Here is a 72,089-nt window from a genome sequence, read left to right on the forward strand (position 1 = left end):
GTGGCACCTAAGGCTTAGGCGCCACACATGTGAAATAGAGTAACAGGAAGTCTACATTTGGGATGCCAGTAGGTTTTCAATTGTGTGGCGCCTAAGGCTTAGGCGCCACACATGTGCAACGCCCAAGGCTTAGGCGCCACACAATTGAAAACCTACTGGCATCCCTGTTGGAGAACGTCGCATGGGAAACAAAAAAAATTCCTACGCGCACGAAGACCTATCATGGTGATGTCCATCTACGAGAGGGGATTTCCGATCTACGTACCCTTGTAGATCGCACAGCAGAAGCATTAAGAAACGCGGTTGATGTAGTGGAACGTCCTCACGTCCCTCGATCCGCCCCGCGAACCGTCCCGCGATCAGTCCCACGATCTAGTGCCGAACGGACGGCACCTCCGCGTTCAGCACACGTACAGCTCGACGATGATCTCGGCCTTCTTGATCCATCAAGAGATACGGAGAGGTAGATGAGTTCTCCGGCAGCGTGACGGCGCTACGGAGGTTGGTGATGTTCTTATCTCGGCAGGGCTCCGCCCGAGCTCCGCAGAAACGCGATCTAGAGGTAAAACCGTGGAGATATGTGGTCGGGCTGCCGTGGCAAAGTTGTCTCAAATCAGCCCTAAAACCTCCGTATATATAGGGGGAAGAGGGGGAGCCTTGCCTTGGGGTCCAAGGAACCCCAAGGGGTTTGGCCGAGCCAAGGGGGGAGTCCTCCCCTTCCAAACCGAATCCAACTAGGTTTGGAAGGAGGAGTCCTTCCCCCTTTTTCCCACCTCCTCTTTTTTTTCTCTTTGATTTTCTTCCTATGGCGCATAGGGCCTTCTTGGGCTGTCCCACCAGCCCACTAAGGGCTGGTGCGCCACCCCCAAGGCCTATGGGCTTCCCCGGGGTGGGTTCCCCCCCCCCCCCCGGTGAACACCCGGAACCCATTCGTCATTCCCGGTACATTCCCGGTAACTCCAAAAACCTTCCGATAATCAAATGAGGTGATCCTATATATCAATCTTCATTTCCGGACCATTCCGGAAACCCCCGTGACGTCCGTGATCTCATCCGGGACTCCGAACAACATTCTGTAACCAACCATATAACTCAAATACACATAAAACAACGTCGAACCTTAAGTGTGCAGACCCTGCGGGTTCGAGAACTATGTAGACATGACCCGAGTGACTCCTCGGTCAATATCCAATAGCGGGACCTGGATGCCCATATTGGATCCTACATATTCTACGAAGATCTTATCGTTTGAACCTTAGTGCCAAGGATTCATATAATCCCGTATGTCATTCCCTTTGTCCTTCGGTATGTTACTTGCCCGAGATTCGATCGTCGGTATCCGCATACCTATTTCAATCTCGTTTACCGGCAAGTCTCTTTACTCGTTCCGTAATACAAGATCCTGCAACTTACACTAAGTCACATTGCTTGCAAGGCTTGTGTGTGATGTTGTATTACCGAGTGGGCCCCGAGATACCTCTCCGTCACACGGAGTGACAAATCCCAGTCTCGATCCATACTAACTCAACTAACACCTTCGGAGATACCTGTAGAGCATCTTTATAGTCACCCAGTTACGTTGCGACGTTTGATACACACAAAGCATTCCTCCGGTGTCAGTGAGTTATATGATCTCATGGTCATAGGAACAAATACTTGACACGCAGAAAACAGTAGCAACAAAATGACACGATCAACATGCTACGTCTATTAGTTTGGGTCTAGTCCATCACGTGATTCTCCTAATGACGTGATCCAGTTATCAAGCAACAACACCTTGTTCATAATCATATGACCCTGACTATCTTTGATCAACTGGCTAGCCAACTAGAGGCTTGCTAGGGACAGTGTTTTGTCTATGTATCCACACATGTATATAAGTCTTCATTCAATACAATTATAGCATGGATAATAAACGATTATCTTGATACAGGAATTATAATAATAACTATATTTATTATTGCCTCTAGGGCATAATTCCAACAGTCTCCCACTTGCACTAGAGTCAATAATCTAGCCCTCACATCATCATGCGAATTACATTGTAATAAATCTAACACCCATACAGTTCTGGTGTTGATCATGCTTTGCCCGTGGAAGAGGTTTAGTCAGCGGGTCTGCTACATTCAGATCCGTGTGCACTTTGCATATATTTACGTCCTCCCCTTCGACATAGTCGCGGATGATGTGTCTGGACTTCTTGTGAAACCGTGGTTCCTTTGCTAGGGCAATGGCACCCGTGTTGTCACAGAACAAGGGTATTGGATTCAGTGCGCTTGGCACCACTCCAAGATCCGTCATGAACTGCTTCATCCAGACACCCTCCTTAGCCGCCTCCGAGGCAGCCATGTACTCCGCTTCACATGTAGAATCTGCTACGACGCTTTGCTTGGAACTGCACCAGCTTACCGCACCCCCATTAAGAATAAATACGTATCCGGTTTGCGATTTAGAGTCGTCCGGATCTGTGTCAAAGCTTGCATCGACGTAACCCTTCACGGCGAGCTCTTCATCACCTCCATACACGAGAAACATCTCCTTAGTCCTTTTCAGGTACTTCAGGATATTCTTGACCGCCGTCCAGTGATCCACTCCTGGATTACTCTGGAACCTGCCTGCCATACTTATGGCCAGGCTAACGTCCGGTCTAGTGCACATCATTGCATACATGATAGAACCTATGGCTGAAGCATAGGGGACGGTGCTCATATGCTCTCTATCCTCATCAGTTGCTGGGCACTGAGTCTTACTCAATCTCGTACCTTGTAAAACTGGCAAGAACCCTTTCTTGGACTGTTCCATTTTGAACCTCTTCAAAACTTTATCAAGGTATGTGCTTTGTGAAAGTCCTATCAGGCGTTTTGATCTATCCCTGTAGATCTTAATGCCTAGAATGTAAGCAGCTTCTCCTAGGTCCTTCATAGAGAAACTTTTATTCAAGTAATCCTTTATGCTCTCCAAAAACTCTACGTTGTTTCCAATCAGCAATATGTTATCCACATATAATATTAGAAACGCCACAGAGCTCACACTCACTTTCTTGTAAATACAAGATTCTCCAACCACTTGTATAAACCCAAATGCTTTGATCACCTCATTAAAGCATTTGTTCCAACTCCGAGATGCTTGCACCAGTCCATAAATGGATCGCTGGAGCTTGCACACCTTGTTAGCATTCTTAGGATCGACAAAACCTTCGGGCTGCATCATATACAACTCTTCCTTAAGGAAACCGTTAAGGAACGCCGTTTTGACATCCATCTGCCAGATTTCATAATCGAAAAATGCAGCTATTGCTAACATGATTCTGACGGACTTAAGCATCGCTACGGGTGAGAATGTCTCATCGTAGTCAACTCCTTGAACTTGTGAAAAACCCTTTGCCACAAGTCGAGCTTTATAAACGGTCACATTGCCGTCAGCGTCCGCCTTCCTCTTAAAGATCCATTTGTTCTGAATAGCCTTGCGGCCCTCAGGTAGTACTTCCAAAGTCCACACTTTGTTCTCATACATGGATCCTGTCTCGGACTTCATGGCTTCTAGCCATTTGTTGGAATCTGGGCCCGCCATTGCTTCTTCATAATTTGCAGGTTCATTGTTGTCTAACAACATGATTGACAAAAAAGGATTACCGTACCACTCTGGAGCAGCACGTGGTCTCGTCGACCTGCGTGGTTCGACAGGAACTTGAACCGGAGTTTCATGATCATCATCATTAACTTCCTCCTCAACCGGCGTCGCAACAACAGAGGTTTCCACTTGCCCTGCGCCACCATCTAGAGGGATGAGAGGTTCGACAACCTCATCAAGTTCTATCTTCCTCCCACTCAATTCTTTCGAGAGAAACTCCTTCTCGAGAAAAGCTCCGTTTTTAGCAACAAACACTTTGCCCTCGGATTTGAGATAGAAGGTGTACCCAACTGTCTCTTTTGGGTAACCTATGAAGATGCACTTTTCCGCTTTGGGTTCCAGCTTTTCAGGCTGAAGCTTTTTGACATAAGCATCACATCCCCAAACTTTAAGAAACGACAACTTTGGCCTTTTGCCATACCACAGTTCGTATGGTGTCGTCTCAACGGATTTTGATGGTGCCCTATTTAAAGTGAATGCAGCTGTGTCTAATGCATAACCCCAAAACGATAACGGCAAATCGGTAAGAGACATCATAGATCGCACCATCTCTAATAAAGTACGATTACGACGTTCGGACACACCATTACGCTGTGGTGTTCCAGGCGGTGTCAACTGTGAAACAATTCCACATTGTCTTAAGTGAGCACCAAACTCGAAACTCAGATATTCACCCCCACGATCAGACCGTAGGAACTTGATCTTCTTGTTACGATGATTTTCAACTTCACTCTGAAATTGCTTGAACTTTTCAAATGTTTCAGACTTGTGCTTCATTAAGTAGACATAACCATATCTACTCAAATCGTCAGTGAAGGTGAGAAAATAACGATATCCGCCGCGTGCCTCTACGCTCATCGGACCGCACACATCGGTATGTATGATTTCCAACAAGTCACTGGCACGCTCCATTGTTCCGGAGAACGGAGTTTTAGTCATCTTGCCCATGAGGCATGGTTCGCACGTGTCAAGTGAATCAAAGTCAAGTGACTCCAAAAGTCCATCGGCATGGAGTTTCTTCATGCGCTTTACTGTTGGGGAACGTCGCACGGGAAACAAAAAATTTCCTACGCACACGAAGACCTATCATGGTGATGTCCATCTACGAGAGGGGATGAGTGATCTACGTACCCTTGTAGATCGTACAGCAGAAGCGTTAGTGAACGCGGTTGATGTAGTGGAACGTCCTCACGTCCCTCGATCCGCCCCGCGAACAATTCCGCGATCAGTTCCACGATCTAGTACCAAACGGACGGCACCTCCGCGTTCAGCACATGTACAGCTCGACGATGATCTCGGCCTTCTTGATCCAGCAAGAGAGACGGAGAGGTAGAAGAGTTCTCCGGCAGCGTGACGGCGCTCCGGAGGTTGGTGATGACCTTGTCTCAGCAGGGCTCCGCCCGAGCTCCGCAGAAACGCGATCTAGAGGAAAAACCCTGGAGGTATGTGGTCGGGCTGCCGTGGAAAAGTCGTCTCAAATCAGCCCTAAAACCTCCGTATATATAGGTGGGAGGGAGGGGACCTTGCCTTGGGGCTCAAGGAGCCCCAAGGGGGTCGGCCGAGCCAAGGGGGGAAGGCTCCCCCCCCAAACCGAGTTGGACTTGGTTTGGTGGGTGGGAGTCCTTCCCTTCCTTCCCATCCTTCCCACCTCCCTTTTTTTTCTTTCTCTTTGATTTTTATCTCTATGGCGCATAGGGCCCTTTTGGGCTGTCCCACCAGCCCACTAAGGGCTGGTGCGCCACCCTTATGGCCTATGGGCTTCCCCGGGGTGGGTTGCCCCCCCCCCCTCCCGGTGAACTCCCGGAACCCATTCGTCATTCCCGATACATTCCCGGTAACTCCGAAAACCTTCCGGTAATCAAATGAGGTCATCCTATATATCAATCTTCGTTTCCGGACTATTCCGGAAACCCTCGTGACGTCCGTGATCTCATCCGGGACTCCGAACAACATTCGGTAACCAACCATATAACTCAAATACGCATAAAACAACGTCGAACCTTAAGTGTGCAGACCCTGCGGGTTCGAGAACTATGTAGACATGACCCGAGAGACTCCTCGGTCAATATCCAATAGCGGGACCTGGATGCCCATATTGGATCCTACATATTCTACGAAGATCTTATCGTTTGAACCTCAGTGCCAAGGATTCATATAATCCCGTATGTCATTCCCTTTGTCCTTCGGTATGTTACTTGCCCGAGATTCGATCGTCAGTATCCGTATACCTATTTCAATCTCGTTTACCGGCAAGTCTCTTTACTCGTTCCGTAATACAAGATCCCGCAACTTACACTAAGTTACATTGCTTGCAAGGCTTGTGTGTGATGTTATATTACCGAGCGGGCCTCGAGATACCTCTCCGTCACACGGAGTGACGAATCCCAGTCTTGATCCATACTAACTCAACTAACACCTTCGGAGATACCTGTAGAGCATCTTTATAGTCACCCAGTTACGTTGCAACGTTTGATACACACAAAGCATTCCTCCGGTGTCAGTGAGTTATATGATCTCATGGTCATAGGAATAAATACTTGACACGCAGAAAACAGTAGCAACAAAATGACACGATCAACATGCTACGTCTATTAGTTTGGGTCTAGTACATCACGTGATTCTCCTAATGACGTGATCCAGTTATCAAGCAACAACACCTTGTTCATAATCAGAAGACACCGACTATCTTTGATCAACTGGCTAGCCAACTAGAGGCTTGCTAGGGACGGTGTTTTGTCTATGTATCCACACATGTAAATGAGTCTTCATTCAATACAATTATAGCATGGATAATAAATGATTATCTTGATACAGGAATTATAATAATAACTATATTTATTATTGCCTCTAGGGCATAATTCCAACATTTACACCAATATGACCTAAGCGGCAGTGCCACAAAAATATGGCGCTATCATTGTTAACTCTGACTCTTTTGGTCTCAATGTTATGTATGTGTGTATCACTATCAAGATTCAATATGAACAATCCTCTCACATTGGGTGCATGACCATAAAAGATGTTACTCATAGAAATAGAACAACCATTATTCTCTGACTTAAAAGAGTAACCGTCTCGCAATAAACAAGATCCAGATATAATGTTCATGCTCAACGCACGCACTAAATAACAATGATTCAAGTTCATAACTAATCCTGATGGTAACTGAAGTGAAACTGTGCCGACGGCGATTGCATCAACCTTGGAACCAATTCCTACGCGCATCGTCACTTCATCTTTCGCCAGCCTTCGTCTATTCCGTAGTTCCTGTTTCGAGTTGCAAATATGAGCAACAGAACCGGTATCGAATACCCAGGCACTACTACGAGAGCCGGTTAAGTACACATCAATACCATGTATATCAAATATACTTGATTTTTCTTTGGCCGCCTTCTTATCAGCCAGATACTTGGGGCAGTTGCGCTTCCAGTGACCCATACCCTTGCAATAGTAACACTCTGTTTCAGGCTTAGGTCCAGCTTTGGGTTTCTTCGTCGGATTGGCAACAGGCTTGCCGCTCTTCTTTGAATTACCCTTCTTGCCTTTGCCGTTTCTCTTGAAACTAGTGGTCTTATTCACCTTCAACACTTGATGCTCTTTACGAAGTTCAGACTCTACGACTTTCAGCATCGCAAACAACTTGCCGGGTGACTTGTTCATCCCTTGCATGTTGTAGTTCAACACAAAGCCTTTATAGCTTGGCGCCAGTGATTGAAGGATTCTGTCAGTGATAGCCTCTTGCGGGAGTTCAATCCCCAGCTCAGCTAGACGGTTTGAGTACCCAGACATTTTGAGCACATGTTCACTGACAGACGAATTCTCCTCCATCTTGCAAGCATAGAATTTATCGGAGGTCTCATACCTCTCGATCCGGGCGTTCTTCTGAAAGATGAACTTAAACTCCTGGAACATCTCAAATGCTCCATGACGCTCAAAGCGACGTTGAAGTCCCGGTTCTAAGCCATACAAGACTGCACATTGAACTACTGAGTAGTCCTTCTTACGTGTTAACCAAGCGTTCTTAACATCCTGGTCAGCCGTAGCGGGTGGTTCATCTCCTAGCACAGCATTAAGGACATAATCCTTCTTCCCAGCTTGTAAGATTAGCTTAAGATTACGAGCCCAGTCTACAAAGTTGCTTCCATCATCTTTCAACTTAGCTTTCTCTAGGAACGTATTAAAATTCAGGGTGACTGTCGCGTGAGCCATGATCTACAACACAAATATATTCAAAGTGGACTTAGACTATGTTCAAGATAATTAGAGTTTAACTTAATCAAATTACTCGCTAAACTCCCACTCAAAAAGTACATCTCTCTAGTCATTTGAGTGGTTCATGATCCACTTACACTAGCTCAAGTCCGATCATCACGTGAGTTGAGTATAATTTCAGTGGTAAGCATCCCTATGCTAATCATATCATCTATATGATTCATGATCAACCTTTCGGTCTCATGTGTTCCGAGGCCATGTCTTCACATGCTAGGCTCGTCAAGCTTAACCCGAGTGTTCCGCGTGTGCAACTGTTTTGCACCCGTTGTATGTGAACGTTGAGTCTATCACACCCGATCATCACGTGGCATCTCGAAACGACGAACTGTAGCAACTGTGCACAGTCGGGGAGAACACAATTTCGTCTTGAAATTTTAGTGAGAGATCACCTCATAATGCTACCGTGGTTCTAAGAAAAATAAGGTGTATAAAAGGATTAACATCACATGCAATTCATAAGTGACATGATATGGCCATCATCACGTGCTCCTTGATCTCCATCACCAAAGCACCGGCACGATCTTCTTGTCACCGGCGCCACACCATGATCTCCATCAACGTGTCGCCATCGGGGTTGTCGTGCTACTCATGCTATTACTACTAAAGCTACTTCCTAGCAAAATAGTAAACACATCTGCAAGCACAAAGTTTAGTATAAAGACAACCCTATGGCTCCTGCCGGTTGCCGTACCATCGACGTGCAAGTCGATATTATCTATTACAACATGATCATCTCATACATCCAATATATCACATCACATCGTTGGCCATATCACATCACAAGCATACCCTGCAAAAACAAGTTAGACGTCCTCTAATTTTGTTGTTGCATGTTTTACGTGGTGACCATGGGTATCTAGTAGGATCGCACCTTACTTACGCAAACACCACAACGGAGATATATGAATTGCTATTTAACCTCATCCAAGGACCTCCTCGGTCAAATCCGATTCAACTAAAGTTGGAGAAACTGACACTTGCCAGTCATCTTTGAGCAACGGGGTTACTCGTAGCGAAGAAACCAGTCTCTTGTAAGCATACGAGTAATGTCGGTCCAAGCCGCTTCAATCCAACAATACCGCGGAATCAAGAAAAGACTAAGGAGGGCAGCAAAACGCACATCACCGCCCACAAAAACTTTTGTGTTCTACTCGACAAGACATCTACGCATGAACCTAGCTCATGATGCCACTGTTGGAGAACGTCGCATGGGAAACAAAAAATTTCCTACGCGCACGAAGACCTATCATGGTGATGTCCATCTACGAGAGGGGATTTCCGGTCTACGTACCCTTGTAGATCGCACAGCAGAAGCGTTAAGAAACGCGGTTGATGTAGTGGAACGTCCTCACGTCCCTCGATCCACCCCGCGAACCATCCCGCGATCAGTCCCACGATCTAGTGCCGAAATGACGGCACCTCCGCGTTCAGCACACGTACAGCTCGACGATGATCTCGGCCTTCTTGATCCAGCAAGAGAGACGGAGAGGTAGATGAGTTCTCCGGCAGCGTGACGGCGCTCCGGAGGTTGGTGATGATCTTATCTCGGTAGGGATCCGCCCGAGCTCCGCAGAAACGCGATCTAGAGGTAAAACCGTGGAGATATGTGGTCGGGCTGCCGTGGCAAAGTTGTCTCAAATCAGCCCTAAAACCTCCGTGTATATAGGGGGAAGAGGGGGAGCCTTGCCTTGGGGTCCAAGGACCCCCAAGGGGTTCGGCCGAGCCAAGGGGGGGAGTCCTCCCCTTCCAAACCGAATCCAACTAGGTTTGGAAGGAGGAGTCCTTCCCCCTTTTTCCCACCTCCTCTTTTTTTTTCTCTTTGATTTTCTTCCTATGGCGCATAGGGCCTTCTTGGGCTGTCCCACCAGCCCACTAAGGGATGGTGCGCCACCCCCAAGGCCTATGGGCTTCCCCGGGGTGGGTTGCCCCCCCCCCCCCCCCCCGTGAACACCCGGAACCCATTTGTCATTCCCGGTACATTCCCGGTAACTCCAAAAACCTTCCGGTAATCAAATGAGGTGATCCTATATATCAATATTCGTTTCCGGACCATTCCGGAAACCCTCGTGACGTCCGTGATCTCATCCGGGACTCCGAACAACATTCGGTAACCAACCATATAACTCAAATACGCATAAAACAACGTCGAACCTTAAGTGTGCAGACCCTGCGGGTTCGAGAACTATGTAGACATGACCCGAGTGACTCCTCGGTCAATATCCAATAGCGGGACCTGGATGCCCATATTGGATCCTACATATTCTACGAAGATCTTATCGTTTGAACCTTAGTGCCAAGGATTCATATAATCCCGTATGTCATTTCCTTTGTCCTTCGGTATGTTACTTGCCCGAGATTCGATCGTCACGATCCGCATACCTATTTCAATCTCGTTTACCGGCAAGTCTCTTTACTCGTTCCGTAATACAAGATCTCGCAACTTACACTAAGTCACATTGCTTGCAAGGCTTGTCTGTGATGTTGTATTACCGAGTGGGCCCCGAGATACCTCTCCGTCTCACGGAGTGACAAATCCCAGTCTCGATCCATACTAACTCAACTAACACCTTCGGAGATACCTATAGAGCATCTTTGTAGTCACCCAGTTACGTTGCGACGTTTGATACACACAAAGCATTCCTCCGGTGTCAGTGAGTTATATGATATCATGGTCATAGGAACAAATACTTGACACGCAGAAAACAGTAGCAACAAAATGACACGATCAACATGCTACGTCTATTAGTTTGGGTCTAGTCCATCACGTGATTCTCCTAATGACTTGATCCAGTTATCAAGCAACAACACCTTGTTCATAATCAGAAGACCCTGACTATCTTTGATCAACTGGCTAGCCAACTAGAGGCTTGCTAGGGACAGTGTTTTGTCTATGTATCCACACATGTATATAAGTCTTCATTCAATACAATTATAACATGGATAAGAAATGATTATCTTGATACAGGAATTATAATAATAACTATATTTATTATTGCCTCTAGGGCATAATTCCAACAATCCCAAATGTAGACTTTCTGTTACTCTATTTCACATGTGTGGCGCCTAAGCCTTAGGCGCCACACATCACAAATGTAGACTAAAGCGGTGGTAGTGTTCTCAAGTGAGGCTGGATGACGGAGGAAGGCAGTCCAATGCCTCCTTTTATAGACCGGAAAGGAAACGTGGAAATTTTGGCGGGAACGGAGGAGGGAAAGGTGGCGGGAAAGGAAACGTGGAAAATTTGGCGGGAACGGAGGAGGGAAAGGTGGCGGGAAAGAAGACGTGGAAATTTTGGCGGGAACGGAGGAGGGAAAGGTGGCGGGAAAGAAGATGTGGAAATTTTGGCGGGTACGGAGGAGGGAAAGGTGGCGGGAAAGATGACGTGGAAATTTTGGCGGGAACGGAGGAGGGAAAGGTGGCGTGAAAGAAGACGTGGATATTTTGGCGGGAACGGAGGAGGGAAAGGTGGCGGGAAATAGTGTGCTTTGAGATGGCAGTAGGTTTTCACATGTGTGGCGCCTAAGCCATGTGTGGCGCCTAAGGCTTAGGCGTTGCACATGTGTGGCGCCTAAGCCTTGGGCGCCACACATGTGAAAACCTGCTGGAAGCTTAATTTTGACAGCAATACAACATTTTTGACAAGAACTAAATGGTTCACAACAAGTGCAACAACACCATCATATATTTAGACAGCATTTTTGACAGCATCATCATCATATATTTAGACAACAACTAAATGGTTCATAACAAGTGCAACAGCAACTAAATGGTTCACAACTCGAAATAGTTCACAACAAAAGTAAATGGTTCACAACACAAGTGCAACACCAACTCCAAATGGCTCCGGTTCACATCTTGGGGCCTCGTCCCCTCTTAGAAACTAGCTTCTTTCTTCTGGCAACCACAAATTGCTCCGTGTCATCCGACTCATCGTCATCGTCATCCTCATCCTCATCGTCCATGCTTCTCATCCTTGACAAACGAGAGCCCCCGGCGACCGGGTTCTTTCCTTTCGCATAATCATCCGGTGAGTACCGCCTAAATTCCTTCCTAGGCTTCAACATGTAAGCGGAGCATTGGAAAGCCTTCAACGTCATCCCGTCCGCAACCTAATACATATGAAGGTTGAAAGTTCAAAGTTGAAGGTTGAAAGTGCAAAATGTTTTATGGCTATGTCATACCTCAGGAGTGTCAACATCATCCTCTACAGTATTTCTTTGGGTATTAGCTGTCGAGGTTATGTCACCATCGTCCATACGAGCGCCCAAAGAAGCTGAATCGTCTAGAGTATTTCTTTCGGATGAACCGGATCTCGAAGGTGAAACATATTCAGGGTCACGGCAACCTAAAATGTTGGATAGGCGCCGTAACTTCTGGCCCTGTTCCTGTTAGATTCAAATATAAATGACATATATAAAGTAACCTATAATGTTGCATTCGTGGGCAAAATAATAATGATGACACAACACCTTTATGAAAAGACGAAGTGCAGATTCTCCCGTTTTTCCTCCAGGTGTGTTCTCTAGAATATCTTCGGACTCATCAGCTTGTTTCTTGACCTCTTTGCGCTATGATCACAAGACAATGACATGCAAGTGAATAGGTGTACTAGAATTCATACTTAACATAGGTGAGCACACTTACCATAAAGTTCAGGACAGGGGCGAAGGAAGTTTGGTACCCTTCACGAATTAACTTGTTGTAATGGCCTTGGGCAAGTCTCGTACTCAGTGGGTTCTTCCAATATGTCCTCCTTGCAAGCCGGCGGACAAATCTCGACACGAGTACTCTCCTGAAACCATCTTACGTAGTTGTAGAACGCAAGCGAACAATGCTGGCGGTACTGGGTTCGTCGTATGCTCGAAGCTGCCTGCACACTTTGCTCGAACATAATGACATAGCTCTTATGATGCTTCTGCCAATCCTTGATCTTTCGCTGCCTCCTCCTATCCAACCTGCTTTTAACAAAACACATCAGTAGCTCGCTCAACACTAAGAACAAAACTAATCAGTACTTATTTTTTGTTACCTGTGAAGTTGTGTGTCAGTGTCCACCCACTCCGGCGGGTGTGGCTGAAAGAACCCAAATTGATGCATCACACGATGCGGGAGATGAAACTCAACTGCCCAATTGCATATAAGGGGACAACGCATTAGCCAAAGATGTCTTTCCTGCACGCATAGTGGATTGAGCTCGAACGTGTGTGCATCACCAAAGTTTGGCCCGACACCATATGGCTCCCATTCCACCTACAACACAACATAAAAGGCACAATTCATTTTACTCACAACATAAAAGATGGAAGTCAACTCTGAAACCATCTTACCTGCTCGGGGGTAAGCGAATCCATCTCGTTGGTGTATTGCTTGTACAATAGGTTCACTTCGCTTGCCACCTCTGATACCAAGTCCTACTTGTAAGCCCATGTAGGTTGCCGTACAGGGTTGTCGTGGTCATCCCAGGTATTCCACTGTGAGCTTTTAGGGCGTCCAACAGGTAGGCGTTCCCAGCTCCATACTGAAAGTAGGAGCATACAACCACCAACTCCACCGTCCTTTGTCGTCCTGCGACAAGCATCGTCCAACTACAAGTAACAACAAACATGCATCAGTTTAGCAGAAAAAGATAACAGAGAGTGCTTAATACTAACAATTTATTACCTGCCGATACAAGTAAGCTAGTGCGGCCGAGCCCCAGCTGAACTTGTTGTCGAAAACAGTCAACGCCTTCAGCCACATCCATGGAGCATTCTTTCCTGTGCCGTCAGCAAAGATAGTCCTAGAGATGACGTACCACATGTACACGCGAGCATACCTCTGGATCACCTCGTCATCTGCGTCCTCATGACAATGAGCAAAGTTCGCGGCAATCCAAGTGAAAGGAGCGCCGGCCGGGACTCTATCTTTCTTCCCTCCATCTTCTACCTCCGGCTCCTGCGGCGACATACCAATAAGAGCCTCCATTTGTTGTCGCCATCCCTCGGAATCAGTGCTCATACAAAGAGGCTTCCCCTCGATCGGAAGTGCGGTGATCATGGAAACATCTTGAAGAGTAACCGTCATCTCTCCGGTCCGGAGGTGAAAACTATGTGTCTCCGGCCTCCAACGATCAATAAGTGATGTGAGTGCCGCAACGTTCAGATTGGGCGTTGACCGACTCACAAGCTGCACGAATGGAAGGAGTCCTGTCATCTCGATGTACGGGGTGTACCGCTCATCGTACTGCATTACAGACGATGCCCCATGAGACCGAATCTTCAAGGGCGTAAGCTCCTGCAAACAGATAGGAGAAGAAGATATCAAGTGCTTATTACATTTTCAAAAAATTACTCATCTACTAATCATTTTCTACTTACCATTTTCTTCTCCGACATGAAATAGGCCCGGTGTTCAACGTCATAAACATTATTCAGAAGCCACACCATCCTACAAATCACAAAAAACTAATCATATTCAAAAAATTACTCATCTACTCATATACTGACTAATATTCAAAAAATACTCATATTCAAAAAATTACACCATCCTACAATCCACTAATCGACATATCATAACTACTCAAATCCTAAGAACTCATATGAACTACTACTACTCATATACTCATATACTAACTACAAATATGAACTACTACTACTAATATACTCATATACTAACTACTACTACTAACTACTAATACTAACTATTAATACTAACTACAAATATGAACTACTACTACTAATATACTCATATACTAACTACTAATACTAACTACAAATATGAACTACTACTACTCATCTACTCATATACTAACTCATATCCTAACTAGTCAAATCCTAAGAACCTACTCAAATCAATCTACTCAACAAAAACCTAATACACTTGGATAGAAGGATGGGAAACGGAAGGGATGGGGGAGGAGATTACCTTGGGGGATCAATCCAAGAAAGAAATCACCAGATCTGAAGGAGATGGGGGAGGGGATTAGGGATTCGAAGAGAGCCAGCCGCCGCCGTTGCAGTGTCTGTTTGAATGAGGGAGGGGAATGGGGAGGGGGTGGGGAAGGGAGCTGGCCCGTGGCCAGTTAAGTCAATGTGTGGCGCTAAGCGTTCGGCGCCACAAATTACATTGTGTGACGCCTGAGGCTTAGGCGTCACACGGCCTGGGAGATGGACCCTCCCTGCCAGGTGGTCGGGGGGTGTGGCGCCGAACGGTTAGGCGTCACACAATGTAGTGTGACGCCTAGGTGTCGGACGCCACACAAAAGGGTCAGGTGGGTGAAATATTTTCCCCGAGGGGTCACTCCGTGAGTTCTTTCCCCCTAGGGATCATTTTTATCAATTTTGCCAATAAATGCAGCTCCTCATATGTCGTTTCCTTGAAGAACGAAGAAATCGCAGGGGATTTAGGGCCTCTGACCAGTACCTGAAATAGAAGTTTCACAAAATATAAAAAGTAGACAAATTTCCTACATACACGAGCCGCCGGACGACTTGTGGGACCCCAGCGGCTTGCCCGACGACCGCGGGCTCTGCGAGCTCCCGGACGTGTCGGAGCTCTTGCTCACCACCTCGCCCGGCCCCGGCGGCTTCCCGACCACCCACAGCCGGTCGAAGATCCGCCGCGACCGCGACAACAGCGACATCCTGCTGCTCTGGTTCGCGATGCTGGCGCTCCTCGCCAGCCGCCGCCCGTCGCTGACGACGTCCTCGGCGCGGCGGCGGTCCTCGCCCACCAGCTTCAGGCTCATGCTCCCGATCTGCTTCCTCAGGGCCGCCGACGGGGTCGGTGGCTCCGGCAGCGCCAGCGCCAGCGCACGGTTCTTCGAGCAGTCGCCGCCGCCGTCGTCGTCGTCCAGTTCCAGGTGCGCGTTGCCGTCGCGGCGGCGGCCAGCAGGAGCGCCGCGCTCGCGCTCCCCGCCGCCGCCGCGCGCTTCTGCTGGAAGAAGAGCACCTGCACCACCACGCGCAGCGGGAGGCGGTCGTTCTGCGCCGCGTGGATGCTCGCTTCCTTGGACAGCTTCTTCACGTCCATCAGGCTCGAGATCCTCCTCTTCTCCACCTTGGACAGATTCGGATGCATCTGACGAGAAGAATCCACAACATTTTTCATGTCAAGATCATCAAAAGTTGAAAACATACAGCGCGATTCTCTTGACACAAGAGAATCAACACCAATTTTCGTGGCAAACAATCGTGCATGAGTTCAGATGTAATGTACCTTGAGGAAGACATCAATGGCGGTGTACAGGGCATCGTGCGATGGCCTGGCCGACTCCGGCATGGAGGTCGACAGCCCGACGAAGCTCGAAACCGGCAGGTTCGGGTCGGCGGCGACCTCGGCCAAGTACCCGTCGACGAGCTTGCACAGCGCTGGCAAGGAAGGGCCGTCCGCCTCCACATTCGTCTCGAACACATCCTCCCTGTCAATGCCGTCCACTCCGGCGCGCCGCGTGTACCGGCCGACCAGCGCCTCGACCAGGTCGACCTCGTAGGCGGTCTGCGACGGCGGCTTGACCGGTATCAGGAGGTCGTTCACCGATGCATCGTGCAGCTGCAGGACGATCCTGTCCAGGAGCTCCTCCCTCAGCAGCTCCCCTGCCTCGACCAGGACGGCGAGCTTCAGCAGGTTCAGGAGGAACTGGCACGAGCAGCCGCACGGCGACGACCCGTCGCCGTCGGACGGCATGAGCCACACGATGGTCTCGAGCACTTCCAAGGCGCAAGCATCGTCGTCATCTGTCGGGGTGTCGCAGCGCCGGCAACTCTCGGGGAGCCACCTCACGGCGTAGGCCCTGAGAGCTTCCCCGACGACATCGGGAGGCAGTCTATCCCCCTGGACTTGACCGCCACCATGACGCGCTTGTAGAGCTCCACGTCCAGCTCGCACAGGTCCTCCACCCACCAGTCCCGTGGCACCGCCGGCGACGACGACGAGCACCGGCGAGCCTCGACGATCTCATCAGACGACGCCGCCTTCCGATTGTACGTGTAGGACCAGACCACGCTCCCGGGGCTGGCCGTGGCCTTGGCGGCGATGGAGTCGACGCACCGCGCGACGAGCCTGAGCTCCTCGGACCACGGCAGCAGCGCGACGGTGCTCTGCAGCGTGATGATGGAGTCCTTCCAGCTCCGGAAGACGCCCGAGTTGAGGAACAAATCGATCTTGAACACGAGGTTGCTCTTGTCCACGTCCTCCGTCATGCCAAGGTGCTCGGCGGCGCACCTCGCGGCCACGACGTTGTACGGGTTGAGCGTGACCACCATGCCGTAGCAGAACTTGGCGCAGATCTCGAAGGCCCTCGCGCCGCCGGGGAGGCCGTCGACGCGGACCTCGTCGGCGCCGCCCTGGCTCGCCTCCACGATCAGCCTCTGCAGCAGGCTGCTCTTGGGAAGTAGAGGGAACTGGAAACAAATCACACGCAATCAAAATTACAGCGGCCATTAGAACCAATCAAAATTACAGCAACCATTAACCGATGGCTCAAGAACAAATTCAGGACGTAGCCATGATTGGTTGATCAGTGTCTGCTTCGAGCGGATGCAGCAAATGGGCACACATATTAAATTGTGAGGCACTGCGTGCAAATGTATGCATTCACCAACCATATGCGGGGAGAAACTTATTATGGAAACGGGAAGGCGATCTAGAGGGAGGAAACTCGTGGAAAGATTCTGAGCGGCGGGCAGCGTGGATCCAAACTACAAGTGGCAGAGCTTGACCGAAAGATTCTTGCGGTGTGCTCGTAGCTGTATGTTGGCGCCTGCATTGTTTCTTCTAACTCGAGCTTCAGAAGTTGAGACGTATGCAGAGGAATCAGTCAGCTGATGGATGGAATTACCTTGTGCAGGTAGAACCTCGCGTCGTCGACATGGACGACGATGTCTGACGGCAGGTCCGACAGCACGTATCTGCGGCACGGGGGAGGAGGCGGCGGACCCGACGTGGATGGAGAGGACGGAGCCGACGGGGCACTCGCCCCAGCCGAGGTCCTGGATGTCGCGCTTCACGGCCTCCGTGGAGAGCACGACCGCGGAGGGGCCCGCGGCGCCCGGCGGTTGCGCGAGGCGGGGACGGGGTGGGAGTGGTTCTTGCCTTCTTGGGCGGGCAAAATTGACAAAAATGACCCCTGGGACGAAAGAACTCACGGATTGATCCTTCGGAAGAAATAATTCACCGGCCTGACCATTTTGTGTGGCGCCCGACACCTCGGCGCCACACTGTACTGTGTGACGCCTAGGGGTTAGGCGCCACACCCCCGACCACGTGGCAGGGAGGGCCCCACCCCCAGGCAGTGTGACGCCTAAGCCTCAGGCGTCACACATTGGAGAGCGAGGTATCATTAGCGACGGGATTAAGTGGGGTTTCGTTAACGATTTCGTTAACAGTGATTTTGACCATTGATAATTTGATTAGACGGCTGAGATGATGAATTGGATCTGCCCTCTCGTGCTTTTATTAGTACAGATGAGAAAAGTAATAACTGTTTACCCAGTCGTGATATGCAAACCCAAAACTCATGGTGTACAGAGATGCATAGAGAATTGCTATATCCACCCACAAAGCCCGACGGCACGTTAAGACCCCGTTTGGTTTCAATAAGTGAGGTGACTTAGGTCCTGTTTGGAACCACACAGATTATATAATCTGGTTTTTATAATCTATTGTATTTCCAAACAGGACAGTTTATATTGTAGATTCTATAAACTAGATGACCAGATTATTATAATCTCATAATCTGTTCTACCCCAGCTAAAATGAGATTATGGATTACAAATGACGTGTTACCTTTGTAAACTTCAAGAGAATTACGCAGTGCCACCGCCACTTTCCTATTTTTCCTTGTAAACAGAGAGCAAACATGTCATTATACAATTTAAAAGCTGGTTTACAGTTTATATAATCTGGTCTCCAAACATACCCACCTGGATTATTTTTATAAACCAGATTATATAATCTATGTTCATAATCTAGATTATCATAATCTATTATGGTTCCAAACAGGACCTTAAAACCAGTGACTTATAAGTCACGCATGTTTGGTTGTCATCTGACTTATAAGTCACTTTCCCATATAAAAGTGGGTGACTTAGGCCCTGTTTGGAACCATAATAGATTATAATAATCTGATTTATGAACATAGATTATATAAACTGGTTTATAAAAATAATCTAGGTGGGCATGTTTGGAGGCCAGATTATATAAACTGTAAACCAGCTTTTAAATTGTGCAATGACATGTTTGCCCTCTGTTTTTTTTGCAACGGTCATTTTTTTAATTCATCTTGCCATTTAGTTTGCTTGGCGTCAAGTTTGAATAGATAGACATTTGTACTAGCCATGTACGAACGTGTTATTTCCCGGCAAATTTGAACGGTAGACTAATCATTGTATGAAAAAATACGATGGGCACACATCGTTAACTTTGAAGGAAAATCTCATCCGAATGAAGAACACAGTTACATTGTCCATGAGAAATTAATAACTACATTATTAAATTATCATATAATATCAAATCTACTCTACTTCGCCGATCAAAGCATTACATATAGTGTCACGGAAGGCATTCATGTCGGTATCTTGAGTGCTATCACAGCTTTGTCCAGGATGATTTTGTGGCGGCATGGGCATATAGTTTTCATCTTCATCACACTTATCAAACTCTTGGTCACTCAACGCACTCTCTCGGATGAAATTATGTAGAGCCATACATGCCAGAATGATTTTACTTTGCTTCTCTAATGGGTACGTCGGTATGGCTAATAAAATCCTTCATTTCATCTTCAAAACTCCAAAAGACCTTTCAATGACATTGCGAAGAGACGAATGGTAGTAATTGAATAGTTCTTTGCTACCTTGTGGTCTTGGACCTTGACGAAATTCTGGCAAATGGTACTTCGTCCCCTTGTAAGGTGCAAGATAGCCTTTTCTGTTCGGATACCCCGAGTCAACAAGATAAAATTTACCTACAATGTTATGAGTTGATATGAGCATGTATCAAAGATAAGTAAAAATAATATCAACATGATTAAAATTTCTCTAGTTACCTAGTGGAGGATGAGGAAACTTGTCATCATATTTGTTTAAAGCATCATTGAATACTCTCATGTCATGTACGAAACCCGGCCAACCAGCAACAACAAATGTAAACCTCATATCAAAGTCACATATTGCCAACACATTCTGACTAGAATAACCATGACGCCCGACATATTGAAGCACTTTCGCAGCTGGCACTTGGACAGGTATATGTGTCCCATCTATTGCTCCAATGCAATTATCAAAGTGTGGTGAGAAGCGTGCTTCTTGCAGTTTCGCATGAATTGTACTATATGTTGGATCTTTCACTTTAATAATATCAACAGATAGCCTATACACACTTTCCAAAACATGATCAAACCTCCTACTAACTGTCTCAAGTGACCTTCTGAATCTATTTTTAGCTTGACGAAAAGATTGTGGGGCACCAACCATCCATAAGAACATCGCCAAAGATTCTAGAGTGCACATCTTTTCTGATGACTTCAGTCCATATATTGACCTTAACAAATCATGGAGCTTGTAAAACAGTTCTCTACTCATTCTAAACATGTTATAACACTCAATTGGGTCTTTTAAAGTTCGAATAGTCCAATCATAACCAGACTCACCTTCTTCTGTATGTACTGACCTCTTTTTATTTTGCAAGAAAGTCACTTCATAGTACATACCAATCATGCACGCTACAGCTGCATGCCGCTTCAAAGTTTGTCTTGCAAATTGAACTGTGTCGTCCTCCACATCACTCCCATGCAAGCTAACCACTCCATCATCACTTGAAGAATATTCAAATAAATCATCACTTGACCAATTCATCTACATTAAATTCAAACAAAATAGAGTCATCAATGTTGTGCATTTATGTGAAAGGTAGGAACAATCCAGTAAATAAAATAGAGTCATCAATGTTGTGCATTTATATTAAAGGTACGGACAATCCATATAGAGAAATATGACATCATTACATGAAGGCCTATGATAATAAGTAAAGAATAGGAACAACCCACTAACAAACAAAACATGTAGCTATTCGACATTCTTTGCCCGACACCACCTCTTCAAAAAGGCTAGCCTCCCAGGACTAGTAGTTATAGTGAGGAACACTTGCCGGTGTTCTTCCTTTACGAACAATGTACCAGCCATGAAATGCTCAGCACTTCCCTCTAATGCCCCATTCTCAACAGCCAAGGACATGCATTTGGCAATGGAATCCTTCTTCTCCTGCAATACCTTCTCCGCTTGCACAACCTTATCCTGCATTGCCTTTTGTGCTGCTGCATTGGTTTCTTTCATCTCTTCATACATTCCCTTCATTATTCTCACCATAGGACTTTTGATTTTCTTCTTTGGACTAATGACTGTTGCAGTGTTGTTGGAGCTTCTTTTCTTGTTGCTAACACTCAAGGGAGTCACATCGGCTTCATCTCCTCCCTCCTCTCCAAAATCGACTTCATCATCCATTTGTTCTCCTGCCACACAAGATGTTGATCCATCTACAGCAGTATGTTCGAACATGATCTCAAGCTCAGAAAGGTTCTCTGGTGGTCCATATTTAAGCTTCCTCCATGCAGCATGTCCCTGCCCAAAGTAAAGGAGAGTGATAAGTATTATGTGCATGATACACCAATATGAACCATCAAAATAAAAATTTGCAACAAATGTACCTTAGTATGTTTCTTCCAAAATTCATCACTTGCCACAATTCCCCCACTAGGGGATCGACCTAGTCCAGTTTGTTTGTTAAGCCACAACCAAAATGAGTAGAAGCGTTTTAGTTCTTCCCATCTGTTCTTAAACTGTATCCTAGAGTGTCGTAGCCCTCTGTTCTGTTCAAACTTGATAGCAATATTATTGTAACCTCTAGCAGTCATGAATCCATTGCTCCTGTTGCCAGCTGTGATCTCCTCAACACTGAGTGAACAAAATGCAGCAGTGGTTTCACTATTGGTCCATTCAGCCTTATCAATATCATCGTTCTAGTACACAAGCATGTTAATGTTATACATAGCATGAACTGCTGGTACATAAAAACTAAGAACAATTGTACTTTTAAATTAATGTTCTATCCTGCTCACATAACATTGACCAAATGGCAGAAATTAATTAAAGTTGAGGAAATATTACCGATTCATCTTCTCCAACACCATCATAATACTGATCATGGAAGTGGGAGTCGTGTGCCTCATCCTCTGTACCAGGAACACCTTCAATCTTCATTGAACCGCTGCTAGCACGGGGCACTCGATACGGCAGAGAGGATGAACGACCGGTCTGCCCACTGCGGCCTACGCCACGCCCACGTCCAGCACCCCGACCACCAGCTGCCTCTTCTAATCCCAGAACAGGGACGCGGCCACGGCGTCCACCGCGACCAGCACGGCCAGTACTGTTGCGCCCCCCACGGCCAGCAGTCGAGCGTCCAGCACCACGGTCGGGCCTGTGCCCCGCCCCTGCACCACGGCCACCGCCTCTGGCACCTCCAGCCACGAACTCCCGCCCATCTTCGTACAAATCAGATGAATGCATCAGGTCCATGAGGAAGTCTGCGAATTGAGGTCCAATCCTCCAAACATGCTGGATCCATGGGCAGGGAGACAACCGCATTCGCCGACGAAGCTCGAATCGAGGGGATTGCCATGGACACACACCTGCTCACTCCTCCTCGCTGGGATTGAATCCCGCTGGTATTGTTGCTCCGCCTCGTCCTCTCGCTGCGACGCCATCTCCGTGCGGTGGTAGTGGCGGCGGTGGTCTTCGGCCGCAGGTCTGAGGGGGTACTGGCGGCGGTGGCGGCAGCCTAGGGCGCGATGGGGAAGAAAGACGGGCGCGACGGGGGAAGAAAGACGGGCTCGATGGGGAAGAAAGACTGGGCCGCGCTGACAGGAAGATGCGATGGGAAAACGGTGCGGTGGCAGTACCTTGTAAATAGCTCAAAGTTAATAAGGGTAACATGTCTTTATTAATCCATAATCTGATTTTAGCTGGGTTAGAGTAGCTTATGAGTTTTTAATAATCTGGTCATCTAGTTTTTATAATCTATAGTATAAACTGTCCTGTTTGGAAACATAATAGCTTATAAAAACCAGATTATATAAACTGGATGAATCCAAACAGGGCCTTATAAGTTTTAAGTTGGGGTGGAGCAACTTATGACTTATAAGTTGGGGTGACTTATAAGTTGGGTCTGGTTGATAAAATAAGTCACTTTTTGCACTTTTCAACTTATAAGTTGGTGACTTATTTGGAATAAAAAGGGCCTAAGAAAATTTATATGCATTAGCTGGATACACATGCAAAGTACACCATGCCACATGCCAAAATAATACATGTGTCGACCATCACTTGGCTGGTGTTGGCTGTGAAAAAACTCGAACGAACCATGTAGAAGATAGCTAGTTGGAAATAGGGGTTTGGGTATGGGTGTAGAAACATAAAACAACTGGTAGTGGGGGTATATCTGCAACAAACAACATCAGCGGCTTCATGGATGGAGGAAGATGAAATAACAGCTGAATAATGTATATTGATCGTGTGTTGTCTCGATGGGCTTGGTTACATAAATAGAGGGGAAGTCCCTACATGCAGGGCACTACCCTTGGAGGTGGCGTTGGACTAGGGCCACTCATTAAGACTAGGATTAGTAGTTACAACAGAATACTACAATGTTACAATTCAACACCCCCCCCCCCCCCGCAGTCCGAACGGCGCCTGGTAAGACGTTCAGACTGGAGCGGAAATCACAAAACACCGAAGACGGCAAACCCTTAGTGAAGACATCCGCAAACTGAGACGTGGTTGGGACATGCAGCACATTGACTTCGCTGAGAGCCACATGATCCCGAACAAAGTGTAGGTCGATCTCCACGTGCTTGGTGCGTTGATGCTGAACAGGGTTGGAGGAGAGGTACACGGCACTCACATTGTCGCAGTAAACGACCGTAGCTCGGCGAGGAGGGCGATGAAGTTCGGCGAGAAGCTGGCGGAGCCAGCAAGACTCTGCCACACAGTTGGCGACTGCACGGTACTCGGCCTCGGCACTGGATCGGGAGACAGTGTGTTGGCGTTTGGACGACCAAGAGATCAAGTTGGAGCCGAGGAAGACACAGAATCCGGAGGTCGATCGCCGTGTATCGGGACAGCCCGCCCAATCAGCATCGCTGTAAGCGAGAAGATCATGGGAGGAGGATCGATAGAGCTACAGCCCAAAGTGTGTAGTGTCGCGAACGTAGCGAAGGACTCGCTTAAGTAGCTGAAAGTGGGCATCCAGTGGGGCATGCATGACCAGATAGAGTTGCTGCACGGCGTAGGAGATGTCGGGGCGGGTGAGTGTGAGATACTGAAGAGCGCCGACGAGACTATGGTAGTGGGAGGGATCGGAGTAGGGTGTGCCGCCGGAGCTAGAGAGCTTATAGCTCGTGTCGACAGGGGTGGAAATGGGCTTGCAGTTAAGCATGCGAGCACGGTCAAGGATCTCGAGGGCGTACTGCTCATGGGAAAGAAAAATGCCGGTGGTGGTGCGGTGGATGTTGACCCCAAGGAAATGGTGGATGTCACCGAGGTCACTCATCGAGAACTCACTAGTAAGGGAGGCGACGAGGGACTGGAGGAGAGTGGTAGTACTGGCGGTGAGGATGATGTCGTCAACATAGACGAGGAGATAGGCAAGGGCACCCTCACGTTGCAGGATGAAGAGAGAGGTATCACACCGGGAGGAGACAAAGCCCACGGAGTGGAGGAACTTGGTGAACCGGAGAAACCACGTGCGAGGGGCCTGTTTGAGCCCGTAGAGAGATTTGCGGAGACGACAAACATGGGAGGGGTGGGTTGTATCAGAAAAACCGGAAGGTTGCTGGCAGTAGACGGTTTCAGCAAGATCTCCATGTAGAAACGCATTCTTGACGTTCATTTGCCGAATGGGCCAAGCGTTGGCCGTGGCAATGCTGAGGACGACGCGGATGGTGGCCGGCTTGACGACGGGGCTGAAGGCCTCACCGTAGTCGACGCCCGGCTGCTGAGTGAAGCCACGGACCACCCACCGAGCTTTGTACTAGGCGAGGGTACCGTCGGGATGAAGCTTGTGGCGGAATATCCACTTCCCAGTCACCACGTTCACACCTGTAGGACAAGGAACCAAATACCACGTGTCATTCGAATTAGGCGTTATACTTGACGGGGATATAGCCCTAGGGTAGGGTCATAGGTCTGACCAATACGTCCTACCCAAGGGCACCTCATTATTAGTTTAAAGGACTACAAGGGAAATTCCTACTGGATCGTGACAACATCTAATCCACTCGGTATGGATCCACTCAGACAAGTACATTCCATCCACTCGGATGACAGTCATCCACTCGGCCGTATGACTCACTCGGTCATGCAAATACCAACAGTCGGTAAGACATCTGTAGTGGGTTGACATTATGGCATCAATGCCCCATCTTGTAACATAAGAGGCGAGGAGGTGGCGCACTCTATATAAACCACCCCCTCCACATAGCTAGGGGGCTTCTTCTCCTGCTTCGGGCTCATTCTTTCCCTCGAGCTCTGGCTCTCTCTCTCTATACCATGTAACTCATGTCCATGACAGATAAAACAAAGCCTCTCCGGAGCACGAGACGTAGGGTTGTTATCTCCACTGTGAGAGGCCTGAACTAGCTAAAACCACCGTGTCACCCATGTGCATCTTGATAGATCATGCTCCGTTATCCTACCCTCTTTCTATTGTCGGAATCGTTACCACGACATTTGGCGCCCACCGTGGGGCATAGCGTCTATCGAGCCATGATGCATATGGTTGTTTCTTCAACCACCAACGGCAGATCGGTTTCTGTTGGTTCCCTCTATTCGATTTCATCTTCATGCTTAACACATTTTTTGTATTGTTCATCTTCACGACGAACAATGCATCGCAAGCGAAAGAAAAACAGACATCCATCCAAGCAGCAACAAGGGTGTGGAAGCAGGAAACTCCAACCTTGCACAGCCGACTACGCCTCCACGTACGGCTACCGGTGCCGTCTGCCTTGTCGTCGTCCCACGCGGCTACCGGTGTCTTCTACCTCGTCGTCGTCGCGCGCGGCTACCAGCGTCGTCTGCCTCACCGTCATCATGCACGACCGCCTGCGAGGTCTTCAACGAGATGCCAGCGTCGTCTGCCTCACCGTCATCATGCACGACCGCCTGCGAGGTCTTCAACGATGTCGTTGAGCCCTCATGCACAGCATCAACGACGTTCATCTTGTCGTCGACTCCGGCCTCATGTTCTCGGTCGCTCGACGACGACCTGCGTGCTAGAGGCACATGCCCGACGTGGCGCGGGCGCGCACGCTCCTTCCTCCGACGCCGGTCGCAGGCGACGGTCTCTGTGGCCGAGGAGAGCTGCCACGAATAGTTGTGGAGCAGCCTCAACCCGCAACTCATGGTCATTCAGGATCGAAGGAATCAATGCCTCGTAAGTGCATGCATAACCTGGACCAGTCCCTGGATCAATTAACTGCATGCAACAAGGAAACGGCAGGGCGTGGTGGTCCACGATCTATTAAACCGCATGTATTCAAGCACATGAAACGGAAGGTAGTGGTGGCCAGGCCTTTAACGTCGGGTTAATTGGGTGGAGGATCAATTCCATGCATTAAACGTGGACTAACCGTTTCGACTGAGGTAATTGCCTCGTTAAGCTCCTCGTAAGTATTTCCCACACCAGTAAATCTTGCATGCATGCGGGCAACACCATTTGTGGTTTTTATTCATTGCAAATTAGCAACTATACAGGACACTTAGTTCACCCAAAAATATTTGTAGCTACGCTTGCTACTAACTTGCAGGGTCACTCGTCCGTCATCGTCTCCGAACAACAGTTTATACGGACGAACTGTTCATTTGAGCTACTAACACGATGACACACAGAAATTATTCCAGATGAATTTTGCATACAGATGACCAACATGCAGTGACTCGGACGCCCTGCGTGTCGTCGCTCAGTCGGACGCATCATAATCAGTCTGTCCTCCCGCGCGCCAACACTCGGCAAGACACATCTTCGTCACTTGGTTGTACGCGCCTTCATCAGTCGGCCGCCCAGCGCGCCGCCACTCGGCGAGACGCGCCTTTGTCACTCGACCGCCCCGCGCGCTGTCACTCGGCTGGAGACTCCTTCGTCACTCGGCAGCTTCGCGTGTCATCACTCGGCTGGAGGCTCCTTCGTCACCTAGTTGCTCTGCGTGTCGTCACTCGGCCGCCCCGTGTGTCGCCACTCAGCTAGACGCGTCTTCATCGCTTGACCGCCCAACACGACGCCACTCAGCCGGACGTGTCTACTTCGCTCGACCGCCCCGCGCGTCGTCAGGCAGCTAAGTCATTTTTTCACAGACTGCATTCTATTAAATAATCGTTTCTACATTACCGAGTGTCGAGGAAGTCGCACATGACGTTCACTCGGAGGCCACGCCACTGAGTGTACCTCTGCACTCGGTTGTTTATTTTTATGTGGGAACATTTCACTTCCGCTTCGTTTGGGTCCAGTACTCAAACGAGTTCAGCCGGATCGTTCACTCTTTTAGACTCTTGCTGGTTCCGAACCAGCAATCACGTGGCACACCCAGTGGGTGCAATTTACAGGAACTATTTCAGAAAAGATCATATTACTTTGATAATTTTTTATGCTGGCTTGTGCTATTTTTCATACACAGGTTACTCGACGCATCCGTGCGCCATCCTCGTCGCTGCTCAGGCTCAGTCGCCGCAACGATCATTCATGCGTTTTCACGTGTTCGGAAGCCCCCGCAATGACGTAGTGGACACGGCCGCCCCGCGTGTTGTCAGTGGGTCGGACGCCTCCTCGACATACATCACTTGGCCGCCCGCGCGTTGCCACTCAGCCAGAATCGTCTACCTCACTCGGATGACATGCACATCGCCACTCCGTGTGGCACGTCTTCATCATTCACCTGCCCCGCGCGCCACCGCTCAGCTTAGCTGCGACTACGTATTGCCTAAGTTAAAACTACTACGGGTACGGACACGCTCCACACTCGGGAACTTAGTTGTGACTCCGTGTCGCCTAAGTTAAAATTACTCCGAGTACGGACACGCTCCATGCTTGGGGACTTAGCTGCGACTCCGTATCGCTTAAGTTAAAAACTACTCCGAGTACGGACACGCTCCACACTCGGGAACTTAGCTGCGACTCCGTATCGCCTAAGTTAAAACAACTCTGAGTACGGACACGCTCCACACTCGGGGGCTTAGCTGCGACTCCGTATCGCCTAAGTTAAAACAACTCCGAGTGCGGACATGCTCCACACTCGGGGACTTAGCCGCGACTCCGTATAGCCTAAGTTAAAAACAACTCCGAGTGCGGACATGCTCCACACTTGAGGACTTAGTTGCGACTTCGTATCGCCTAAGTTAAAAACAACTCCGAGTGCGGACATGCTCCACACTTGAGGACTTAGTTGCGACTCCGTGTCGCCTAAGTTAAGAACTACTCCGAGTACGGACACGCTCCACACTCGGGGGCTTAGCTGCGGCTCCGTATCGCCTAAGTTAAAAACTACTCCGAGTACAGACATGCTCCACACTCGGGAACTTAGCTGCGACCCCGTATCGCCTAAGTTAAAAAAATACACTCGGGGGCTTAGCTGCGACTCCGTATCGCCTAAGTTAAAACAACTCCGAGTGCGGACATGCTCCACACTCGGAGACTTAGCTGCGACTCCGTATCGCCTAAGTTAAAAACAACTCCGAGTGCGGACATGCTCCACACTTGAGGACTTAGTTGCGACTCCGTATCGCCTAAGTTAAAAACAACTCCGAGTGCGGACATGCTCCACACTTGAGGACTTAGTTGCGACTCTGTATTGCCTTAAGTTAAGAACTACTCCGAGTACGGACACGCTCCACACTCGGGGGCTTAGCTGCGGCTCCGTATCGCCTAAGTTAAAAACTACTCCGAGTATAGACATGCTCCACACTCGGGAACTTAGCTGCGACCCCGTATCGCCTAAGTTAAAAAATACACTCGGAGACTTGACTTTGATCCAAAAATCATATGATGCAGATTCTACAAACATTCAACATAACGAGCACTGGAAGTCTTAAACCCTGTGCGAGACTCATCTAGTCCGACAGAGGCTCGGGGACTACACCCAGTGGGTGCACTTAGCGTGCCCCCACTAGAAGAGAAATATAAAAAAGAAACATTCTGCTTGGTCAGGTCCACCAACAACATCCAAGTTCGACAGATTCAACAGATTCCAACCGACTACCAGCAGTCAGTCAGAGTCTCAAGATCCTGTTGGTCACTCGGATCTACTTCAATTCTTAAGTTCACTCGGATGTACTACTCAGCGGAATCGATTAGGGCGAATGATGAAGACTTCAATCAACGCATAATTTTGCAAGGCCCTGAAGCACGTTCAAGTTCGGTCTGCTGCTACAAGATTTACATCGACACCTTCACCACTCGGACCCTGATCCATTCGGGGGCTAATGACGGGGATATAGCCCTAGGGTAGGGTCATAGGTTTGACCAATACGTCCTACCCAAGGGCACCTCATTATTAGTTTAAAGGACTACAAGGGAAATTCCTACTGGATCGTGACAACATCTAATCCACTCGGTATGGATCCACTCAGACAAGTACATTCCATCCACTCGGATGACAGTCATCCACTCGGCCGTATGACTCACTCGGTCATGCAAATACCAACAGTCGGTAAGACATCTGTAGTGGGTTGACATTATGGCATCAATGCCCCATCTTGTAACATAAGAGGTGAGGAGGTGGCGCACTCTATATAAGCCACCCCCTCCACATAGCTAGGGGGCTTCTTCTCCTGCTTCGGGCTCATTCTTTCCCTCGAGCTCTGGCTCTCTCTCTCTATACCATGTAACTCATGTCCATGACAGATAAAACAAAGCCTCTCCGGAGCACGAGACGTAGGGTTGTTATCTCCACTATGAGAGGCCTGAACTCGCTAAAACCACCGTGTCACCCATGTGCATCTTGATAGATCATGCTCCGTTATCCCACCCTCTTTCTACTGTCTGAATCGTTACCACGACAATACTCGTCAAGCATCGCGGCACGACAATGCGGGTCCTTGAGCGCAGCACGGTATGAATACGGAATGGGAGAGGGGGCGTCGGAGACGTGGAGATCAAGAATTTGTCTCGGCATGGCATAGCCAGTGTTGCTGCGAGTCCGCATGGGATGTGGGTTGGCAGGCGGCGTGATGGGAACGGCACGAGCAGGCAGAGGTGGGAGAGCGGAAGTGGGTGTGAGGGAAGGTGACAGAGAGTGACGCGAGCCAGCGGTAGCGGGTGTGCCGGGAAATGGGAGCGATCCCGAGGCGGAGCCAGGCGACGCAGGCGGGAGAACGGGGACCGGGGCGATCCCGAGGGCGCGGTCGGGCCGGCTGCATGCAAGCGAGCGGGAGAGGTGGTGGTGGGGCCCGCAGGGGTGGCAGCAGCGGGTGTGCGCGGGAAAGCAGGCACAGCTGGCGTGTGGGGAGAGGTGGCGACCGAATCTGTCGTGGGTGGTTGGTACGAGGTGCGGCTATCGAGGTGGATCAGGCGGGACGGTGTGGTTGGCAGCGGATTTTCTGTGGCAGGCGGATCGGTGGTTGTGGAAAAGGGAAAGCAGTTTTCATCAAAGGTGACATGGCGAGAGACAATCACGCGGCGAGAGGAGAGATCGAAACAACGGTAGCCTTTCTGTTCGCGGGGGTAGCCTATGAAGACGCAGCGCACGGAGCGGGGAGTGAGCTTGTGGGCGGCGGTGGCAGAGATGTTAGGGAAGCACAGACAGCCAAACGTCCGGAGATGATCGTATGTGGGATGAACACCATAGAGCAGGAAGTGGGGCATGAAGTGGTGGATGGCTCGGGACGGGCGTATGTTAAGAAGCATGGTGGCAGTGTGCAAGGCCTCAACCCAAAAAGGAGGGGGGAGAGAGGCTTGGAGGAGGAGGGTACGGACGACGTCGTTGGTGGTGCGGATGTGGCGTTCGGCTTTCCCATTTTGGGGCGAGGTGTGGGGGCATGTGAGGCGGAGAGCGATGCCATGGGAGGAGAAGAACGTGCGGAGGGCGGTGGTGAGGAATTCCCCACCATTGTCACATTGAACACACCGGATGAGGACGCCAAATTGAGTATGCACAAAATGGAAAAAGCGAATGAGCGTGTCACATGTGTCGGATTTAGCGCGAAGAGGGAAGGTGTACGAGTAATGAGTGTAGTCGTCCATAACAACAATATAGTATTTATAACCAGAGTGACTAGTAATGGGCGAGGTCCACAAGTCGCAATGAATTAACTGGAAAGGAGAACTAGTGTAGGTGGTAGAGGTGGGAAATGGGAGGCGAGTGTGTTTGCCAAGCTGACACGCCGTACATAAGGGGGAGGGGCGAGGTTCATTATTACATGTGGAGAGAAAATCTAAAGAAAACCGAGAAAAAGTCGATGAGCTGGGGTGTCCAAGCCGCCGGTGCCAGAGATCACCCGTGGAAATCGTGAATGCGCCGTGGGAAGCTCCGTTATTGCCAGTGAAGGGGTAGAGATCGCCATCACTGTTGACCCTCAGAAGAACCTCCTTTGTAGCTAGATCCTTCACGGAAAAACCAAGCGGGTCAAATTCAACAGAACACAAGTTATCGCGAGTAAATTTGCGAACCGAAATAAGGTTCTTGACAATGTTCGGGGAGAGCAAAATGTGGCGAAGATAAAAGGGTTTTGGAGGTAGAGCGGCAGTACCGGTGCCAAGGACAGGGAGGCGAGAGCCGTTGCCGACGATAATGTGACGAGTATAAGGAGCTAACGAGGGACGAAACGTGGACAAGGTACCTGGATCGCCGGTGACGTGCGAGGCCGCGCCGGTGTCCATGATCCAGTCGGCGCCGGTGGGGAACGCAGAGCCATAGCTGGGGGCAGCATGGAACATGGCAGAGGCATCCCAGGCGGTTGGTGGTGCAGCGTAGGGCGATGGAGGAGCAGGCGGAGGAGGTGTCGAGTACAGAACTGGGTAGGCCTGCGTCGGTAGACCGGGGCGAGGGCCGAGGATGCCGCTGGAGTTGGGAGGAATCTAGGGCGCGCGCGGCGGGGGGAAGGGCATCCCCATGGGGGCGAAGTAGCCCAGCCATGGCTGGTTGTCCGCACCGCGGCCGGCGGGAGCGTCGTCGCGCCCACGGCCTCGGCTGGGACCGCGCCCACCGCGCTGATGACGGTCGGCTCCGAGCTGACCACCGCGGCCACCACCGCCGGCAGGAGCACGATCACCGTTGCGATCACCGCCGCGATCCCCGCGGTCGCCACGATCGTTGGAACGATCGGCACCACGGTCGTCGTTGTGGACGGCCAGCACCTGGGCGCCCTCCGTGCGAGCGCCCCGGTCCATGGAGAGCTCGGCGAGGACGAGCCGAGACCGGGCCTGGCTGAAGGTGGGCAGTGGCACGTTGGACTGGAGGATGGCGGCCTGCATCGCAAACCGCGGTCCGAGCCCGTCGAGCATCTGCAGGGTGAGGGTGCGATCCGAGACCGGCTCGTTGACGTCGGTGAGAGCGGCGGCGATACCTTGCAGGCGGTGGCAGTAGTCGTTGACGGTGAGGTCGTCGCGCACGCAGGTCCGGAATTCCTGGCTAAGATGCATCGCGTGTTCGGCCTCATTGGCCAGGAAATACTCGTGCAGCCGTGTCGAGATGGTGTAGGCGGTGGAATCGGCCGGGGCGACGATGTCGAGGAGGTCCCCGGCGATGGTGGTGAAGAACCACAGGACGACGGTGTTGTCGTCGTCGCGCCACGCCGGATCGGCCATGCGGCGCGGGGAGACGTCGCGGATGTGGTCTTCGGCGTGGTGACGCACCAACATCAGATGGAGTTGCGCCAGCGGGTGAAGTTGGTGCCGTCGAGGGAGAGCTTGAAGTCGAGGATGCCGGCAAGGCTCGCCGGAAGCGGTGGTGGAGGAGTGGAGGAGGATGGCAGAGCCGCGATGTGTGGTGCGGCCGTGGCCAGAGGGAGATCACCGGAGCCAGGGCCCTCATCTGAGGAAGCAGGTGCGCGTGGGCGCAGAACAGTGGAGCCAGAGGCGTCTACGGGAGTGGCGGCGGCAAGAGCCGCGGCGGCGTCAGCAGCAACGGCGAGATCCGGTTCAGCCGCACACGCTTAGGGGAGGAAGGAGCGGACATGTTGGCTCTCATTACCAAGTTAAACAATGTATATTGATCGTGTGTTGCCTCGATGGGCTTGGTTACATAAATAGAGGGGAAGTCCCTACATGCAGGGCACTACCCTTGGAGGTGGCGTTGGACTAGGGCCACTCCTTAAGACTATGATTAGTAGTTACAACAGAATACTACAACGTTACAATTCAACAATAACAGCTGGTAAGAGCATCTCCAACAGACGCGCGCGCGGTAAACCGCCAATTTAGCGCGCGCGGGACGGAATGGCGCGCTCCAGTGACGGCGGGAAAACAGCGCGCGCGGTAACCGCTTGCGCGCGCGCGAAAAGGCGGCGGCTCGCGCGTCATTTTTGCCGCGCCGCTTCCCGCGCGTCTATAAAAGCGCAGCGCTCTGCGCTCCCTCGGGCCTATAATAGGGGTATATCTGCAACATCAGCAGCACAAGAGGAAGATGATGATGGGGTGCTGCTCTTCCAAGCTCATCTGTGTGACACACTCCTGGAATTGGACATCTCCCACTGCCCAGAGCTGCTCCTGATGGACCTGCCAACTCTGGTTACTGGAGAAGGATGGCTCCCAGCCTTGCAATCCCTCCAGAGATTAAGAATAGGATTATCCCCAATGTTTATGTCCGCCTTGTCGTTCTCCCATCACATTTTCCCTTCCTCCCTGCAATTTGTGGAGCTTATTGGTGTGGAGGGCATGGGTACACTGGATCCCCTCTCGAACCTCTCTTCTCTTGTCACACTAGAACTGGGGTGTTGCGGACAGGATCTGAAATGTCAGGGCTTGCGGTCTCTCCTTACCACCGGAAGTAAGCTCAACGCATTAAGAGTCTTTGGCAGCCCTAGAATCTTTGCTGGTTGGGATCCCCATCCCAGATTGACACTGGAGGACGTTGAAGGAGAAGAAGAACAGCAGCCTCTGCGGGTGCTCCGGACGGATGCTGTCATGGGACTCCTTGCTGCACCCATCTTTAGCTTCATCTCTTCCTCCCTCACCGAGCTGGTACTTAATGGCTATGGGTCTCAAGGGATGCAACGCTTCAGCAAGGATCAAGAGGAAGCCCTTCAGCTCCTCTACTCCCTCCAGGAACTTGAGTTTTGGCGTTTCCACAAGCTTCAACAACTCCCTGCAGGGCCGCGCAACCTTACCAGCCTCAAGATATTATCAATCTACGACTGTCCAGCCATCTTGGCGTTGCCCAACAATGGACTTCCCAAATCACTGCAGGAGCTAGGTGTCTACTACGATTGCAGCAAGGAGCTAAACCAGCAGTGCAGGGGGTTGTGGGGAACCATCCCCAGAATCAGAATAGGCTGAGTCAAGGTAACATATTTTCTTGTGTTCTTCCACTTGGCCCTTTTCCTGCATTCCTCCCTAATAACACTATGTTTGTTCTCATCCACTGTGCAGGACGATGCCTTGGAGTTCCCTTGTACATTCCTCTAGCCTTGTAGTACTCTGCTCTTGCCACCTGCATGACATGAGGGTCTTGTGGCCGCCGCCTTTTTTCCTGTACAAATATCAATCCTATCAACTGAACCTTAACTGCTGCTGTAGCATATCAATCCTATCAACTTCCAATTATACTCGCTGCAAAATATATCCACATATGCTCCTGCTATATTAGATTTCCATTTTCTTCTGAATGGCAGTGAAAGTATTTAAGATTCGCTTCTCAACGGCATTATCTTTCCACAAGTCTGAGAAAACCAATGTAATTATCTGCCAGTGCCTTCTGCGTTTTTCTCAGATGTAATTACCAACGTAATCTGTGATCACCATTTGGTTTGGCTATCTGTGCAGGTGTTTGTTCTATCTTACAGGCTAGCATTTAAATTTGGGTATTGTTATTTATCAAGACATGGCAGTCTACTCCCCTATTTTGGGTGTCACGATCGAAATATCACCCCGGCATCAGTATGAAATAAATGAGACATTGGGTCAAGCTACTGATATTAAGGTGATCAATTTTTTTCATACATTGCTATGTTGCTATCAGTACCAGGTGTTGCTGAATTCCTTATTTCTGTTTGCTTGCTGTTCAGGTGTTCTAGTGTTTTTTTGGTGGGCTTTCTAGCCACTTGTCTTTACCTTTTGTCCAAAACTCATGAAGACTTGATGTTGTACCTGGAAAGTTCAGTTTTAAGGATCGAAAGACCATAATGGCATAATTATGGAAAACAAATGTTTTGCATCCTATAAGGTTTGCAGTGCTCCAGTCTAGTCTACATACTACTGATACCAGGGATTCTTACATTTTTGAAATTTAATGGCGTACAGGATCTTCACAAGAATAGACTACATGCTGTAGTAGTTCACGCATGGAGCCAATTCAGATCATGGAGAGTAGCGGCAGTCTGAAGGTATAGTGCATATCCATGCTGAAACAGTGAATTGTACAACGTGTTACAGTGGAGGTAATGGCATGTGCAATTTTGAAATTTGAAAACCCCATTAAGACAATAAAGATGCATAATTGTTTTTTCGGAGCACAACTTTGCTCTATTGTTTATTCCAAGATCTATGATTACTTTTTTTATGTTCCAAATTATGATGTTATGATGTTGCTTCGTTTTGTAGATCAATCTCCTTGGAAGCAACCGATTGAGTTGGGGAAAGGTGTAGTTGACTGAGGCAGTCTTGTGCCACCGCAACAGTCACACAACAATGATTCAATGCAGTGTACTTAAGATGGTCCATTTTAGATGGATTTGGTATACCTTCATACCCTTTGCACTGTTCGGTGCTTAGTATTTTCTTCGTTTGGTATCAGTATATAGGAACTGTATTTCCACCCTGCCGGCAGAACCATGCCAGTTACTTACACATTTCTTTTGCTGCTGCTTTGCCTCGAAGAAATGACCAGCTTGTTCTTCTCAGCAAAAGAATGCGGCTGGTCTGGCTTGCTTCAAGTGTTGGACCTTCAGTTCTTGGCCTGTGATGCTTACTGATAATATTATCACCAGAGAGGGGCCCATTATCTGCAGCTTGCGCATCGAGCAGCTCAAGGTGCTCTTCAAATGAGCTTCTTCTTCACCATCAGAGCAAAATATGCTCATCTGAGTCTTTTTTATCCACTCCCTATACCTGCATTGGATCATAATACCCACCTGGGTAAGAAAAACCTGAACTAAAATGGCTGGTTGAATTTTACAGGTGTGACCGCGTGAGTAACTGGAGAATGTTTAGACACCGACGAGCTATTCAGAGCACCGAAAGGAACACCGTTTATCCAATCTCCACTAGGCTGTATCAAGGACTGCTATATATATATCCGCTGGATGACTCCAGCATTTGTTGTTGGGGGCGTGCTTAAAACACTGCAGAGATTCACTCATGCGAAGTAAATAGGCCCCAGTGAACTGCAACTCTGCAGGCCTGATATTTAGGTGGTACTTCCTCCATTCCTAAATATAAGTTTTTTTAAAGATTTCACAATTAAACTACATATGGATGTATATAGACATATTTTAAAGTGTAGATTCATTCATTTTGTTTCGTATGTAGTCTCCTAATGAAATGTCTAAAAAGACTTATATTTAGGAACAGAGGGAGTATATCTGAAGCATGTCGCCTTCTGATGTCGCTCAGAAACTAAATTTCATGACGAGCAGGTACATCCAGTGACGCTTTTTTCACGTTCATACCGTGTGTGCGATGGTTTTAGTATTTCGGTCATCCATTCAGTATTAGTGCAGTACAAAATATTCTGGCCCTGACCGGCAGAACCAAGCCAATTACTTACACATCTGCTTGTCAGGAACCAGCCTGCATCTTCTGAAGAAATCGGTACTTCTTATGTACTACTGTATTAACTGAAGAAATCGACAGCCAGCGGTTGATTGAGGCCAAACCGGGCTCAGCATCAAGAGCCCTGGCGCTCATCTTCATGTACTTGGGGTAAACTCTAGCCTCCATGGGCAGTCCTGCCTATCCTTAATTCGCTATATTTCTCTCACGATCATCCTGTGAATTCGTCTTCCTGTACTTGGTCTCTGCAGCTGTGAAAATGGAATGGAGGGTACAGACCTGCCTGTTGGTGAAACAAATGGCTAGCTTCTTCTTAGCAGAAGGGCTTGCTTCAAGTCCTGTCCTTGAATTGTATTCTGGAAATCCCGTTCCGTGCGCCTGCTAACTGGAGCACGCGCTGTTTATCATCACCAAAGGCAGTAAAGTCTTTGCACCATTTACAGGCTGATGTACCTGACCTCACGGCTCACCGTCATCTGGTAAAACTTTTTCCTCGGCCTAGGCTGAGCTTTGAGTAATATATATACAGGTGGGGACTAAACCCTCAAAAGTAAAGGACATGTCAGTTGCAAAAAGACAATTTTTTGCTAAGAGAGCTTCAGCGGTAAGGGCCTCTTTGGTTCACAGGATTCTCGAAACACAAGAATAGGAAGAAACACATGATTATATTGTCACGTCCTCTTGGATCCTACAGTATCAACAACAACAATAAAAACTACAGGAATTTGCCCCAGCGATTGCTCAACATCACACATACGACAAGGGAATTGTAACAAGAGGTTTGACTGGAAATTTCCTCCAAAACATAGTGGAATGTAATCCTTTGAAAAAAATTCCGAAGGATTCCAATCCTATGAATCTAACGAGACCCATAAGGGGAAGAAATCCTAATGATTGAACTTCTCTAAAAATCTTATGACTTGCCTTCGAATCAAAGGAGCCCTAAGCTTGGCTTCAAAATCAGAATCATTTAGAGTGCCCCAAAGACCCCAGAACAGGGCAGCAGCCTGAATCTCAAATCATTTGCCCTCACCCAGATCAGGAGCTCCCCCCACAGATTCAGGTGCACGCGCCTAACCCATCACATTTCTAATGACACATCAGGGAAGAAAAGAGAGAGCTACGGAACACTGGAAAAAACAGGTGATCACTGCTCAATGGCTCCACCTAAAGGGGATTTGCCATCACCAGAAACATAACGTTTAAGTAGTTGTTCCCTAGTCGGAACCCTGTCTTGGATCACCTGCCAAACTAATACCTCGCTTTTCAAAGGAATAGACGATCTCCACAAAAACCGCAGCTGAGTGTCAGACACCAATCTAAATATCATCGCATTTTAGAAAGATTTAGTAGTGTACTGATGATTGCCTTGTCAAATCTTACCACACCTCGTCGGCAGAACGAGATATGTGTTCATTAGCAAGCATATCAAGCAAACGAGCCCATGGTTTCGCGAGGGCAGGCTGTGAATTTCAACCAAACCTAACACGTGTCCATTTGTTGAATTGCACGCACGAGCACGCCTGTTCAAACGTAACGCCTCTGCAAACTATGTCAAGGACAGTTGCACGCACGCATGAAGGGCTAGAATCTTTAACCACCGATAAGAGACTTCATCATAATGCAGCAGCAATTTCCAGCATGTTGGAGATGGGGGCAGTTTTCAGGATGTGGGAGACGTAGATGCCAGTAACTTCTTCGATGCGCAGCTCCGGTCTCATCAAGATAGTGCCCGTGTTCATCGTGCTGTTGCTGTCTGTAGTGCCAAGTATACAAGCCAGTGGATCCTCCTCAAATAATCCCTGCAAACGTAAACGTAGTAGAAGCAGGCGCTTATTACTGTTGGGTTTGGCTATTCGGCCTCTTGTACTAGAGGAAAATTGACTAGGTTTCTTTGTTCATTAAATAAGGATGTAGATTACTAGATTCCTTGGATCTAACAACCTGCAAATTAAACTGAACTTACAACGTTTGCACTTGATTCAGCCCCGGTGTTGTTTGCTTAATACTTCTCCACCCTTTCCATAACTTTTTTCTTCACTATTTCTGTAAGTTCCTCCTTCAACCTTTCCATAAAAGCGTTGTCCACATACGAATGGCGTTGGCGCCACCTGAAAAGTGGCTTCTCTTGATGTTCGTCACTGAATAGATGATCAACCACGTAGTGCCTCCTTAGAACTTCAACCAGTGATTTGTCGGTGCTTTGGTTATTGAGTATTCTGTGAATGGAGCAAATTGTTAGTTTAAGCACCTGAGACAGATACTTAGGAAAAAAGATATGACATCATTAGTTCACAAACGAGACATTTTAGCTAGCTCCCTCTTCGTGTGTTCTTGTCCATACTCCAAAACGATTGCAGCAAAACACTTCTGGAGATCATAATACTGCATCTTCATGTACAAGGAAAAACAACCTGAAATATAGCTTCATCGAATTAGCACTTCGAGTGCAAAAAGACAAGACTTTGGTTCATGGACACCTTATAATGAAAGAATCAACCCATGAAATGATTTCTAAGGTTGAGTCCATATTCCTGTCCAGATCATGTTGTACGGCAAAAACTAGGAGGAACATGTTAGATTGATCTCTTTCCCAATGGGCCCAACGGCCAATTGGACCTTGACTCACGCCCTGATCGGGGGCGTCCAGCCCAAGCAAGGTTGGTGGGCCCCTGTCGCGCAGTGCTATATGTAGAGGAGGTGGGGACCATGGCACGGGTTATGAGGTTCGCCGCCGCCACTGGTTCCCCACTCCTAACCCTAATCCGATCCAGAGGGTAGCACTGAAGCGATGGGAAGTCCATCACCGCCACCACCGGATCTCTCTCCTTCCCCACCGTCGTCACCACCTCACGACGGTCACCGGAGGGAACTCATCGAGTACGGCATAAGGTAAGATACCTCTACTCTCACCGAACACATCTAGCCTTGTTGATCCACGGGATCTATCAATGGTATCATGAGCCACAAGGCTTTAGATGTGTTACGGTTGCAAGAAGATAACGAAAACGAAAAAAGTTTCCCCTCCCCGATATGAACCCTAGAAGGGCAAAGTTCAAAGCAAAAAGAAAGCTTCACCGGAGTTCTCTCCGGCAAAGAAGCGCCGCCTCGGCCGCGCCTGTTCCTCTCGATCCCCACACGCATCGGCAAGCCGAGGTGTGGGGAAGAAGAACCTACCTCCTCGGAGGCAAAGTATGGATCTGATTAGATCCAAAAGGAAAACCAACAAAGGAATCGGATTGGATCCGAAAAAGGCAAACAAAAAAAAGGAGGGGAACATGCAAAGCAAAGAAAGCCACCCCTACGGGGGCAAAGTACAAGCTTCATCACCAAACCGCTCGACGGCGGCACGCTCACCGCAAGGTGGACGTGTAGCTGGCGAGGGGGATGGCAACGGAGCTGCCAAGAACCGAAAAGTAAAGGTCCGCTGGATCTCTCTCTCTCCATCACAGTAAAGAAAGGAAGAAGAAGGAACCACAGCCGACCGCTCGACGGCGGCGCACCCACAGCAAGGCGGATGCGCAGCCGGCGAGGGGAAGGTCATGGCTCCGAGGGAGAGATCAGGAAGGCAGCACGCGGCGTGGGGTTTCTAGACCACCACAGCCAGCGGCCGCAGGAGCTCCTCGGCGAGGCCAGGGCGCCGCCGCTCGAGGGCAAGGGCTTGACCGCTAGAGAGCACGAGACGCCTCGACGGGGCATGGAGCCTCCGCTCGAAGGGAGATGCGCTCGGCCTGCGCGGCGCGGAGGGCTTGGCCCAGGCGCCGGCGGCCGGCTGATGCTGCTACTCGTGCAGGGAGAACAAGGAGAAGGTGAGGCCAGCGAGCACGGCGCGGGCGACCTTGGTCGCCGTTGCCGGCGGCGCGCGCGGTACGAGACGAGAAAGCGGCTCGGGGGGCTCCGCCCCGGCGCCGGCGGCAGGCACCTGCTGCCTCGCGAGCCAGAAAGAGCTGCGGGAGCAGCGCTCCTCGAGAGGAGAAGGACACCAGAGAGATGAGCGACGCTGGGGGAGGGAATGAACCGCTAGGGTTCCCCCCGCCGGCTCGGTCCCATTTTTGTCTTCCCGATCCCCACGGGGGACCGTCGGATCATGATGGGCGGCCAGGATGGCTCCTGTGCCTAACCCTAGCCCAGCCGGGCCTACTGGGCCGAAAGAGCAGGCCTTGGGCCAAGGCAAAGCCTCAGGCGGCTGGAGGAAGCGCCTCGTCAGGCCCAGGCCGAAGGCACCACACAAAGTTTCTGTCTAGTAGGGAAATAGGCCTCAGGCCCAAAGAGGCTGTGCCATTTTTCCTTTTAAAAGGAATTTCAGTTTTCTGTCTAGTTTTAGGCAGATTTTTAAAGTTTCATCTATGCATATTTTTCTACGAAAATATGTTTAGAAAAGAGGAATTAAAATGTTCAAAGTTTCTGTAATTTTATACATAATTGCAACATTATTTTTCTAAAAAGAAAAATAAAAGATTCTGAAAATAAAAGAAATATTTTCAGAAAAAGTTTTAGAAAAGGGATTACAAAGTTCATGAATTTTTAATTATGACAGAATATTTTCTGTAATAGTAACATATTTTTTCTGAAAAGAAAAATAAAGGGTTCTGAAAATAAAAGAAAGATTTTCAGAAAAAGAAAAATTCATGGATTTTATAAAAGAGATTATAAAGTTCATAAATTTTTAATTTTAACAGAATAATTTTCTGTAAAGGTGCATGAATTTTTATATTCAAGTTTTTCCGTTGCAAAGTAAAAAGGTTTGGTCCTCCAATTAAATTGGAACCAACGGAAAAATTTAATTGGAAGAAATGTTATTAGCAAAGTTTTTCCCTTGTGGGTGAAATAAGATTCAAATAGTTTCCGCTATGACAAAAGAATGAAGTTTGTTTTAAAGTTAAAATATGGTATTGTTGTTTTCTGACCAACGTTGATGATAACAATACTATATTTGTATGAGTCATCTTATGTTTAAAGCTAAAATCTCTGATAAATTTTGTATCAAAGTGATCAATTTTCGGAGCACAGATAAAGAAATGCATATGATTAATGATGATGATGATTATTTCTTAGCAAAATTGTTCAATAGAAATACTATCATCACATTGTTTATGAGTTATATGCATTATTTCCATTTCTGCCCAACGGTGATATGGAATTAATGCAGAAGAATGATGTTTTATTCTAATTTTGCCACAACGGTGATTTAGAATATTCCAGAAAGTTCAAAAAGGTTTAATGTGCATGATTTTAATCAGACCAACGTAGGGTTATTTTTATGCTCATTACCGTTGTTTATTGGCTAAGTTTTCTTAGACTAAAAGTTATTCAAGCTTTCACTCATGAAAGCGAATGTTTGGGTACTAGTGACCCGAAAGATGGAAAAGAAAGGTCATAACTTGAGGGAATAAATTCTCTCTAAAGAATGGCTTCAAAAGAAAAGAACTCTTGGATATTAATTCAAGAAAAGAAAAGAGATAGATCATTGAGAGTCTTGGTTGACGAATGTCTTTCATGTACTCTCTATGATGGAGTCTCCTTTTTTCAGTCAACATGATTGAAATGAAACAAGCAACATGCATGTTTAATTTGACCAACGTCGGATCAAACATGTGTGTCAAAGATAATTCAGATTTATTTTTGAATTTGATGCAGTCAAAAGAGCCAATTATGGCATTTATGATGTCCCTTAAAGGGAATTACCCGCATGGCGGGAAAAGTCTGGGAAGAATGCCTGCGTAACCGGGTAAAGTTGACATTGTATTATGTCAACAATCCGTGTATGGCGGGAGAAATTTTGGCAAAGGTCTTATCCTGTATGACAGGAGAAAGTTATGATGACTCATGTGCGGTTAATGTGTCCCACTATGGGAGAAAAGTATGGAGTAGCTATTAAGTTTTCCTATTATCGACTGTACACTTTATGTGTAACGGTCATTATGCAATCACTAAATCCAGAAAGGATAAAAGTAACAGACGAACCTAAAGACAAGAATGATATGCAAGTGTGACTTGCAAAAGAGACAGTGATAAAGAACTCTGTTGAGTTTCTGAAATGAAATGAGGAAAAAGTACTCCCATACTAGTTAACTTATAACTTCATTTTACATGAAGAGATAAGATGAATGAGCTAGATAATCGAAGTTTCCTCATTTCACAAGAGCTATGAATGGGTTTCGAAATTGTGGCAGAAAAGTTCTTGCCACATTTCGAGGGGGAGAAAGAGACATGAAATACATTGTAATGTATTTCATGACTCCTTTGTACTTTAGATGATGTGATGCACATTATGCATCTAAAGTAATCCATTAATGAAGAATGTGATTGTCAAGGGGAGTATGACAGTCATCTGAATACCGTCATTATGATACCCCTAAAGAAAAGAAACAGCTGTATTTTCGGATCTTTTATAGTTCCGAAAGCAGACTAAGGAATACAACAGTGGTGCTTAAAGTGCCATAAAGAAGAAAGTTTAAAGATACGTCATTTCTTCAGTGAAGATGGAGTAATCTGGGGGAGCATGTTGTATGACCTATACAACACCTGTTGTTAGCTCTACAAAGGATCTTGTGATACAGGTCCGTGTAAAACCTATTGCCTTTTTGGAAATGGGTGACTAAAGAATTAATTTGCCTCTTGGTAATGATAGAGCAATGACAACCCCATATGAAAGAAGTGCCAGTACCTGAGATTTTGATGGTCTCTAGGAATGTGAAAATCAGATACTTGTGACTGCTATAAAGTCTATGTTAGTGAAATTCCATCATTTGAATTTCACTAACATAGACTTTATGAAGGGTCTACAAGGCAAATGTGACTCCAAAGGAAATATGTAAAGGTGTAAAACATGACTTAAATCGAAAGATTTTTGTGTAAAGAAAATGAGAGGACAATCGTAATCATGCAAAGTTATAGAATGGGAAATTCGTTTCCCAATTCCTGTGCATGTGGATGACGTCCTACTTGCAAGTGGTGATGTCAGTCTACTGCAGGAGGAGAGAAGAAGTTCTTGTCCTCAAAGTTCAAAAGAATAAATAAGGGGGTATTAGGAATGTCGCATGGACATGCTAAGAAAGATCTCTAAAGTATGCATACGAGAAAACCTACGTCTGTTCTTATAGTCAAGGGTAATGGAAGTGGAAACTATGGTGTTCCAAAAGTTAATAAGAAAAGATTGTAAACGGATATGGTACCATATGCTTCAGTTGTTGGAAGCTCAAGAAATTACCCTGACACGGTTCACGTATATATCCGGGTTGTTTTGGCAATGTCCAGTCCATAGATAAATCAATGGAATGGAGTCAAAGATATCGGCCTCATGCTAAAATAAATAAGTGCTCTCAAAAGATTGTGAGTACAAAGGCAGGACTTGTGAAATGTATAGCGAAATCCACAATTGTCGCTAACTTACATACTCGGAGTTTTGTGTGGAAAATCTCCAAATGAGTGAAACGATTGTCATCAATGTGATGCAATGATATGTTATAACTTTATATGAGGCTGAGGGATAGGCGAAATGGTTAATGGCTACCTATACCCGGAGTTGATAATGGTTGACAACAACGATAACCATTTTAAATTCTTTCGCTCGTGTCACAACGAGTCAAGTGTTGATGCCAAACACACTGACAAAGAGTTACGTGTTGTGAAGGAGAAAGTCCGGAATTATGGAAAAAATGCTTGAAGCATAAAAGCAACAAACAAGTGTTTGCAGATCTGCTTATCAAAGGCTTACCGCCCAGTGTGTTCGGAGAACACATAGTCGACATGGGTTTTATGGTATAGTCTAATATTTCCGGACAATAAAGGGCCCAAGGTTAAAGAATCTGTCTCAAAATAAAGAGGTACATTGTGGCTGTCTGATTCCATCGGCAATTGAGCCGTGACGATGAAACATGCCCTATGTATTGATCTGTTACGAAACGGGTAAAGTTAAAAGTATATGATGATATCAAGGGGGAGAATGTTAGGTTGATCTCTTTCCCAATGGGCCCAACGGCCCATTGGACCTTGACTCACGCCCTGATCGGGGGCGTCCAGCCCAAGCAAGGCTGGTGGGCCCCTGTCGCGCAGTGCTATATGTAGAGGAGGTGGGGACCATGGCACGGGTTACGAGGTTCGTCGCCGCCACTGGTTCCCCACTCCTAACCCTAATCCGATCCAGAGGGTAGCACTGAAGCGATGGGAAGTCCATCACCGCCACCACTGGTTCCCCACTCCTAACCCTAATCCGATCCAGAGGGTAGCACTGAAGCGATGGGAAGTCCATCACCGCCACCACCGGATCTCTCTCCTTCCCCACCGTCGTCACCACCTCACGACGGTCACCGGAGGGAACTCATCGAGTACGGCATAAGGTAAGATACCTCTACTCTCACCGAACACATCTAGCCTTGTCGATCCACGGGATCTATCAGAACATACTAGCAGATTTAGTTAAAACCCAAAATTTAAAAGGTTCTACTACTTATTAGTGCATATACATAAATGCTTTTACAGACTGTCATTATCAATACAAATTTACAGGGGCCAGTGACCAGGTTAAAAGCATTTAGGATTACCGCAACCATAGCCCAACATCAGTATTCCAGGAGGACGTGAAAGTGGAACCCCAAGCAATTTCTGAACTGCACAAAAGAGTAGAAGTAAGCATGTGCATGTATGATACCAACGGCAAGTCCCTGCAGCAGCAAACTCAACAATAATACTAGTTGTGTAGCTTTTACTCTGTTCGAGACTTGTTATTTTCTGAAAAGGAGGATAACACGTGCTTTTACTCTGTTCAGCACTTCTGCACCGAAGGTTATTTGTTTCATTTTGCCTGAATTGAAATAGGCGTTCGATTGAGGTGGTGTTCTGTTTTGAATAGCTTACCAAATATCTGGGGGCATAAGCTAACAACTATAGTACCCTTGTTCCTAAATAGGCGGCGTATCTTTGTGCGTATAAATACAATATAAAAAACTTCTTTAGCTACACATTATACTGGAAGATATTCAGTTTGGTGGCGTGAAATTAATACCTTTTGGGTTTACCTTGAAAACCACTTCCATAATATCGCAATTTTGTAAAAGTTCACTCTTTTCCTTTTGCAGGTATTATAAAAGTTCACTCTATCATTTCTATATGCAGAGTAACAGCAAAGACTATCCAAAACATTGTAAATTTGTACCAAAACTGGTATATATCACTTAACATGTATGTTTGCTAAGACATTCTTACATGCATAGTTTTTCTTTTTTGCGAAGTAAACCGAACGGGGGTAGTATCCAGAATTTAACACAAATTTGTATCTCCCAAAGTAACTGTGCCCAGCATAAAAGAATTTTTTTGGTGATTGGTTCTCATTTGCTACGGCCACAAATGAAGCAATCGGTCACCTTGTCCCGTGGCAAACCAGAGAGCGAGCAATCCTCCACCAAGACCTGATGCCGCGCCGCTCACGATGCGGGCCACGGACGCGAACAAGCTGCATCTTCGGAACATGGTATCCTCCACCGAGTGCACCGGGCCCTGCAACTTTACCCGCCCCAAATCAGGAACCCGCAGCCTGCCACCACGAACAAGAAGAAGAAGGTCGGCAGTAGCGCCGGACGAACCTGGTCACGCAGGGAGACGTCCAGATCGCGCATCACCCCACCCCCCCAGCGGCGCTGCATTGGCGACACAAAACCCACGCAAAAACACCCGTCAGTCCGTCAGAGCACAGACCAGGAGGGAATTAACGAGACCTTCGGCCGCGAGGGCCGATGGAGGAGGCGTCTCGGGCGAACCTCGCCCCGTAGGTGCGGGAGGATCTGCTCCAGGAACATCGCCGGCGGCAGCTCCGGCGCCGTCGCCGCACCGGGAGGGAGACTGCAACGATTTGGACTAGGGAGAAGTGGGGGGAAAGAGGAAGGCGAGACAGCGCTGGGGCGTTTGATTTGTGGGGGCGGGGTCTTCACTTTGCGAGTTTCATCACCATCCAGCAGGTCTGGGCTGCCGCGCGCTTTTTTGACCAGGGTCGCTGACTAGGTGCGGCTCCAGCATCTGACAGGTGTCTTTGCCAGTAGCTCCAACATCTGGAGCACATTTAATGAGCTTATTTAAATTTAAAATCTCCTCGGAACCCCCGAATGGCATGTGTTTAGTTGTATTTCTGGTGCGCGTCATGTAAAATTGATGTTTTTTAATGAAGAGCAACAAGGATATTATAATGAGTTTAGAAACTTGCTTGCCAGCAAAACAATAAATCTTCCAACAAAAATTCTAGTTTTTTTTTGGAAAAGGAGGTTAAAACCCCTGACCTCTGCATCAATCGATGCATATAGTCATCTTTATTACTTATTTAACAAAGGTCTGACAAAATATACATCAAACCATCCAAAGCCCTCACTCACACCTATAAAACGCGATAATGTGGAGTGCTCTCACTCCTCATATCTAAAACCGGTGTCGTCGTCGATCCATCCACATAACGTATCGGAACTAACAGCCGGTGCAGCAGACCTAAAGCGTACATCACATGCACACGTTTTACAAGCCGTCATCATCATCGAAGCGCTGACCCATCTCCAGGAGAGAAATCCGCATCATCCATGCCAGTCCGGCCATCCGTCGATGCCACCTCCCTGCGCTCATCCATCCAGACGCGAAGACTCTATAAGATCTGTCGTGGGTAGCACATTCCGAACAGGCATGACAAAACGTAGCACCTGTCGGCCAGGCATGATCGGACATCACCTTCAAAGCTCCGTGCAGGACGAAGACGCTCCACCTCCTGCCTCTGTCTTCCAGCGCTGCTCCACAAACGATGCTCCCTAGAGAGGAACGACACCGCAATGCCGCCATCATCCGATCTGGAAAACCAGATCCTAGGGTTTCCCCCTGGAGCAGCACGAGTGGATCGACATCCCTGCGCTCCTCCATCCAGACGCGAAGACTCTATAAGATCTGTCGTGCGTAGCACCTGCCGAAAAGGCATGCAAAGCATAGCACGTGTCGGCCAAACATGACCTGACATCACCATCGAAGCTCTGTCCAGGACGAAGACGCTCCGCCTCCTGCCTCTGTCTTCCAGCTCTGGTCCACAAACGATGCTCACTAGAAAGGAACGACAATGCAATGTCGTCATCGTCCAATCTGAAAAACCATCATAGAATCATTCCATGGCACGCTAGGGTCCCATAGGGCCAGCAACCATAGATTTTAGTTCCCCTCACTCTGCCATGCTGCAAGGTGAGGAGGACCTTGCATCTAAGTAGGCATAATTGAAAGTATTGATAACGTGATATCTCCGGTCTTCACCGGCGACGTCCTAGTAGACAGTGCAATGCCATTGAGAATAAACGCACAAATAACTTGATTATCATGACTTTCATGATGTTTCCTCGAGCCGGCATAGGATAATTGTACTATATTTGTACTTTGTATATATTTTATTAATATATAGCAAAATTGCGTGTACCTTGCAACGGAATAAAATAAATCATCCATCATGCACACACCAACGACATCAGCAAGTCTTCTAAAAACATTCACAATGCCACACGACAAACAACATGATAAGTGGAGCTGCACAAAAATATAAAGGTGGGATGATTTTGAAAGTGTACTCAAGGTGTTTCTAATCTATTAAATAACACAAATATCTACCTATCGCTATCTCTTTATGCCTCCATTCATTGTCACTCCTATGTGATGCCCAATAAATATTGCATTAGGATAGGGCCAGACCCACAATGGTGCCAAATGTGTGGCCGGCACAGGGCCCAAAATTCTGAAGGCCCCTAAATTTAGCTGGACTGGCCCATTCTATTATGTTATTAGAAATATAAAAAAAGGGTAAGTGCGAGGACTCAAACCACAACAGTTTCGATATGAATGTTCAGCTTCAACCATCACGACGCAACGACATAACTGTACAAGTGCTTCGTTTTCACTCTTTCATAGTTTGTTGTTCAGTTCGGTTTATTATTCATCTTTTCCTTTTTATTTTTTCTCATTCTTTTCCATTTTCTTTAATGCGTGGTTTCTTTAAAATTCGTGAATCATTTTTAAAGAGATGTACTTTTTTAAATGGGTCATTTTTTAAAAAACAAATTGATGAAAATTTTCAATTTCAATGAACTTTTTTCTAATTTTGATAGTTTTTCCGAAATCAATTAATTTTTTAACATTGTTGTAATTTTTGAAAAAATGATGAACTAAAAGAATGAGGATGTTTAAATAAATAGCAACCAAGCGTTGAATAGATATTACTTCTTTATATGTTCGATTTTTATGTAAGATATTATATTATATATATATTATAATTGCTCGTTAATATGTTTTTTGGTGAGGTAGGGCCCTATTGTTTAGTTTCGCACATGGCCCTACATTTTTCTTTTCCGACCCTGCATTAGGATGAAAATAGCAAAGTAGATGTTAGTACTTAATGATAGTATGTGCATAAAAGCATTATTTTTGTCTTGCTGATATATGTGTTTACAACATATAATCCAATTCAAGACTTGATTTGGTTGCAAACATATTAGACAACTTCACAAAAAAACAATCAATTTGTAAGGACATGCATGCCAAATATTCAAGATTTCATATCAACACCTATATATAAATCACGGTTCCAATAATAGTTTTTGTGAAAGCAATAAACTATCACATCTCCTCAGTTTAAATGGGATAAAACATATACAGTCAGCATTTTGAAAATACCACATGTAAAAAAGATATTGATTAAGGTTGCATCATAAACATAGTTTTAAAAATGATTAGCATGCAAGATATTAGCATATTTGAAATGTACACATTTTTATGAGGGATTTTCCTATATAACATATATAACATGTTAGATCTGAAGTTACGGTTTAAAATATACAAATATTTAAAAAGCATTTAAATCTGTCAAAAACTTGGGTCTCCAAGACTAAAGAGGGAAGCCATACCGACTGAGATGTCTCAGTCATTGTGATACTAGATGATGCCCCGCGCGTTGCTGCGGGAAACATGATAAACATATGCATAAATATGTGCTAACAAATAAAACTATTGCAAAAAATAGGATTGCTATTGGTTTCTATTTTAAAAACTATAAATCATATGAAGCATTTAGCAAAATGATGTATGAAATTCTAAACTACTAGAGTGAAGTAAACACGTGCCATTTTAGAAGAAAAAATGTTTAACATGGTCTACTTATATTTGCTCTAAGCGTCCAATGTTTATACCATTTATGCCCACACAAAAATTAGTGAAATAATTGATAGATTAGTGCACAAATTGTAATTTATGTCGACATGCAAGATTTGATGTTGTGACATGATTACTTGAGAGGAAAAATATGTATTTATAACCACATGCATGACTTGATGATGTAGCATGGTTGCATGAGGAAGAGAAATAGATAATTACATGAAGAGTAAACATAAGTACTTATAACCACATGCATAACTTGATGATGTAGCATGATTGCATGAGGAGAAAAATAGATAGTGGGTTGCAACTATTTAGGAATAGAAAATACCGCGGGATTGAGCATTATTGAACCAAAGGTGATGGGCACGTGTAAAGGAAAAAACTATTTTTTATTTATTTATGGGTGACATGGTGAATAATTTATGTCAGCTTTAGGGGTGATTTAAAAACGGAGTGGAATAAGAAATAGCCCTTTTATTAGTACTAGCAAAATTGCCCGTGCGTTGCAATGGAAGAAAAAAAAAATCTTCAATGGCCATGACCACATTTTGCTGCATCATTGAAATACACTATCACTCTCATTTTCTTGAAATCGTGAAGATTTTTTTAAATCATCAGCATTTTCTAAACTCTTGAACATACCTGAAACCATGAACATTCTTAAAATTCACGAACATTTTTACAAAATTGTGAATGTTTTCTAAAATCTAGCATGTTTCTGAATTCATAAACATTTTGTACTATTTGCAAACATATTAAAAAATGAACGTTTTAAAAAACATTTTTCTTGAATAGGCAAACATTTCTAGGATTGTCGAACATTTTTCGGAAATTGGTGAGACAATTGCTGGAATCCATGAATTTTGTTTATATAACGAACATTTTTTTATTGATGCACATTATTGAATCAGAGAAACATTTGATCAATCAATAAATTATTATGTAAGTCACGAACAGCTTTTCAGTTTTCAGGATAATTTTCAGATCATGAACATTTTTTGAATTGGCTAAATTTTGTTTAATTTCATTCACATTTATAATTACACTGGCTTTTGAGAAAAAACTTGAATTTTTTTATTTCTCAGAAAATTGTTTTCAAAATTATGAACATCTATTTGAAATCACGAACATTTTCTGAATACATTAACATTTATGAATTATTAAACATTTTATTCAAAATTCTCAAGTTTGTAAAATTTTCAGAACTTTTTTCAAGTCCCAATTTATTTAAAATAGAAAAACCGAAGACGTAAAAGGACAACAAAAAATAACGAACGAAATTTGAAAAATATTCCTTATTGACATGAGCGGGGACCAAACAGGCATGCTGTGTATTCTTCCAGCATGCAAAACGCAGTATAAAAGGATCCTATTGCATAGTCCGGCCCAGACAAAGATTCCTTTGTGTGAAATGTATTTTATCTCTTATGGGTGACATCAGTGGGTAATATTTTTTAATTTTGATGGCAATTTTCATGACGTATCGTCGGAAGCATAACAACTTATTATTAGCCACTTCATTATTACTAGAAAATATGTACATGCGTTGCAACAGAATAGTAAATATTTTTTATCCGAGCCATTGTTCTCGTTTCGATTCAATTTTGATTCACCTACGATAAGACTCAGATAACAATTGTTCGGTGTCGTTCGATATTAAGGATGTCGTTTCTATAAATTAAGTCTATTTTAAAAAGTCTATATGTGTTACCGTCACATGCAGCGGATAAAACACAAATTAAGATCATATGTATCGGTTCTAATATTAATGTTCATGATAATCAAAATAATTGTTTGGATATTTTTAAAATAAATCTTCATATACTTCTAATGTTCATGATTTTTATAAATGTACATATATGCTATAAAAATATTTGTATATTCACTATAAAAAAGAATTGTGTAGTCCGTTGGTAAGTACGCATGTGAACTTGGCCAAAGAAAATGAGTTAAATACATCACGGGTGCCTTAACTTGTCATGTCCGGTCAGTTTAGTGCCTAAAGTTGAAAAATACATGAAAGTGGTGCTCTAACTTGTCCGGCTGTGCAAATACGGTGCCTCGTACAGTATCCAGGCATATGCCTTGCCCGCATAGCGAGCCACTATGATGGCGGCCCGCGTGTCAGTGACCGGGAGCATTTTTTACATCCAGCCCCTCACATTTTATTTATTTACCCATAATTGTATCACATACATATGCATACTGATGGGTCCAACCTATCAGGTTTGGGTCCCGCATATCAACTACACCAAGCACGGTTGTATGTGCAAATCATAGATATAATGAAAATTATAATAATGATACCATGCAAGATATTAAAGAAAAATAAGAAAGAAAAAAGTGATCTGATGTTTTGAACCTAGGAGCTCACGTGTGCCACCCTTGCAATCTAGCCGATAAACCAAGCAAAATCTTATGTTTATTTAGAGCATCTAGTTGGAATTTTCCTATGAATTTATTTATCTCACCCTTTAAAAAATGTAAACATTATTTCTCCATTTTAGGCATCACGTGCTGTCGTGCCTCGTGGTTATATTGTTCATCGAGGGACCTCTGCTAACCATTTGATGTCTAAATGAGATAATTTACTTCTTAAACATTTTAGTATCAAGGGAGATTTAGGAAATGTGCTGGTGCATTTGAAAAAAATGCTTTTGAAACATGTGTCACGGGTATTATAAAATTATAAAATTATATTTGAAAGATGTTTGTCATGCGTTCAAGAAAATGACAACATGTATTTTTATAAATGTTCAACGTGCATTGGAAATGTTATTGTGTAAAATTGTTCTTACATTTCTACAACCACATTTAAGATATTTTAATACATTTCTAAAATTACTACTATTACACACTAATTTCTAATGCACATCAAACAGTTACATTGTCAATTTTTCTGTAAATGTGTATTTTAAAAATATAGTAAGACAATGAAGATACACACTAATTGTCCGTGCTTGTGGTCCTGCATGAAGATACATAAATTTACACAACAATTTTCAATATACATTGAACTGTCTAAATCCACATAATTTTTTTAAACGTTCACGTTAACCTCTTGAAAGTACACAATAATAAAAATATAATAGATGTTTAAAATACACAATAATGCCCTACCGATAATTACTGTATATTTATTTGGTAAAATTTACATATCATGAAAATTAAACATGATCTTGATTTTTTCTATAAAATTATAGCAAATGTGTTGAAGAATTGCAGAACGATACGCCGAATTGATCTTTATACATTTCTAGCTAATACTACTACGTATAACTTAGTTTGGCTCGGTGACCAGCATGTTATTGCATTAAGCAGGATGTCCCAGCTTCAAATTTTCATCCCAACAAAAATAAAAAATTACTCGTTCACTTCCAGCCACTGACTCGTGGGCCGCCGCCATGCTGGCACGTCACACGGGCAAGGCGTACATCCGAATACGGTAGGAGGCACCGTATTTGCACGGTCGAACAAGTTAAAGCACCATTTTCGTGTATTTTACAACTTTAGGCACCAAACTGACCGCACATGACAAGTTAAGGCACCCTTGATGTATTTAACTCAAAGAAAATACATACATAGGGCCTTTGATTATGGGACATGTACAAAGGGAGAGAGAGGCTGGTGAAAGTACAACATTCCTACGGATTGTAGCTGATCCATAATATTTATTTCCCTCGCTCGTTCCTTACCAAGCAGCACAGAGCAATGTGTGTGGCACATTTATTTGTAATATGAATCGATGTCGGTACAAAGAAATGACGAATTATACATCACTAGCAAAAGGGCCCGTGCGTTGCAACGGAAGGAAAAATACCACACGCTTTTAATCTTTTTATAATCATTTTGATTTATTAAAATAATAAGCTAACTAACTAATGTAGTCTGTCCTATCATATTTTGTTGAGAAATCAATCTGTCCATTGTTAATTCCACCATGATGAGAAATTGAGCGAGACAAGCAAAGCAAAATAAAGAGGCTACGTGAATTGATCAGTGAATTGTTATCTTATTTCACTCATGGGGTAGAGAATGTGGGATCACATGACAAACTGAAGGTGGTGTTCCATTTTCTCTCTACAACAATGCAATCTTACATTTAATACATTCATTCATTAGCAAACAAATTTCCACACAAAAACAATCTTGTCGGTGCTTGGCACACGGTTGGAGGCATGGGGAGGGGATCTCACCAGATGATGAGTTCCTGTCGGAGGAGGGTATACGGTGAGGGGAGCAAGGGTTAGGCGCCTCTATCTGACCATAAGGAGTCGCCGTTGCCGCGCCATAACCTCGGATTTCCCCGTGTGAGCCATGGAGGCCCGCCTCCGCCTGCAAGTACTTCGCTACGCCGCGCCGCCGTCGTTCTGCATCGAGCAGACGCATCATCCCAAGTCGTTGTAGCTGTCGCGTTGATTTGATCCAGAAGTTGTGCTCGAGCGCCAAAACGGGGGCAACGAGCGGGCAGAGGTACGGCCGCGGAGGCGGGTGAGTTGAGATCGACAGCGGTGGTGGTTGAGGTCGGCCGCGGCGGTGAGTGGTGTGGCAGTGGCCTGGGCACAGGCCAGGGTGGACCAGGGTCGACGCGATGCGCTCGAGCGCCGCAACGGGGGCAGTGAGCGGGGAGAGGTACGGCCGCGGAGGCGGGTGGGTTGAGATCGGCAGCGGTGGCGGTTGAGGTCGGCCGCGGCGGCGAGTGGTGTGGCGGCGGCCTGGGCACAGGCCTGGGTGGCCCAGGGCCGACGGGAGGAGGCTATGCGTACGGGTATAATTTTTGCAGCGAATCGTTTGTTCCTTTTACGTTGCATATAAATGATGGAGCGCGGGTTGAATAACAGAAATTATAGGATTTTTTTATAAAAATGCCGCGGTGGGTTTTCCGACGAAAGCAATAGCCGCTTTATTATTAGGTATAGATTAATTTTGGTTGCGTCCTAAATAGGTTTTTTAAGAAACGGAAAAATAAATAGGTTTTTATAAATAGTTAATAGATAAAAATTACACCATATTCAGATTCTATGCATATTTCTAATTAAATTTTATATATAATGTATTGAAATTGGAGTTAGTGTTTAAAATATGTGTTTATTTTGAAAAATATCTGTTCTAGATGGATTGCGGGTTGTTTAACGCAAACATTAGGGTGTTTTACGTGAAAATTAAAAAAAAGGATTGTTGTGAATTAAAGTCAGACTATGGGCTAATTATTATAAAAGTTAGGGGGATTTTGATAAAAAGAAAAGAAAAACCGTTCCGACTTAAAAATGTACTATGGGTTGATTACCTAAAACTACAGGAGCATCTACAAGATTGCTGTCGACGGACGACCAAAAGCGTTAGTAGCTTTATTATTATAGATAAATATTATGTATACATATATAGATGGGACGCGGCGTTTCGGCTCTTGGGTGCATCTGTACCCGTGCCGTCGAAAAAAATTAAAACAAATACTAAACAAATTAAAAAAAATTGTGTGATAGATATTTTGATGCGTGAGGTTTGCTCCAAATTTCAAGTTATTTGGACATCTGAGCATCTCTCGGCAAAAAAGACAAAATTTGGGTCTGTGAAAAAGGTTGACTGTTCACAATTTTTTTGACCCGATTTGTCTTTTTTGCCGAGAGCTGCTCGGATGTTCAAATAACTTGAAATTTCGAGCGATCCTCACGCATCAAAATATCTACCACATAAAAAAATTGGAATTTTTTGAATTTATTTAGTATTTGTTTTTTGATTTTTTTTGTGAGAGGGAGCAGATGAGCTCGGGCTCATAAGAGGATTTCTCTATATAGTGTATATGTAGAATTTGCCGTAGAACGATTTTTATACAATTTTTGGTTCAAAGAAAAATAATAATAAACGTAGTCTGATCTTCTACTACTATGGCGAAGCCTTACCGAGTGGGCCGAAGAACGAGTTCGTGCCTCAACAGGTTTGGCGAACTTTGCGATTTTTAGGTTTATGAGCATGATCGGTTTGCTACCAATATTTGGCTAGCCAAATGTTGGCAATACCAAGACTTGTCAAGTATGGACAAATTTATGTGAGATAGCCAAGTTAAGTTGGTAAGCAACCAATTAGTAGCCAACATTTGGCATAATGCCAAATATTAGCATTGCCATTTTTTGACACTAAACCAATTATACGCTATGTTCTTGCAGATTCGATTATATGGATCAAGGGAGTTTGCGTTGGTGTTTTATGTCCGCTTTTGTTGGTGCGGTCTGTTATGACTTTGGAGTCATGATTTGGCGTTCTATCAAATATATTGTGCTTCGATGACCCCTACTTTTAGGTAGTTATCCCGGCCCAATTACATTTAGTGCTCATGTCTTTCCATATTTATGGATGGAAACTCAAGGGAGTTTCTATCAAGTTTCATGTAGGTGCACCGCGTCGCTTGCCCGAGCTGACTACAACCTCTTTCTCAGAGCAATTCTAGCAGACTCCGCAAAACGGCCGGTCCGCAAAAAATTCGACGATTATACGGGTTTAGTCTGTTTTTTCTGTTAGAGCAGACACTGTAAACGCGGCCCGATCCGTAAAACTTTTGCAGTGGCCCGTAAACGCGACCGTTCGACCAGTATAACTGCGGGTTCGATCGTTGGATGCGGGTCGAAACCCTATCCCTCCGCCGCCGCGAAAAGTCCTCCCACCTCATCGCCGACGCCTCCAATCCGCCGCCGTGCGCCTCCATTCCGTCGCGTAGCCGCTCCAATCCACCGCCCTTAATGGCCAACTCCGGTAGCCGTAGGAACGACGACCCCGAGAGGGCTCGTTGCGTCAGATCCAACGCTGCCCGTAAGCGCGCCGCCCGCCGGTACGCCCAGTGGGGCATGGCGCCGTCGCTCCTCCGTCGCGAGACAGAGGAGTACGACCGCGCGCGCGGCCGCCTCTTCTCCGGCAGCTCATTCGAGGCGTCGAGCTCGCGCTCGTCCTCCTCCCTCCCACCGGTGAAGAGGGAGCTCGAAGAGCTCCCGTCGGTGAAGATGGAGCCGGAGGCCGAGGCGGTGCCGGAGCGACGTGCCGGGGCCGTCGTCGGACCGGAGGATTTTCTCCGTCCGGCGGATGCGGATAGCCTTCTGCCTGTGCTGCTGGCGCGGAGTGCACGAGAGCTGGAAGAGTACCAGCAGCGCCGCCGGAGGGAGGAGGAGATCCGCACCGTGCTCTACGAGCAGGGTGTCGCATCAGTCATCGCCTTCGGCCACAAGGTGAAGGAGTGGCGCCGCGAAGCGACTGCGCAGAAGCGCATCTACGTCGAGCTCTCCTCCGACGAGGACGACGACTGAATGTAGGATATCTACTACTGCACGAGCTCGACTCCGGTGAGCTTCATTTTGCGTAGTGCGGTAGGATAGCTAGTAGCTCTGGTGAGCTCCGATGAGCTCCAGTAGGTGATGCTCCCCTCTAGTACTGAATGTAGTTTGTATGATCATGACTGTGGTTCCAATTTCACCCGCGAATGTTTATTTTTTAAATTATGCAGTTTCATTATGCGGATTCTGTTCTGCAGCGCAACATTTCGTCCCGCAAAATTCCACTTCGTCGAACTGTAAAACGCGTTTGCAGATCGTGATTATACATGGTCTGCTAGAGTTGCTCTTAAAATCTTGACGGTATTTCACATTCAATAATTTAATACCATAGAGAAGATGATTCCGAAAAATTTCACTATAATTCTTTGTTCTATGAGTTATATATTAAAATATAGGAAACTCCTTCCCAACAGTCGGATGCAAATACGCGTGTCATCAGCTGCCGCATCTGTCAACCACGTGTCCAGGTTGATGGGCCACTGTTTGCGTCCATTTTCATACGCACGCGCCACGAAGCCAACTTGTCGGTATCGCTCGGTCCGTGTTGTATTCTCCTGTGGCCATGGGTTTTTTCTCCTGGCTATGCCTACTACTGCTGCCGCCAGTAACATTATTTTGTTTTTTATAAGATCTGACTTATTATTCCTAATAGTACTATCAGCTAGTCGACTCCTGGCTATACTTAACAAAAACTGTTTATTTTTTTAACTCGCGAGATATTATATTAGTAGTAGCAATGTAGTTAACAACTGTGAGATCAACTTTAACACGGCGATCCAAATGTATATGTATTTTGTTTTGCTCGTTTTTATCCGTTTGGGCTGGTACGGACACATTCCCTCGCGTATAAAAAAGTTTAAAAAACACACGGAGGAAATAAACATAATTAAACATAAATGCCTGGTCAATTGCCCACCAAAGTACACTTAAATATTAATTATTATTTTTAAAGTCTACACCCAGCTGCCCTAGGCCTCACCCTTGCCCTTGTTCTTGTCGTCGCCGTCGTCGCCGATGAGGTCGATGAAGGCGGGCGGCGGTCCGGCCCACTCGAACGCATTTTGCCACACTGCCAAGGCTTCCTCCTCCGGCGCCTGCTGGGACGGCGGTGTAGCGATACGGAAAGCGTGCTCCTCCTCCTCCTCGCGCGCCCACAACATCTGTCGCTCGGCCTTGGCGTGCTCCTTCGTGATCCAGTGCGCCTTTCAGCGCTCCAGATGGGTCGCCTCCTCCTCTGGCGCCACAACATAGTGGACGGGAGGCGCGCTCACCCATTCACGGAGCCCGTCAGTCCATGTGTAGGACTCCTCAGACCAAACGGGCGTCGGCGGTAGTCACTTGTGCTGGGCGTGGGGTCTAGGACATGCGGTGGGATGCGTAGATAGGGACACAACGCTCCAAGCATAATGCCACTTATGCTCCAAAGGCTAGACGCCACAAGTCATAATCTAACGCTACAATACTAGCATCACCATTACAACAAGTCAGGCATGTCACTAGAAGGTATAGTTGTTACGAAGGCCGAGCAACATTGCAACTATTGGTCATACGATGTTGCCATGCCCGTTGTCTGTCAGTCGTCGTGTTGCAAGGTCGGCTAACATTGCAGCTACCGAACGTGTGATGTTGGAAGTCCGATGCATGATGTTGCAAATCCACTTTGCCGTGTTGCGAGATGTCAAGCATTGCAACAACCCGATGCTACGGGGTTGGCCGTCCGTTGCTGCATTTCCTCGGGATGCTACGTCTATCAGATATGTGATCTTTGTTGGGGTGGACCACCCACCTTTTGCAATTAGGCATGATGTTGCGAGGCCGGTCAGCGTTGCAGCTACTACACATGTTACGCTGCAAGTCGGACGCGATGTTGCAAAGCCGGTCGTCGTGCTACAAGGCTGGCCAGTGTTGCAACTATGAAAAGTGTGATACGGTAGTCGCGTGCATGATGTTGCACAACCATGTGGTCGTGCTTCAAGGCCGACTAGCCTGTGGCTACCGAACGCGTGACGCTCGGGCACATGTTGTTGCAAGTCGGCAAATGCCGCGTCTATGAGATGTGTGATGTTACGCTGCAAGTCGGTCGTCCAATGCTGCTAGCCACGGCGGCGATGGACATTGTGATGACGTATGCTTCGATGGTCACAACGACAATATTTTGACAACCACAACATCGACAACCTTCGACGGTACGATGTGTGCCTCAACGTCCTACATGCACGACAGCATCGACGGCCGAGGCAATGCACCGTCAGCCACGACGGCAAGGCGTACATGCTGCTACAGTGTTGACGGCCATAACGATGCTTTGATGGTCATGACAACATTGCTCCGATGACCACGACGACAGTGTTTTGAAGACCATTATGTCGACAACAGTCAACACTGAAATGTGTATTTCAACGGTCGCGGTGATACTTCAAATGCTATGATGACGAGGTGTATGTGCTGCAACTGCGTCGGCGGTTGCCGCAATGCTTCGACAGTCAAGATCATGAGGCATGTTGTAACAACATCGACGACCACAACTTCAACGATTGATGATGTTGTCTGGGCGGCGGTGCTCTTGGCCTTAGCCCAACCATGCTGCAAGTAGTGTTTGAGATGCACACAAATAGCGCCGCGAGACGACCGACCGACAATGCTTCCGAGGTTGCTACGTGCTCATGAACAGTATTGGGAGTCCGCTGGCAAATTTATCTAGAACTACCGGGCTGGATGATGTTGCCACAATGGCCGACCGGATGCTACAAGCATGGACAAATGTGCTATGACGATCGACGTTTAACATTGATGCTTTCCAGCATTCTGCGAGGCTGGAACGTTTTTCCATCTGCATGGTGTGCGTGCACCACACTAGTAGAAAAGGGGCATTTAGCCCCGGTTTGGACGCTAGCAACCGGGGCTAATGGTCTTTCACGTGGTCGGGGCTGGGAGCGATGGGGGAGGGATATTAGTCCCGGTTCGTATTACGAACCGGTGCTATTTCTTCGCTGTTTTTTTAGTAATTTTTGAATTTAGGGTTTTGCACTAAATTAGATGGGGCTATTTTGCTGCCCCCTATTTTCTCATTTATTTGTTTTGGGTATTTTTTAATTTTTGTTTTACACTAAATTGGATTGCACATACACACCAATAAAGGAACAACTACATTGCACATCGTCACGAATATATTACACCATGCATCTCATCCGTCGTGCTTTGTCGAACGTACTTACAAAATGTAGACACGAGTTACATGCACATATATGCATCTTTTTTACACTATATCATTTTATATCTTTCTCACCGCATGGCAATAGTATTCTCCCCTGGGATTTAGGACCTCTTATCAAAGAATCCGGCAATTTCCTCTTGAATTGATCGTATACGTTCCTGTGGTAGAAGACCGTCCCGCAACCGTTCGATCTAATTTAAAGAATGGGTCAATATATATATATATATATATATATATCAATGAAACCGAACACAATTCGCGGTAATAAAATAAAGTTGTGAGTATTGTTTATCGTACTTCGATTTTTTTTGAGGTCCCGGATTTTGCCCTTCGCATGGGTCGTCTGACGAATGAACTCGCAAACATAGTATCCACATAAATTATTCCCGTGTTCCTGCCGCAAGCACTTTACGAGAACAGAGTTCAATCAAAAACATGATCAAGAATTATAATGGTATTGAAACTAGAATAAAGAGATGCGCGGATCTAGCTAGTAGTTACTTACATTTATTTGTTTAAATGTAAGCTCTGGCTTCCAATCACCCCGAGTCTTGGCGGTGAACCGTTTCCAAGCCCTGCCAAGAAAAGAAAATGAATAAAGGAGTTCTATATTAATTCTTGTTGCTATGAGAAAATGAACGAGAAGTTGCCGATGTAGTGCCATAATGATTGAAATTACTTCTAGAGGCATTCCTGCATGTCCGTCCATGTAGTGAGGGGTGTGTGTTTCGGGTCCATGACTATTACTTCTCCTTTGTCAGGTACAATGATTAACAAAATAAAGTGGAACCTACACACGCATAACGAATCAATTATACGTACACTTATAATAACATCGGGTAAGCGAAAATAGAATGTGTGTATAGTATAACACTCAGTTGAAGTTGTAAGGAAATAGTATTTCCCTTTTGGTACTGGAAAACCTTAACGCTTTTACCAAGTTATTCTCTGTATCGTGGGGATTCGTTTCGACACTTTGGTGATGATTGTAATATGGATCAATGAACCCAATGTCATAGATTTGTCCTCTTTTGCATTCGAGAATCTTCGTTCTGCAAAATTAATATAGTGATGAGTAAGATTATACATGCAAGAACGAGCTAAGTAAGACTTAATGACATAAATTAATAATACTTACAAACAATAGGCACTGATGATAGCTTTGTCGAGGACGTCTTGTTTGTATAACTGAAATAATTCTTCGAATTCAATCATAATCACGTCTCGTCAGTCCCGAAATGCTCGTCTTCATATGCTAAGTAGAGCGAGTTATCCGATTCATGACATGCTTGCATGTACCAGTCATGCACTCTTCGCATTTTTGTTGGTAGATCTTTGACTAACTCAGATTTGACCAGAGGATGCCCGTACCGGTACGTGTATGCTAAGTGGTAGTACTCATCAATAAACATGCCTTGAGCCTTGGCCGCTTCTCCGTAGGTTGCAACAAATTCTGGATCGAGGCCAACTGTTTCATCTTACTTCTCCTGGACCGCAGCTCCGCTCGAGCACACATTTGTATCGGAATACACTTTGAGCGGGGGGCACGATTGGTTTTTCTGTTGTCCGAGTTGCGCAACTGATTTCCCACTGGACGTAATACTCTTCTGTAACAACTAAGATGCGGTCCTTTCCGATTTAGGGAACGAGGCCCCAAAATGGAAAGAAGCGCATCTAAGCGTTTCGTAAGGACGATAACATAACACATACATAATAATAGAATGACAAATAGGGATTCATCTGCTATATTATAAATAATATCAGAGTTTACATCAGGTATTTATTCAAACAAGGTAGTTCCGCTACGGACTACATAACATGAGAAAAGGCTATGCTACCCTGCATGCTTGCCCACGATCACGACCACGCCTCAGTCTTCTGGATAGTTCACGTACAGGCGGTCGTTCTCCTCATCGTACTGCCACACCAGCTGCATGCCGTCGGGATCACCTGTGTCGGGCGTACCTGTACCTGTTGGTGTGTTGAAGTAATCTGTGAGCCACGGGGACTCAACAATCTATGACCTCGGTGCCAGAACTAGTCAAGTTATTAGGTAAGGAAGGTTCAATGTTTAGGTTGCAGCATCCTAAGCATTTATGGTGGCTAACTTACGTAGAATCAAGATATTGATGGTGGTCTATGCTAGCGGACGAAGACTAGCTGATCAGTAAGTGATCCTGAACACCTACTTACGTCAATCATAACCCCACCGTGTTTCCAAACGAAGAGAGGTCTTCGAAGGGGACAGTCACGGCTACGCACACAGTTGGCAATTTTATTAGTTTAGGTTCAAGTTATCTATAACCGGATGTTAACAAATATTCCAAGTTGCCACATAACCGCGGGCACGGCTTTCTGAAAAATTAAACCCTGCAGGGGTGCTCCAACTAGTCCATCACAAACGGTCACGACCCGCAAAGTAATCCTCTATCACGAATCTCGTGATCTCATTGGATTCCTTAGAGGAAAACCTCAACTCTGGGGAGAACCAAAGCTTCACCAGGATTCCTATACGAAGATATATCGCTAAGGTAAGACAAGACTAGCAGGACCTCCCGTCGTGTCGACGACCCCGATAAGAGCCGCGTATCTCAGTCTCGGGACTCGACGGATGAGTCACACTACAGGTATACCAAACCTCAGGTTGCCCTGTGGTGGCCCCATAGTCCGCTCAATTTGGACCAACACTCATGAGGAGCACTGGCCCAGGTTGTTGATTACTTCCTCCGGGTAGCTATTCCCTATGCAGATTATTATTAAGTGATTAGCAAATTAACACCAATGTTGGGTCCTGCCGGACAAGTCTTAACACCACACGATTTATCAAGGGGGTCCCCATAACAACCCCGAACGTGTTAGGAGCGATCAGTTATGGAATCAAACAGTGGTAGCCGGAAACTATGGTGGCAATAACGGAACAAAACACCCGTCAAAAGGCTAGGCCTTTCGTTATTTACCAAGTATATAGGTGCATTAATTAAATAACAGATTTAACATAATGATATCGAACTCATGTTATCACATGAGACAATTGCACCTGCAACTAGCAACGCTAACATTAGAAGCTGAGCAAGCCTACTTAGCCATTCAAGATTTGCTAGGAAGGGTAAGTGTTTGGGTTTCATGGCAATATCAGGAGGAAATTATTTCAGTGGTAGGCAGCGAGCATATGACGAAAGAAATGTGAATCTAGCAAAACAAGTCTAGAGATGGAATCAAGGTCATATCATCTTGCGTGTGATGTCCTCAGCTTGGAACTGCTCTTGTTCGTCCTGCACGTACTCTCCCGGATCCACGTACTCGTTCTCCGATCCCGGTGCTACCCAACATAAAAATAGCATCCAATGAACAACAACACAAAAAGATGCAACAAGCACATGATGCATGAGATGAAAATGAACATGCATCTCTATTCTAGCTACTACACATGCACGAGAAGATAATACAAGCTCCTGGACTGATGGGGTTATAGTCCTAGGGTAGGGTCATAGGCCTGCCCTATAGGTCCTACCCAACGACTACCCCCCACAGAGGACAATACCCTTAGTCAACTCCGACTGAATTAAGGAATCCATGTCTTCCAGTCGGTAACATACCTTCGGTCCTCCAGTCGGCGACTAGCATTCGGAGGACATCGAGTCAACCGACTGTATACCACTCGGTACATCGTAACCCCCCTGGAGGGAAAGGTTGTACGTTTCCGGGTGTATTTATTAGCATTAAGGGCATACATTACCTGTAACGTATGCATTCAATCGCCACTACTCCACCCCTGTACCAGAACCGTTGTGGAGGGCAGCGCACTCTATATAAGCCGCCCTCCCCCACTGGTAAAGGGGTTAGCAAATCATTGTAGTCCATATTACAGTCGACAACAAGCTCCGAGAGCATTGAGACGTAGGGCTGTTACCTCCACCGTAGAGGGGCCTGAACTCATACAACCTCGTCGTAGCTAAGGCTCTGCCCATCCTTTCGTACCCTACACAACTAGTGTCAGACTTATACCCACGACAGTTGGCGCCCACCGTGGGGCAGGCGTCTAAGCGACTTCCGGCGAGTTTGCGACTACTTCCTTTCGCCATGTCGTCCGGTGGAGGTTCGAGCATTGGTCGCGAGATCTTCTTCGGCGCTCTCTCCTTCATCGTCGACGATTCGGCGTGGCTTCGGGATGCCCCTCTCAACGTCGAGGCGCTTCCCCGTCGCGGGGCTACGCACTTCCGTGCCGGCGCTCGCGGCATCCTTCTTCTCCAACAGTCGACTCCGGCGTCGACTTGCACCGCTGCCACGCGCCGTAGCAAGCGGTCCCGCCGTCCGCGGCTCCAACGTTGGGTGCAACATGCCCAAGCGCGCCAGAACGCGTCTTCACAAGTGGCAGTTCTTGAGTCCGTTGTGGTTGCTCCGCTGTCCCAGCACTCGGACTCGGTTCCGACTGAGTTTCCTTCCGAGTATGCGGGTCGCGGGCCTGCAGCAGAAGTACACATGGCCAACTCCCATGAAGATCCCCGTCAAGCTGGCCGAAGCGAGCGCGAGGTCGGTGAAGCATCCGGTGCACGCCGTCCACCCCGCCGTTCTGCCAGTCGGCACACTCGGCGGAGCAACGTGGAGTTGTTCCGCACACCTCTCCTCAACTTGGCCGCGGCTGCCAAGATTGCCGATTCCCTCCAGCCGACTAATTCAGAGGCACGAAGGGGAATCGAGCAGATCCGAGCCCTGTTGCACACGGCGCAGCAGCAGAATTCAGCGGTCTCCCAGTCACATAACCGGATCTATAATAGCTCCGTCCACGCGAATACACATCGGTCGGTTCACAGCCCTGGTTCCCATCAGCGCCATAGAGGAGGCAGCCGTTCCATGATCCATGAAGATCGTCGCCGCTCACGCACCCCTCCTCCAGAGCCTCCCCTATCCATTCCCCGCCTCGGTTCTCCTCCTCCGCCCGGATCTCCTCCTCCTCCTTGCTGCCGCCATTAGAGCCGAGCTCGAGCTCGAGATGCCCGTGCCCCTGGCCATAGGATCCCCTCCCAGAGCACGCCATTAGCTCCGCCTCGTCGCCCTGGTCGTCTCTGCAGAAGCCGAAGCCTCCTCGAGCCCTGCAACGCCCGCATCGCCGTCGTCTTCCTCCTCCGGCCGCTGGACCTCTCCCGTCGATTCGTCGCCCCCAGGCCTTCCCCGAGCCGTCTAAGCTCTGCTCTGCACTCCCTGTGAGCATGCGGTCGTTTCCCCTAAGTTTTCCCCGTCGATCCCCTCCTCTAGCCCTAGTTTCACCGGAGCCCGACGAGGACCGCCGCTGCCGCTCGTCGCCGGTAGCCCTCCGATGTCCAGCTCGTCCTTCCGAGGGCACCAACAGCTCCAGGACGACGCGTAGATGCCGTAGCAGCTAAGTACCGAGCGTAGATCCCCCTGTTGCAAAGACCCCGATGACGCCCGAGCCTTGGCTGCCGCCAAACTCGTCGCCGGCGTCATCTCCGGCCAGATCAGCCCCGGCTAGGCGCAGATATGAAGCTGCGGGAGACGTGTCGTTCCTCTGGTGCTCTCCGCGCAGCATTTGGCCCCCTGTGCGCCATTTCCGAGCCCCTCTGCCGTGCTGGTGGTCGCCGGAGGCTCCCCGCCGGCGAGGACGACCTCGCCGCCGGTGGAGGTCGACGTGGCAAGCTAACCCAGCCGATTAGTGACTTAATCATTCGCTGACAAGTGGGCCCAAGGCCAAGTCAAACCTCAGTTAGGGCTGGTCAGCGCGGGATTAGTCCCAGAGAGGCTGATCAGTGGGGCCCCCCTGTCAGGTTTGACCTGAACAGGTCGGCTGACCTGCTGACGTCAGCCTGATGCAATAAATGGAATTTCCAGTTTAAAACTAATTCAGGAAATTGCTAAAAATTGCAAAAATCATAGAAATTAATCTGTAACTCCAATGAAAATAAATTATATATGAAAAAGTATCAGAAAAATTCAAGGATTCTGATTATGCTATTTTCAACTATGTTTGGAAAAGTTACAGGACCCTAAATTGTGAAATAAGGAATAATTCAATTCTTTTAATCACTTTATAAATGGAATTTGCAAAAATATCCAAATTTCATTATATATGCAATGATCACACGCTACCCTAGATATAAATCAGTACCATAACATGAAATTTCATGCATGTTAACATTAGGTTGATCTGAGCATCAGGTCGAATCAATTGAACCGGTATCCGAGAATACCCGTTTGAATTGCTATTCGAATGTGATTCAAATCAACTCTAAACCTAAAACATCTTGATTATAATAACTTATCACTTTGCATTCTCATGCCATGCTCATGCATCATTTTGATTGCATATGATTGTTATTGAATGTTGCCATTCATTTTGGTAGGCTCCGCACCCCCGGATTCCACCGAATATCCGCCTGACGGATATCGTTCCTCCTCTGAGCAACAAGGCAAGCAACCCTTTTGATCATCCCGATAAATCCCATGTTCTTGCTCCTGCACCTAATTATTACATTAGGATCAAATGCTTCAACTGCTTTTGCCACGATAGTTGAACCCACTTCCTTTGCATGACTTAACCTTGTCACAGTAAATAGCCGAACCTTGCAACCTAGCATACCTGGTAGTTGCTTGAGCTATGGTGTGCCTTATCCTGCTATGCATGCTATGCTTAGAGTTGTGTATGGTCTGTCATCTGGGAGATGAACAGAAATGTGGAATGTGTTCGGTGAGCAAAGGTCGTGTGTTGAACTTGATTTGGTAAAGGTACCGATGAAAGGCTGTGTAGGAGTACATGGCGGGTTGTTTCATTGGAACCGTCCTTAGGAACTGAGTTCTGTGTATGTAATCCAAGACTAGATACTACCACATGCTGGGCCCTGAAATATGACCCCGCTCGGCCTATTAATCGCGTAGTACTCGGTCCAGGAGTTGCAAGTAGTTTCTGGTGTTTGTAGTAATGCTGGAGGCCGTGCATGGTGCTGACCTGAGAGATGGACCGTGATGCGGTAGGTAGTGGCACGGTGTACCAAGTGGCACCCGGATTTGGGCTTGGGAACCCTGCGCACATCGTTTGAGGCCGTGGCGGAAACCTCGGCCGGACTTCCGTACGGGTTACTCTCAGATAGGCGATAAACATGGACTAGGTACTAGTGTGGTTAACGGTCGTGGCCGACTCCCTCGCTGGGCTTCCGCTTGAAGGTTGCCGAGGTGCATGACGTGCACATGGCGATAAGTGGCGGGAGCGTGTGTGACGAAGTACACCCCTGCAGGGTTATGATCTATTCGAATAGCCGCGTCCGCGGATATGGACTACTTGGAGACATATGTTGTTCATAGATAACTTCAATGGCTACTCATAAAATTGTCAAGATAAGCGTGAGTGTCGTGGACGGCATTTCCGTATGGAGACGGAATGATTCCACGATAGTGTATTGTTGTGGTGTTAGTGGACTCGTGTGCGAGAAATCAAGTTGTCAAAACTAATTTCAAAAAGCAAGTTGTCTAGCCACGAGTCAAATGCTGGCTTTCCGCATGAAACCCCACAATACCTTTTGATACCTTGCATGAGTAGTTAGTTCTCCTAAAGTCTTGCTGAGTACCTTCGTACTCATGTTTGCTTAATAAATGTTGCAGAGGTTGCTAATGACCCTAATGGAGGGTTCTTCGTAGACATCGACGACGACGAGTAGCTGGTGTCCCAGCAACGATCTAGCCCTACGTCGGCTCTGTAGTATAGTCAGGCCACGTGCCTACTAGTTGCCTTGTCAGTACCCAGACAGTTTATAACTCTTCCGCTGGCTTGTATTGTATGACTGCTATTATGGGTCGTGAGACCCTTAATGTGTAATATTATGTGTGTGGCTCTTCCGAGCCTCTTAAATAAAGCTTGTATGTTTATGGTTATGTTGTGATGCCATCGATGTATCTATACATATCGGTATGCCATGCGTACGTGTGTCGTACTTGATATGTATGGGGTTCGATTACCTAGTCGTGAACTTTAGTAGCACTCCTTACAAGGAAATGCCCCTTTGTGGTCCAACGAGCCTTGGTAGTTCGCTACTACTCCGGACACATTGGTTGACCGGCATGTGTCTTTCTTAGCTGCTGTGTCTGTCCCCTTGGGGAAATGTCATGCGACGTAATGGAGTCCTTGTAGCTTGCTACGACTCGTCTACGTTCGTTGATGACCGACACCTGCTTTGTTGGGTCATGTATGCCTGTCCTTGTGCGGAACTGCCACTTTGGTTTATGACTAGACATGTCGATCCGGGTTCTTTGACATTGGATTGCTAGCGACACTATCGCATACGTGAGTCAAAAGACGCAAACGGTCCCGGCTAAGGTAAGGCTGCAGCCGTGGAGTTAACCGTGCGTGAGACCACAAAGGAATGCGATGTGTTACAGGCTGGATTCCTATGGCTTAGGATCGGGGTCCCGACAGCGTTGGTATCAGAGCCTGACTGACTGTAGGATTACTAAGCCAAACTGGTCGAAGTTGAGTCTAGAATTTCTTAGTTATATATAAGGGAATTGTTTGTGGAAGGGAACGTAAGACTCTTGTTCTCTTCTCAAGTTATTCTATTCTGGTCATCCTCGTCTTTTCTGCGGGAATTAAGGACTAGGTTACTCATCTTCTCCTAGGCTCGTATTTCTGATCGGTAGATTATAGGACTACGGGTCGAGAGATATTGGGTTTCTTTTATTCCTAGGGAGCAGGAAGTAAGTTTGATGATCAGAGAGTTGAACTTGATAGTTGAGTGGTTACGCTATTCTATCTTGGGTTGTCTCAAAATTGGTTTTTGAGCATTTACAGACGTTATGCTGCCCAATTTTGCATTCAGAGCTCTAATGCTTTTGCATTACTCTCTATTTACAGATGCCTGGCCGTCCTTCTCGTCAGGTGGTACGTTTGACCAGGTGCATTGATGTACCGGGTCATATGGCCATGCTGGTCAGGGTGATGTCGGCGTGCGGTTACCGTTGGTACCCCGAGTACACGGTAGAGGAACAGTACCGAGACTTCAACCAGAGCCAGTACCTGCACTGTTAGGGTATTTCCAGACTACCCTGGAGCGGAGAAGACAATCCATTGGTCCTATGGGTTGGGAGTCACTGTTGACATGGCAGTACAAGATGCTGCTTATTCAATGCTGACTATTATGAGAGCGAGACATGCACTGCTGCAGAATTCAGAGTTCTGCTATGTTCCGGCCTCTCAGTCTGGTGAAGAGGGATACCTCAGTGGAGTCTATTTTGATTCTTCTATGGAGGATCCACTTCTGCAGTCCACTGTTGAGATGCTAGAGAACAGAGATAGGGATGCTCGTGCTCTCCGCATGGAGCTTTATGCTACCCGTGCCCGTCTGTGGACAGCTTTGACGCAGCTGGCACCGGTAGTCCAGACAGGGTATGGAGAGATGGAGATGCTGAACCCTGTTAGGAACCATCTTCCGGCCCACGTTGACTGGCCAGCTATAGGAGGAGTCACACCTCTTCGGGGACCCCTCTTACCACCAGTCAGGGGACCAAGGCCACATCCGTGTCCTTATGGATCCCAGGGGTCTCAGGCTAGAGTGTTTCCTGATCCGAAGGTTGAGCTTCCAGGTCATGGAGGTAATCTCTATGAGATGTTCTATGCGGATGCCTGAGCTATGAGCGGAAGGATAGTATGATAGTAGCCGTATGTTCACAGTCCTGCGTGACTTGTGGAGTATGGTAGTAATGTGAAATGAATTCCGGAGGCCTAGATAAATAATGTATAGGAAGCTTGTAAGCCTCTGATGAGTAGTTCCACCATTACAGCAGTTTGCTCTTCGAGTAAGTTTGTACTGAACTATGTAAGGGTGTGTATGAACCATGGTGTATATATAGCAGTTGCTTGTTACCATGTTGTTCGGATATTCATTTCCGCATTCCGTGTGTTCAGTACATTCTTAATCCATAGTTAGTATTGATATGATATTGGTCTAAGCTATGAGTTTGTTTGTCAGGATGGTGTTCACCAGGTTGAACCGTGCCCCTGCTCATGAGCAAGGTGAGGGTAGTCAAGCGTCGCACGAAGACCTGCCTCACCCACCTTCTCTGGTAGAAGTGATGCTTGAGGCAGAAAGAAACAAAAGGGAGACCAACCGACTGCTAGAGCGTATTGAGCAGAATACGGCTCGACAGCCTAGGAATGCTGCAGTGTCCCTCAATGACTTTGTGAAGCTGAATCCTCCAAAGTTTCATCATTCCGTCGATCCCCTCGACGCTGATGACTGGCTGTGCAGCATTTCACGCAAGATTCGCTCTGCGAATGTGCCTGAGGCCGACAAGGTGACCTTCACGACGTATTTTCTGGAGGGACCCGCCAATCTGTGGTGGGAGAATTTTGAAGCTATGCGTCCCGCTGAACCAGTGGCCACATGGGCAGACTTCAGTGCAGCTTTTCGTCTGCACCATATTCCAGAGGGCCTGATGGACAGAAAGAGAGAGGAGTTCTGTGCCTTCACTCAGGGCAAGTTGTCTGTGGATGCCTATAGCCGCGAGTTCGGTAACCTCGCCCGCTATGCAACAAAGGAGGTGTCTACTGACGCCAAGAAGCAAGCAAGATTCTGTAAGGGTCTGAGCCCTGAGCTCCGTCGAGACCTGCGCCTCCATGAGTGTGCAAGCTTTCAAGCCCTGGTCAACAAAGCGATCAGTGCGGAGACTGGTCATACTGACTTCGAAGCCACAAGGAAGCACTCCCGTGACTTTGGCTCATCTTCTGGTTCCGTGTTTCCAAAACGCAGGTTGTGGGTTCCAAACAGTTCTCTGCCGCCAAGATACACTCCGAGGCCATCCTACGTGGCACCTCAGACGAATCAAGCCAACCCTCCAGCAAAAGCTTATGGTGGTCCAGCTAGCAATGCTGCACCACGTACCAACCAGGTGATATGCTACAAGTGTGGAGAACCAGGGCATTATTCCCGTGAGTGTCCTCAGAATGTGGGTGCCAAGCAACCCGGAAAGTCCGCCGGGCAAGCCAAGTCGGGCAAAGCTTACTATGTGAAGCCAACTCCTGCACGTGGCCGTGTGAACTATGTGTCAGCAGAAGAAGCTGCAGAGGATCCCGACGTCATGCTGGGTACACTTCTTGTTAATCATCACCCAGCGTCCGTTCTCTTTGACACTGGGTCTTCTCATTCCTTCATTTCAGAAAGTTATGCACACTTGCATAACATGTCATTTTGTGATATGCCAACCCCATTGGTTGTCCAAACCCCTGGTAGTAAATGGCAAACCTCTAGGATAACCTATGACAATGAAATTCTAGTAGACAGGCTAGTTTTTCTAGCCTCATTGATAGCATTGAAATCTTCGGATATTAATATCATCTTGGGCATGGACTGGATGTCAGCTCACTATGCCAAGATTGATACTCAATCTAGAAATGTCCAGCTTACCCATCCCTCGGGTGAGATAGTAAATGTCTCTACTCGAGTTGCCAAATGCCAACTCTATTCCCTAAATGCCAACCCCCTTCCGGAACTTGAAGACATTCCGGTAGTCCGTGACTTCCCGGATGTTTTTCCAGAGGAACTGCTAGGAATTCC

The 72,089-nt window shown here is 46.9% G+C and overlaps 3 protein-coding genes and 1 pseudogene across 5 annotated transcripts; 1 reads left to right on the forward strand and 3 right to left on the reverse strand.

Moving 5' to 3' along the window:
- Positions 1-15,300: 15,300 nt before the first annotated feature.
- On the reverse strand, positions 15,301-17,677 carry LOC123402521 (annotated as a pseudogene).
- Positions 17,678-20,713: 3,036 nt separating this feature from the next.
- LOC123405111 (L10-interacting MYB domain-containing protein-like) lies at positions 20,714-22,133 on the reverse strand. The gene is made up of 3 exons (XM_045098939.1): positions 22,041-22,133; positions 21,581-21,892; positions 20,714-21,494 (listed from the first exon to the last, which is right to left on the reverse strand). Exons 1-3 carry the CDS (start codon positions 22,131-22,133, stop codon positions 20,943-20,945), a joined length of 957 nt encoding a protein of 318 aa, XP_044954874.1. The 3' UTR covers positions 20,714-20,942.
- Positions 22,134-33,357: 11,224 nt separating this feature from the next.
- Positions 33,358-34,416, forward strand: LOC123405112. The gene has a single exon (XM_045098940.1). The coding sequence runs from the start codon at positions 33,358-33,360 to the stop codon at positions 34,414-34,416; it is 1,059 nt and encodes a 352-aa protein (XP_044954875.1).
- Positions 34,417-38,169: 3,753 nt separating this feature from the next.
- On the reverse strand, positions 38,170-46,753 carry LOC123402396. 3 transcript variants are annotated; one of them, XM_045096314.1, is made up of 7 exons: positions 46,605-46,752; positions 46,431-46,484; positions 46,212-46,344; positions 45,393-45,458; positions 39,155-39,263; positions 38,816-39,068; positions 38,170-38,651 (listed from the first exon to the last, which is right to left on the reverse strand). In XM_045096314.1, exons 1-6 carry the CDS (start codon positions 46,641-46,643, stop codon positions 38,852-38,854), a joined length of 618 nt encoding a protein of 205 aa, XP_044952249.1. In that variant the 5' UTR covers positions 46,644-46,752; the 3' UTR covers positions 38,170-38,651; positions 38,816-38,851. The 3 variants fall into 3 exon arrangements, 1 of the variants encoding a protein (XP_044952249.1); XR_006611272.1 differs by having other exon boundaries at positions 45,393-45,453; positions 46,605-46,753; XR_006611271.1 differs by having other exon boundaries at positions 38,794-39,068; positions 46,605-46,753.
- Between the last annotated feature and the right edge of the window lie 25,336 nt (positions 46,754-72,089).

The sequence above is a fragment of the Hordeum vulgare genome, chromosome 6H (assembly GCF_904849725.1).
Source record: "Hordeum vulgare subsp. vulgare chromosome 6H, MorexV3_pseudomolecules_assembly, whole genome shotgun sequence".
Lineage (NCBI taxonomy): Eukaryota > Viridiplantae > Streptophyta > Magnoliopsida > Poales > Poaceae > Hordeum > Hordeum vulgare.

Excerpts from the sequence above, each read along its gene's own strand:
- LOC123405112 (XM_045098940.1), top strand. The coding sequence starts at position 33,358 with ATGGCGCGCTCCAGTGACGGCGGGAAAACAGCGCGCGCGGTAACCGCT.
- LOC123405111 (XM_045098939.1), bottom strand. The coding sequence starts at position 22,133 with ATGAAGATTGAAGGTGTTCCTGGTACAGAGGATGAGGCACACGACTCC. Across the intron at positions 21,893-22,040 it reads GTGTTGGAGAAGATGAATCG|AACGATGATATTGATAAGGC; the intron begins GTAATATTTCCT and ends CTTGTGTACTAG. Across the intron at positions 21,495-21,580 it reads TTTGGAAGAAACATACTAAG|GGACATGCTGCATGGAGGAA; the intron begins GTACATTTGTTG and ends TACTTTGGGCAG.
- LOC123402396 (XM_045096314.1), bottom strand. The coding sequence starts at position 46,643 with ATGTTCCTGGAGCAGATCCTCCCGCACCTACGGGGCGAG. Across the intron at positions 46,345-46,430 it reads ACGTCTCCCTGCGTGACCAG|GGCCCGGTGCACTCGGTGGA; the intron begins GTTCGTCCGGCG and ends GTAAAGTTGCAG. Across the intron at positions 39,264-45,392 it reads GATGTTGGGCTATGGTTGCG|GTTGTTTTTCCTTGTACATG; the intron begins GTAATCCTAAAT and ends GCTATATTTCAG.